This window comes from Rosa chinensis, chromosome 7 (assembly GCF_002994745.2).
Source record: "Rosa chinensis cultivar Old Blush chromosome 7, RchiOBHm-V2, whole genome shotgun sequence".
In the NCBI taxonomy this organism is placed as follows: Eukaryota; Viridiplantae; Streptophyta; class Magnoliopsida; order Rosales; family Rosaceae; genus Rosa; species Rosa chinensis.
In genome coordinates, this window is record NC_037094.1 from 44,402,022 (window position 1) to 44,474,110 (window position 72,089).

At 37.6% G+C, this 72,089-nt stretch overlaps 5 protein-coding genes and 2 pseudogenes across 6 annotated transcripts; 4 read left to right on the top strand and 3 right to left on the bottom strand.

Annotated features, from left to right (window-relative positions):
- Positions 1 to 13,752: 13,752 nt before the first annotated feature.
- LOC112176772 lies at positions 13,753 to 21,817 on the top strand (annotated as a pseudogene).
- A 931-nt stretch (positions 21,818 to 22,748) lies between these two features.
- On the bottom strand, positions 22,749 to 24,257 carry LOC112180091 (annotated as a pseudogene).
- A 2,858-nt stretch (positions 24,258 to 27,115) lies between these two features.
- Positions 27,116 to 28,060, top strand: LOC112180690 (EG45-like domain containing protein). Its single transcript, XM_024319251.2, has 3 exons — positions 27,116 to 27,309; positions 27,431 to 27,707; positions 27,883 to 28,060. The coding sequence occupies exons 1-3, from the start codon at positions 27,186 to 27,188 to the stop codon at positions 27,887 to 27,889; spliced, it is 408 nt and encodes a 135-aa protein (XP_024175019.1). The 5' UTR covers positions 27,116 to 27,185; the 3' UTR covers positions 27,890 to 28,060.
- A 3,728-nt stretch (positions 28,061 to 31,788) lies between these two features.
- On the bottom strand, positions 31,789 to 33,668 carry LOC112180612. Of its 2 annotated transcripts, none has more exons than XM_024319167.2 (2): positions 33,368 to 33,668; positions 31,789 to 32,810 (listed from the first exon to the last, which is right to left on the bottom strand). In XM_024319167.2, the coding sequence occupies exon 2, from the start codon at positions 32,800 to 32,802 to the stop codon at positions 32,188 to 32,190; it is 615 nt and encodes a 204-aa protein (XP_024174935.1). In that variant the 5' UTR covers positions 32,803 to 32,810; positions 33,368 to 33,668; the 3' UTR covers positions 31,789 to 32,187. The 2 variants fall into 2 exon arrangements, with proteins under 2 accessions (XP_024174935.1, XP_024174934.1); XM_024319166.2 differs by having other exon boundaries at positions 33,059 to 33,668.
- Positions 33,669 to 37,990: 4,322 nt separating this feature from the next.
- Positions 37,991 to 38,623, bottom strand: LOC112177969. Its single transcript, XM_024316200.1, has one exon. It carries the CDS (start codon positions 38,621 to 38,623, stop codon positions 37,991 to 37,993), a length of 633 nt encoding a protein of 210 aa, XP_024171968.1.
- An 879-nt stretch (positions 38,624 to 39,502) lies between these two features.
- LOC112177970 lies at positions 39,503 to 40,138 on the top strand. Its single transcript, XM_024316201.1, has one exon. It carries the CDS (start codon positions 39,503 to 39,505, stop codon positions 40,136 to 40,138), a length of 636 nt encoding a protein of 211 aa, XP_024171969.1.
- Positions 40,139 to 42,732: 2,594 nt separating this feature from the next.
- On the top strand, positions 42,733 to 43,365 carry LOC112177971. Its single transcript, XM_024316202.1, has one exon. It carries the CDS (start codon positions 42,733 to 42,735, stop codon positions 43,363 to 43,365), a length of 633 nt encoding a protein of 210 aa, XP_024171970.1.
- The last annotated feature ends 28,724 nt before the right edge of the window (positions 43,366 to 72,089 follow it).

Genomic DNA, 72,089 nt, shown 5'->3' on the forward strand with positions numbered 1-72,089 from the left:
AGCGAGCTTTGCTCCACCGACATCTCTCTACTCACCTGGTCACATTTATTTTGGAATTACCGAAAGAAGTTAGACGACTACCATTGTTTTGCATTAGCTATCATTTTGGATTAGCAATGATGTAACTCCGTTGGCTTATGAATAAAATTTCGAGTTCTTTATGACTCCATTTTGATTCTGAGCATATGACTTTTGTGACTACGATGGCTGGGCCATCAATATTAATTCAAGGATATGGAATAGCATAAGTTCCACTTGCCAAATGGCACCTTAATTACTGTCATATAAACTCTCTACGCTCCTAGGGCTAATACCACCTATGAATAGCCAACGGATTCCATGCGAAAACTCATGTAGAGAACGGAAATGAGTTCCTTTGCAATACCTCTAATGATTGCGAACAAAGGCGCATCTTAGAGAAGTTTATGTGTCTCTCTAGTAGATTCTATGTCACTATTCGAGCTATTAATCCAATAAAGTTATGAGAGAAGATCTTTTGGATTTAGACACATATTGGTTTTGTCACGGCAGGATAGATCATCCTAGTCATGATATGATGATCTATCTACTAAATACTTCACATGGACATCATTTCTTTCGAGCGAAACGAAGCATGAATCAAAAGTTGATTTCTGGACTAAGTGTGACCTACACAGCTGCCTAGGGCACCGCCTCCGTCCACCACCAGCCTAGGGCTGGCGCAGTCCCTATCCATGATGCCATGGATGGAGTCCATCATGGTGATGGCGCCCTAGGTGATGCTGCAATCACCAACTTGCTTCAAATAGCGTTTCAGATGCTCAGGCCCAACCAAAATTCTCATTGGTTGCTTCTAAAGCCTCTCGCTTATTTTACAAAGCCCGTTCCTTAGGGAAATTAGGACTGAGACCATCTTATGCAAAGGATATGAAAATACTCATTATGTTCTTACATAGAATCCATGGGGATTCTATGGACTGATTCAACCAACTTGCGGATGTTTAAATATCCCATGATATTGGTTGATACGCAAACACGCTGGTCACGTGTTTTGCCATTGTCCACTTGTAATGCTGCTTATGCTACACTCCTAGCAAATATCATATGACAACTGGCTCACTCCCCGGATCATCATATTCCGTCAATTGGACTTGACAATGCTAGCGAGTTTACATCGAAGACTTTCGATGGTTATTGAATTGAGACTAATGTTGGACATCACATTCCCATAAACACACCCAAATGGTCTCACAGAAATGTCTACAATGGTAGTCCGGACATTGGTAATGCGCACAAATCTCCTTATATCCGCTTGGGGTGATGCAATATCGCATGCAGCTATGCTAATTCGTCTACGACCCACCGCCACTCAATCTACCTCTACGTTACAACTAGTGACTAGGTACAAGTATCATACTTACGCATCTTTGAGTGTGCCAATTACGCCGCCATAGCACTCTATGATGGGTATGTACAGACAAATGAGCAACTACGTTGGATTTAAGACTCCAACAATCGTCCGGCACTTAATGCCCTTGCAAGGCGATCTCCTTATCGCTAAATTTTCGGATTGTCACTTTGATGAGACAGTCTTCCCGTCGTTAGGGGGAGATACGAACACGGATGTTCAGCAGGAACGATAGGAATTGTCGTGGTCTATCTCCACTATGTCTCATCTCGATCCCTACTACAGTGACGAGATCACACATCTGCTGCAAATATGCCTGCAAGGAAGTACGTCCCTACACGAGGACGTAGCGCCACACTACACGGAGGTAGGCATGACGCCAATGCCAAAGAGAGTGGCACTATGGCGTTACAGGCCATGGCCCCAGCTAGGATGCGTGGGAAGCTCGTGGGTTCAAAGGATGATTTGGCACACTCCAATCATTTGATCATCAACACTCAAAATCTGTCTCATGAGAATCTTCCAGGTTATGGTTATCATTGGGGGACGCCTCAACGTCAGAACCTATTCCTGAAAATATAGAGTTCTATGAATATTACACTAGTGTACATGAGACGTGGGATAGAAACTCCATCATAATTGATGATGTAGTCACGCACTTCAAATAATAGAAATAATGATAATCATTACTGTTTTGATCATTCTCTATGAACCATTGAACAACACATTCTCTTACCTCCATGTTTGCTCTTTGTTCCATAACCTTTCAGAAATGATACCACAATCTTTGTACTATCATCAGTTGCTCTCTTTACCTCAGTGATTTTCCTGCTAATCTCTTGGGGTCTTTCAGAATTATAAGTTCCACTCCGCCGCACCTTTCCATCCAAGCATCAAAGTCAATAACCAAAGCAGCTCTCTAACGTTCCTTAGCCTTCTTTTCCTCTGCTGGCTCCCCATAGATATCCATGATGTGCTGCCTCAATGTCCTTGATCATTCTTCAAGCTGTTTTTGCAGGATCTGGTCAATGACTTCATCATTATAGCCGGCATCGAAATCCTCATCCTCTGCCATGGTTCTCCACGTACACTATTTCTTGATTCAGCTCATCATAGAGAGAGCTTAGTGTGACGAGGAGTCCCTGTTGGATCAGGAATTAATAAGACTAAAGGATGCATGAACGAATTTATCTTGAACTGTGTTGATGATTTGTTTTCCAAACATTCTTCTTTTCCCACATTTGTAAATAAAAATGTTTTCTTCTGTTTTAAGTTTCTGAAAATTGCGATTTCAATCTTTAAAACCCTTCCCCATTATTTTACGTTTTGTGCTCTTGTATATGTGTAATCGTTTTAGGTTTTTGAGGGTGTATAGAAAACGTAGATAATACATCATCTAATCTGAAAATATACTTTAAAATCGTAAAACATTGTTTTGTGTAGTGTTTTTGGCCTTTTTTTATGTTGTTTCTTAGGAATTAAGTTGGTGTTTTTTAGGGATTTTAGTTAGAGTTTGTTTTGTATTTGGATTCCTTGACCCACCCCTTGTTGTTTGCTTTTTTCATCTTCCAACATTGTCTGGTTGAATATTGCCATTGTAGTGGCTTCCACGAAGCCGGGCAGAGAAGATGCATAGTCTTTGAGCATAACAGCCAGGACTGGTGCAGTTTTTGACACAATGAAAAAGAGTTTGAGAAATCCTCTAGTGAGCCGACGCCACAATTTGTTAGCAGTATCCTTCAAATAACAGAAATAATGATGATCATTACTGTTTTGATCATTCTCTATGAACCACTGAACAACACGTTCTCTTACCTCCAGGTTTGCTCTTTGTTGATCCATAACCTTTCAGAAATGATACCACAATCTTTGTACTATCATCAGTTGCTCTCTTTACCTCAGTGATTTTCCGGCTAATCTCTTGGGGTCTTTCAGAATCATAAGTTCCACTCCGCCGCACCTTTCCATCCAAGCATCAAAGTCAACAACCAAAGCAGCTCTCTAACGTTCCTTAGCCTTCTTTTCCTATGCTGGCTCCCCATAGATATTCATGATGTGTTGCCTCAATGTCCTTGACCATTCTTCAAGCCGTTTTTGCAGGATTTGGTCCACGGCTTCATCATTATAGCCAGCATCGAAATCCTCATCCTCTGCCATGGTTCTCCACGTACACTATTTCTTGATTCAGCTCATCATAGAGAGAGCTTAGTGTGACAAGGAGTCCCTGTTGGATCAGGAATTAATAAGACTAAAGGATGCATGAACGAATTTATCTTGAACTGTGTTGATGATTTGTTTTCCAAACATTCTTCTTTTCCCACATTTGTAAATAAAAATGTTTTCTTCTGTTTGAAGTTTCTGAAAATTGCGATTTCAATCTTTAAAACCCTCCCCCATTATTTTACATTTTGTGCTCTTGTATATGTGTAATCGTTTTAGGTTTTTGAGGGTGTATAGAAAACGTAAATAATACATCATCTAATCTGAAAATATACTTTAAAATCGTAAAACATTGTTTTGTGTAGTGTTTTTGACCTTTTTTTATGTTGTTTCTTAGGAATTAAGTTGGTGTTTTTTAGGAATATCTCTGGTGTTTTTTAGGGATTTTAGTTAGAGTTTGTTTTGTATTTGGATTCCTTGACCCACCCCTTGTTGTTTGCTTTTTTCATCTTCTAACATTGGCTGGTTGAATATTACCATTGTAGTGGCTTCCACGAAGCCGGGCAGAGAAGAAGCATAGTCTTTGAGCATAACAGCCAGGACTGGTGCAGTTTTTGACACAATGAAAAAGAGCTTGAGAAATCCTCTAGTGAGCCGACGCCACAATTTGTTAGCAGTATCCTTCAAATAACAGAAATAATGATGATCATTACTGTTTTGATCATTCTCTATGAACCACTGAACAACACGTTCTCTTACCTCCAGGTTTGCTCTTTGTTGATCCATAACCTTTCAGAAATGATACCACAATCTTTGTACTATCATCAGTTGCTCTCTTTACCTCAGTGATTTTCCTGCTAATCTCTTGGGGTCTTTCAGAATCATAAGTTCCACTCCGCCGCACCTTTCCATCCAAGCATCAAAGTCAACAACCAAAGCAGCTCTCTAACGTTCCTTAGCCTTCTTTTCCTATGCTGGCTCCCCATAGATATCCATGATGTGTTGCCTCAATGTCCTTGACCATTCTTCAAGCTGTTTTTGCAGGATCTGGTCCACGGCTTCATCATTATAGCCAGCATCGAAATCCTCATCCTCTGCCATGGTTCTCCACGTACACTATTTCTTGATTCAGCTCATCATAGAGAGAGCTTAGTGTGACGAGGAGTCCCTGTTGGATCAGGAATTAATAAGACTAAAGGATGCATGAACGAATTTATCTTGAACTGTGTTGATGATTTGTTTTCCAAACATTCTTCTTTTCCCACATTTGTAAATAAAAATGTTTTCTTCTGTTTTAAGTTTCTGAAAATTGCGATTTCAATCTTTAAAACCCTTCCCCATTATTTTACGTTTTGTGCTCTTGTATATGTGTAATCGTTTTAGGTTTTTGAGGGTGTATAGAAAACGTAGATAATACATCATCTAATCTGAAAATATACTTTAAAATCGTAAAACATTGTTTTGTGTAGTGTTTTTGGCCTTTTTTTATGTTGTTTCTTAGGAATTAAGTTGGTGTTTTTTAGGAATATCTCTGGTGTTTTTTAGGGATTTTAGTTAGAGTTTGTTTTGTATTTGGATTCCTTGACCCACCCCTTGTTGTTTGCTTTTTTCATCTTCCAACATTGGCTGGTTGAATATTGCCATTGTAGTGGCTTCCACGAAGCCGGGCAGAGAAGAAGCATAGTCTTTGAGCATAACAGCCAGGACTGGTGCAGTTTTTGACACAATGAAAAAGAGCTTGAGAAATCCTCTAGTGAGCCGACGCCACAATTTGTTAGCAGTATCCTTCAAATAACAGAAATAATGATGATCATTACTGTTTTGATCATTCTCTATGAACCACTGAACAACACTTTCTCTTACCTCCAGGTTTGCTCTTTGTTGATCCATAACCTTTCAGAAATGATACCACAATCTTTGTACTATCATCAGTTGCTCTCTTTACCTCAGTGATTTTCCTGCTAATCTCTTGGGGTCTTTCAAAATCATAAGTTACACTCCGCCGCACCTTTCCATCCAAGCATCAAAGTCAACAACCAAAGCAGCTCTCTAACGTTCCTTAGCCTTCTTTTCCTCTACTGTCTCCCCATAGATATCCATGATGTGCTGCCTCAATGTCCTTGACCATTCTTCAAGCTGTTTTTGCAGGATCTGGTCCACGGCTTCATCATTATAGCCAGCATCGAAATCCTCATCCTCTGCCATGGTTCTCCACATACACTATTTCTTGATTCAGCTCATCATAGAGAGAGCTTAGTGTGACGAGGAGTCCCTGTTGGATCAGGAATTAATAAGACTAAAGGATGCATGAACGAATTTATCTTGAACTGTGTTGATGATTTGTTTTCCAAACATTCTTCTTTTCTCACCTTTGTAAATAAAAATGTTTTCTTCTGTTTTAAGTTTCTGAAAATTGCGATTTCAATCTTTAAAACCCTCCCCCATTATTTTACGTTTTGTGCTCTTGTATATGTGTAATCGTTTTAGGTTTTTGAGGGTGTATAGAAAACGTAAATAATACATCATCTAATCTGAAAATATACTTTAAAATCGTAAAACATTGTTTTGTGTAGTGTTTTTGACCTTTTTTTATGTTGTTTCTTAGGAATTAAGTTGGTGTTTTTAAGGAATGTCTCTGGTGTTTTTTAGGGATTTTAGTTAGAGTTTGTTTTGTATTTGGATTCCTTGACCCACCCCTTGTTGTTTGCTTTTTTCATCTTCCAACATTATCTGGTTGAATATTGCCATTGTAGTGGCTTCCACGAAGCCAGGCAAAGAAGAAGCATAGTCTTTGAGCATAACAGCCAGTACTGGTGCAGTTTTTGACACAATGAAAAAGAGCTTGAGAAATCCTCTAGTGAGCCGACGCCATAATTTGTTAGCAGTATCCTTCAAATAATAGAAATGATGATGATCATTACTGTTTTGATCATTCTCTATGAACCACTGAACAATACGTTCTCTTACCTCCAGGTTTGCTTTTTGTTGATCCATAACCTTTCAGAAATGATACCACAATCTTTGTACCATCATTAGTTGCTCTCTTAACCTCAGTGATTTTCCTGCTAATCTCTTGGGGTAATTTCATAATCTTACATGTCAATGATGTGGCTAAAATAGCCTCACAATTTAACCCTGCAAAATGTAGTTGTCAGTATAGGATAAGCAGGGATCGTTCAGTCCAGGGATTGTAGGGTACACCTACACAAAAAGGTCAATTAACAAATAAAAGAATAAAATGGGGTTTTTGAAAGTTGGTTCCTAATCTACTTAAAATAAAAACAAAACAAATAAAACTATATACAATGATCGACTTCCCTAACCTAGACCACTACCACTCGGAAATTACTAAGTGTAAAAACAAAAAATTCATTTCAACATGCTAAAAAAACGTGCCCATCTTAAATGCCTAGATAAGAGCCCAAATGAAAAGCCTCAGCGGATCAATCCATTTATCTAATTCATTCTAATGTTGGCTTGGATAGGAAAAGTCCTTACCAAGCCTAATACTGCTAATTTTCGAAAACACTCAGCGTAATTCTCTTAACTAGCAGTATTATCTAACCCTCGAATCAACTTACACGTGCAAATTAACCATTACACATAAAATTTAACACGTAATTTCCAGAATCATTTAATCATCAAAGCATGATTTTTACCACCCGTTAGAACTAATTACTACTTGTTTAACTCAGCGTCTTAACAAATAACAATTGCTCTTGGCAAATTAAGCAAACACACAAGAACTCTCACCGTTATTCTAGCATGCAAACTTATTAACCTAACTCTGAAAATTACCTAAACATGTAAAAGGGCACAAGATTGTAACATGCATCATAAAAGAATTCTCGAAATCAACTCAATAATAAACTGAAAATCTAAAAAATATTAATAAAAATATTCTGAAAATTTCATGTCTCCAATTGCACAACTCGCAAATCCAAACACACAAAACCGAAACAAAAATTGTAAATAGAGTCATAGTTACACTTTGAAGCTTTCCTCAGCGGCTTAGCAACAAGGTGATGAACTCGTCTCTGCTATGGTGGTGGAGCGTCCTTAACTCAGCACCTAAGAGCTTTGTAGATTGATTGATGGATGGTGTCACGGTCTTGTAGGTGATGGAGGTTTGAGGAGTGAATTTGGCAGTCTTGGAATGGTTTTTTGGCCAGGAAGTGATAGGCAAGGAATTATCTTGGCTGAGAAGTGATCTTGGCTGGGAAGTGATGCAAATTCTGTTCTGGACGTTGCCTATTTATAGGGGAGCATTGGTTGGCTTTTGTCGATCATACCCTTCGTCATTGGACGGATGAGATTGCATTATAATTCCTTTAATTTTCCAACTGAAACATCTCCTTTAAGGCCTTAACTCCTCTCATAATGGGGCAATTCCTTTAATTTCCAAGCTGAAACATCTTTCTCCTTTATTCTCCAACTGAAAACGTCTTTCTCTTTATTTCCCTTCTTCATTGCTTGGTCAACCTGATTTAATAAAGGACATAAAATTAAATTCTTTTAGAGAAAATAAAAGAAATTAAAACAATTTAATTTCAAAAAAATACTCCCATAAATTCTCTCTTAAGGCCCACAGATTAGCGTGACGGTGAGGAATCCTGATCCAACTAGGATTTTTCATGAATTTTGCGTTTTCTGCCTATTACACGTCAAACACTCTACAAGACTCTTAAAATGACTCGATGACTCAAAACACGAAACTTAAGGGAGAAACAAGGCTAAAATGGGGCATACACTCATTAATATCGTCGCACATTGTGCTCCTATCAACTACCTCACACTTAGAGTTTGCTAGTCCCTTAGCAAACAAAATCGCATAGATAATTCCATGGTTAATAAACATGTGACACTCATATGACTAAGTAAGATATGGAGAACTTAAGTTATACAGTGAATGATAGCATGTTTCGAACAAGTCCAATCCAAACTCACAAGGCACACTCTCGATTTTTCTCTCAGAAATGGCTATGCTTAAAAGCTTCACACTCAAGTATATGTAAGAGAATAAATTGTAAGGCAACAAACAGCTTGCATATTTCATCAATAAACGCATTTTGTGAAGAATTTTAAAAGACCTCATGAAATGACTAAGTGCACAAATGGACCTAAATCATAAGCTCGACTTTGTACCTGACTCCATTAACCAAATGATGCTCATCTCAAGGATCAAGTAAGCACTTAAAACAGGTTGTAATGGGGCTAAGCTAGGGTTTTCGAAATGAAGATTAAGGATACAAAAATTCTAAGGACCTAGCAGAACATATATGGACCACCTTATGTCACCATTTTTGTGGGCCAATTATCATTGTTTTTGGGCCCAACTTTAACCAACATGGGAATGGACAAAGGCATAATTTTCAACTTTGAGCCTTCTACAAATTTGAAAGTCCAAAACCACACTTCAACAATTTCCCAAGAGTTTTCTTTTCAATTTGTCTTCTCTTTTGCCGTTTTTCTTTCCTTCTTTTTCATTTTCATTTTCTTTCAAAAAAAATTTTTACGGAAATTTTTTTTTTTCTCTTCTTTTTTCTTGGATTTTCCCCACCCCACACTTGTCTTTCATCGTCACCCCTACACTATGTCATGCTCTACTAAGTCCCTAGCACAAGGGTAGAGATGTCCTGTACTAAGCTCATGGTAGGGTAGTGAGGGTGATGAAACAAAGGTTTTCAACGTAGGCTCAAAGGGGTTCATTCTAAGGAGTCCCACGACGGGCACAATTGGGGACACATGCTTGTTTGGCTATGGCGGTTACTCTAATGTCTTCTATCCTATCCAGGATCAGGGCATATTATGGCATACAAGTTTTGACAGTCACAATAGTCGAGTTCTAGTACTCTCTAGTCCATTAAAATCTATGACACATGATCACTGGATTTTCAAAGAATGATGAGGTTTTGCAAATACAGCCACGAAATTCTGGAATTATCAATTAAGCACTCGAAAAGAAAGTATTTTAGCTCAACAGCTCACTTAGGGTCAAATGAATTAGACTTAATCCTGGCATGCTTAATGAACCAAGTTACAATCCTATCTCAAATCTTCATACAAGCATCACAATGTCCATTAACCACAGAATTCAATTAAGTCCTATTTTGATTGTGAAAACCTTCAGCCATGAATTCAGAGACATGTTCATCCTAGACGTTAGGGGCATCCTAAGACTTAAACACACAAAAAGACTCTAAAACCAATTTTTGTTTTTTGTTTTTAAATTTTTTTTTCTTCTCTAAACTAAAATAAAGGTGTAAACTAAAATAAACTAAACTAAAATAAAGGTGTAAACCCACCCACACGTAGAATCTACATTGTCCTCAATGTAGGCAAAAAATATGATATATAGACCCTAAATATGGGGGGGCTACGAAAATAAGGGAAGGGTAAAATAAACAAACAATAAACAAAGACATAAGTACAATTCAACCTAAGCAAGTGAAGGGATAGAAATGTCAGACTCTCGTTGATGACTCATTCACAGCTTCGGTTGAAATGGGTTGCCTCCCATGCAGCGCTTAATATTTATAGTCCTTCAGCCTGGACTCTTCTCCTTGTTCACACGTCATGGGGTGCCTCCTGGAGGGGTATCTCTTCTAATGTGTGCCCCACCAAGGACTCATAGTAGGGCTTGAGACGATGCCCATTTACCTTGAACTCCTTCCCCGTCTTCTCACTCTTGATCTCTACAGCACCATGAGCAAACACATTTGTAACTATAAATGGGACAACCCAACGAGAACGAAGTTTACCCGAGAATAACTTAAGTCTGGAATGGAATAACAGAACTTTATGGCCGACTTGGAAGCTTTTTCCGCGAATCATTTTGTCATGGTACGTAGGCCTTTGTCTTCTCCTTGTAGATCCATGAAGCATCGTAGGCCTCATTCCTTATCTCCTCAAGCTCATTTAGCTGTAGCTTCCTATGTAGGCCCGCTTCATCATAATCCATGTTGAACTTCTGGACAGCCCACCAAGCTTTGTGCTCTAGCTCCACTGGAAGGTGGCATGCCTTTCCGTAGGCCAACCTAAAGGGAGACATCCCAATAGGCGTCTTGTAGGCCGTTCTGTAGGCCCACAACGCATCATCCAATCTCTGGCTCAAATCCTTCCTTGTCAGGTCCACTGTCTTCTCGAGTATCCTCTTGATCTCCCTGTTGGATACCTCTGCTTGGCCACTGGTCTGAGGGTGGTAGGGCATGGACACCTTATGGACACCCTTATTTTTTTAAACTACATAATTAGTCATTAGCTTTTATTTTTATTGATAATAATTTTCTTTTAAGTTATTTTGCCACAGAAATCCGTGTGAAATACATACACATTTGCAACAGAAATCTGTACCAAAAACTTATTGTAACGGAAATCCTTCCCTCCATAACTCACATAAAGTAAAAAATTAACGATTTGTAAATAAAATAATTTATAATACGTACATAAATCAGTGTGAATTGATATTTTCAACAGACATCTGTTACTGTTGTTTATTCACACGGATTTCCGTGTTAACATTTCACACAGAAATTCGTGTGTTACTAATTTCACAAATAAATATGTACCAAAAACTTATTGTAACATTTAGTTGACCGATGTCGTATCCACCATTACAAGACATGTATTGGTCAATCGACGAAGAGAGATGACAAATAGAGCTTCAAAACTCTTGGTTTATCAGCGATTTTGATGAGTAGATCGAGACCCAAACAACTTTGAAAATAGCTGAAATTTTGACCATAATTATATCTTCTTATCATGATAACATCTAATGGTCGATTTTGATAGTATTTAAGGTTTAGGGTTGACCTACTAAATCGAAACCCAAACGACGACGAAAATAGCTAAAATTTTGAACACAACCATTTATTCTTATCATGATAACATCTTACAGTCGATTTTGATAAAGTCTATTTCCTACGCATTGTTGCTTATGGAAGGTATACTTTTCATTATAACTAATAAACTAGTTATACCACATTAATAGACATATAAGAATTTTGTGCAATCCAAAAATTGAAAATTGATAAATTTGACAATACCCATCTATTTATAGCGTATTAATAGGTATGGTGTAAAAAAAATAACTCAATCTGCCGTTATTTCAATATCAAATAAAGTGGTTAACCTTATGTACACATATACTTCCCTGAGGGGAGTTAAACCACGAGAAGATAAACTTTTCAAAATTTTTATATTATTTGGTATACCTTATATTCATGAGAGTATGAGAGCTGATCAATTGAAAAAATAAGTTGCGAATGAGCGGTTATGAGCATATTAGTTTTATGTGGTATTTAGGGTTTAGGGTTAATCTAGTATATTGAGACCTAAATGATAACAAAAATAGCTGAAATTTTAACCATAACTATTTATTCTAATCACGACAACATCCAACTGTTGATTTTGATAAAGTCTATTTCCTCCACATTGTTGCTCATGGAATGTATATTTTTCTTTACAACTAATAAACTAGTTATACCACATTAGTAGACATATAAGAATTTTGTGTGAACCAAAAAATCAAAATTGAAAATCAATAAATTTGACATTACCCATCTATTTATAGTGTATTAATAGGTATTGTGTAAAAAAATTTATTCAATCCGCCGTTATTTCGATATCAAATAAGTGGTCAACCTTATATACACTTATACTTTTTCACACGGAATTTTGTAGCTAATTGTTCTTTGCACACGGATATCCGTGTGAAAAGGTTTTAGTTTTTACACAGACATCTGTTACTGTTATTTATTCACACGGATTTCGGTGTTAACATGTCACACAGATATTCGTGTGATATTCATTTCATATAGAAATCTGTACCAAAAACTTATTGTAACTGAAATCTGTCCCTCCATAAATCACATAACATAAAAAATTAACGATTTCTAAATAAACTATTTTATAATACGTACAGAAATCTGTCTGAAATACATTTTTTTACAACAGTATCCACAATAATCTGTGGGAATATTCAAATATTGAGCGGGAATAAATTGATTAGCCCGCCCTTATTTTTTGAAAATAAATAATTAGTCATTAGCTTTTATTTTTATAGTTAAAATGCTTTTCTTTCAAGTTATTTTGCCACAGAAATCTGTGTGAAATACTTATATAAGAACAATGGCCAAATTTGATCAATCTGCTAATTATAAGCAGAATAACCACGGAAATCCGTGTGAAATACTTACACATTTGCAACTGATTTCCGTGTGTATTTACCTCGGTAACCACTAACTGTCATCTCAATTGTCAGTCGATTATTTACACGGAATTCTGTCTGTAGTCTCATTTTGCACACGAAATTCTGTGTGTAGTCTCATTTTTCACATGGAATCTAGTAGCCAATTTTTCTTTTCACACGAATATCTGTGTCAATATTTTCACACAGATATTCATGTATTACTCATTTCACACAGAAATCTGTATCAAATACTTATTGTAACCGAAATTTGTCCCTCCGTAATTCACATAATAAAAAAAAATTAATTATTTCGAAACATACAGAAATCAGTGTGAATTGATTTTCACACAAATATCCATTTAAAAATATTTTACCATTTACACAGACATCTGTTACACAGATATCTGTGTCAACATTTCACACAGATATTTGTGTGTTAATCTTTTCACACAGATATCTGTGTCAACATTTCACACAGATATTTGTGTGTTACTCATTTCACACAGAAATCTGTATCAAATACTTATTGTAACGGAAATCTGTCCCTCCATAATTCACATAACATAAAAAATTAATGATTTCGAAATAAACTAATTTATAATACATACAGAAATAAGTGTGGATTGATTTTCACACAGATATCCGTGTGAAAATGTTTTAGCTTTTACACAGATATCTGTTATTGTTGTTTATGCACACAGATTTCCGTTGATATTGTTGTTGTATAAATTATTGTGGGCCCAATTATGCTCATTTCACACGGATTTCTATTAGTATTTATATTTTGCAAGGATATCTGTGGCTTTTAACTAGAGTAAATCTATGTGTGTTGTTATTTTGCTATTAGTGATGGAATCCTCTCCGTATAAAAGGTGAGTTAACTGTTCATTCTGAGTTACAGTTCATTCGGATGCGAAAAGACGATTCTGCCCTCATTTAGATTTTTTTTTACGCCTCTGCCACTGACCTATTTTTGTTTTTTCCTCTCTTCCTCGGTTCCTCCAGAAGTTTTTGCTCTCTCTTTTCTTCCTCCCGCTTCCTAAACCACCTCCTTCACGACGACTACCTCCTCAGCTGCGGCTCTTCCTCCAACGCCACCTTCTTCATCGGAGATTTCAATTCCAGGTCGGGTGTTGTCTCTAATCTCTCACACCCAAGTCAAAATTCACCTCAACCCCAAAAATCACTCCTTTGAGTTTGGTGATACAGCCGTGGCCTTCAATTACTAGGCAATCTCACTGTTTTTGCTTCTTTCATTGGTCAATCTGACCAGGTAATGGTCTTCGTTCTTGATTTGGGTTCAAGATACTGGTGTTTTGGTTGTTTGGGTTCAAAATATTGGTGTTTAGTGATTGGGTTTGGGGATTTGTTTTGTGTTTTGCAAGTATACCTATTATGTTCGTCCTTAGTTGCTTTGCTTTCTGTTGTGACTTGCATATCAACTTGATCTGACCGTGTAATTGAAAAAACTGAGTGCTCTTTCAATTTATCTCTGTTTTTTTTTTTTTGGGAAATTGTATGAATATCAATTGCATCCAATTGTTGACTGTGAAAGTGATATTGGCTCAATTCTTAATTCTTCTTTGTGAGTGTCTCCGAAGAGTTAAACATGAGCAATAGAGAGAGAGAGGTTTTTTTTTCCCCTTTTTTTTCTTTCAGTACTAAAGGGTACAGTGAAGATTAAATGTTTACAGAGATTAGGGGACTTACTAACCTTGTCAATCAATCCTTGAACTGAAAAGTAGATCTTCACAGACTTTTGGTGCGGTTTCCTGATTCTAAACTTCATGGTTAGCTTGGAACACTGCCAACAGTTGAGATGCATTCATTCTTTTGTCTGCTGAGCTCACTTTTTTTATTTTTCTGAGGTCCCTCCAGTCACAACTTGACTATTGTTTATAACTGGGGCATGGTAAGATAGTGAATTCAGTTGGGGTGTTGGGCTATGCTTACTATTGTATCATGGCCGCTATTGTTGATGGTAGTGCCACTCACAGCCTTGCCATGTGATAAGAGGCTCTTCCCTTTTTTGTGCTGCCTTTCTACTTGGGATTCTATTAGGAATTGTTTGATTATTGGAGCACAAAATTTCGTTCTTTCAATTATTTTTTTTTTCCTTCTTTTCTGGTATTGATTTATTAATGTGCCTTTCTACTTGGGATTCTATTAGGAACTGTTTGAAATTGTTGTTTAGTTTGTATGAGTTGTTTAAAATCATGGTTTTGATTGAGTTTTGTGTTTCTAAATTTGGTCTATTTTGTATATTAGCATGTAGGTCAAAGTAATTTGGGTTTGAGTTTGCGTTTGCATTGTATATATTTGTATGGATATGTTCTATGGAATGAGTGTGTATATATATATATATATATATTTGTGTTATATTGTGTATATATATATCTATTTAGCAATCTGCAAGTAATGATTTGATTGTTTGCAGGTTGTTCCTATTTGTTATAGGTACCCTAAACACAGCAAGAGTTTTCACAACTGCTTCAAGCTATAGTTTAAGCGTCAAGAAAATCGGAACTCACTTGGTAAGTTTTCATTGCTGTATAATTCGTCACCGTTTTCGGCTGAGGGTTTTGATTTGGTTGAAAACCCTTTGTTTTCTTTGCTGAAAAGTGTTGTGGGTTTTAGTTTTCTTGGCTAGTGCTTATGTATGTGTGTGAAAGTTTGAATCTTTGGGGGTTTTTGATTGAGATGAGCTCGAATTTTGAGATTGGAGATGGATGGGGGTTTAGTTGGTAAATCTGAAATTTTTTCTTTCAAGTAGGTGTTCTATTTGATTTACATATATGTGATTTGGTATGATTACATGCTTGACTTTGCGATTGATTTCAGAATTTCATTGTTCTATTTACCTTTTGCAGGTTTGATGCGAAAAAGTGTGCAACTAATTGTTTTGGCGCTGTTCCTTTGTCTGTTGTGTTGCACTATTTTATTCCCTTATTTTTATTCAGGTACGCATTCTTTATTATTCTGTGGTTTACTTTCATATAGAGCTTATCTGTTTCTGCCTTTTGTGTTATTGGATATGAATGAAGATCACAAGCACGCTAATTTGTTTTTTTTTACGTGGGGCTGTATTTCTGGAGCTTAATTATTTAGGGGTTGTCATCGATATCGTTTTATATTGTTTTCAGACATTCATACATATAGACAGAAAGAGATAGGGGTTTAGGCTTATATAAAGTGCTCAAATGCGAGTGTGCAGCTATTACTTAGGGGTTATCAATGAAAAACTATTTCTTGAACTCATGTGGAATAGTTGTTCTTACAGTGAATTGGACACGGATGAGTTTTCTTCGTTGCCTGACTGAATTGAATTGTGTTGTTGTGATATTGACATTCTTTGTTGTAAATCATAGCCACTTTTGTTTTTAATTTTAGTCAGAAAATTGAGTTTTTATAATGTGAGAAATTTGAATTAATATTATAAATATTATCATAAGCTCGCAGATAGAACATTACGGTTAATTTAATGTATTGGTGTTACTTAATCAGTTTATGATCTGTGATTGTTGTGAATAAGTTTTTTGAATTATTCTCAATGACTGTTGTTATTCCTGCTGTTGTGACCGATTAGATTTCTATCCTTCTATTTTCTGTTTGTGGATTGATTGTTTTTTGTGCTATGTTTATAAATGCTGGAGTTTTTGATTAGTCAGTCCTTCTGTTTGCATTCATTATTTTCTTTTCTATAGTGTTACAATTGGTTTCATTGTTTGACCTCTTTTTCCATTTTCATTATAAATGGCATGTGTGCATTCTTTTGTTGGACTCATGTCTAGGAATTTGTCAATACCTTTGGATGCTATTCATGGTTCCCGCGGTGTGATATTTGGCCACGTGGTCAATATTACCTAAAATCTAATAGGAAAGTTTTTTGAAAATTCCAAATGTTGTGTTTAGATGATAACTATATATGCTCGATTAATCTACCTAAAATTGTCATTTGTTTCCAAATAATTTTGTACATTATGTTGAAGCATTATCCTGGATCATGTGATTCTGTTATCATTTCTAATGATACGTCCGTAAGGTTTAGCATTTCTGTCACCTGGATGTTATTCTGTGCCTCGCACACTTTCCAGAAACTAGTTCCACATCTAGTGTGGCATATGGGTGTTTCCAGAAGTGTTATCCTGTTATTTAACTGGTTGCTGACTTATGTTTTTACTTTCCAAGTAAAACTACTCATTAGTCATTGATCTTAAATTTTTTTTTCTTTCTCCTTTTTCTGTTCTAGATTGAACAAAACTAATATGGGAAGGAAGGAGAGGACACCTTTGGAGTTTGAATCAGGAAAAGAGAAGAAAAAGCACAAGGAGAAAAGGAAGGAGAAAGCAAAGAAGGATGAACTTGAAAGAAATTCTTCCGTGCTTGAAGTCTGTGGGGACAAAATGGGCAAGGAAGTTGAGGGGCTGAAATATGACAAGACTGGTGGAAATCATATGAATAGTGGAGAAGAAGCCAAGAAGAAAAAGAAAAGGAGGAGGGAAAAGGAGGGGAATGATATGGTAATAGATATGATTAATAAAAAGGAGCTCATAAATGATGGGGAGAAATCCGTTGGGAAAACTGTGGAGAAAGTTGACTCTACAGGTAGTGTAAAGAAGACACAAAAAATTCTTGAGGATGGAAAAGTAGGTGTGGCAACTGAGTATGGAGATGTTGCACAAATAAACAACAAAGGAGGAAATAAAAAGAAAAAAGAGAAGAAAGGGAAGAGGGAAAAAACGGGTGGTGAATTGGTACCGGATGTCACAAGTGATGGAACGGAGGCTGGAGTAGCAAGTAACCGTTTAGATGGGCATATCGTGGCTGAAAATATGGGCACTGGGAGCAGTGAAACGTGCATCAGAAACATGGAGGCTGTTGATGTAGATGGTGGGAAAACAAGGAAGAAGAAGGCCAAGGCAAACACCCTTGTTAATGGAGAAGATAGCAGCAGAAATGTCGAGGTTGTTAACGTAGAAGATGGTAAAAAAAGAAAGAAGGCCAAGTCAGAGAAACATGTTGTAGAAGATTGCAACAGAAAATCAGAGGCTGTTAATGTAGGAAATAGTAAGAAAAGGAAGAAGTCCAAGTCGGAGAAACGTGGTATTGCGGAGATTTGCAATGAAGACAAGAAAAAGGCCAGGTCAAGTAAAGGCAGCTTAATAGCCCAAAAAAGCATTGGAGCTCCTGACAATTCTGAAAAATCGACCCCTAAAAAAGCATCAAAAAGAGTAAGTTTTGCTGATGATGTGGAGGTCTTCTCACCGTCTGATGGCCCAAACGATGAGCATGAAGACCTTGTAAGAGGTAAACGGTTTTCAGAAGAAGAAGACAAGATTGTGAAAGAGGCTGTTTTAAGATACATAGAGGAACATGCTTTAGGGGATGATGGCCTCAACATGGTTCTGCGGTGTAAATCCCACCCTGAAGTCAAAAACCACCCAGAATTGAAAAATTGTTGGAAGGATATTGGGGCAGCCTTACCATGGAGGCCCTTTAAGAGTGTATATTATAGAGCCCATATTTTGTTTGAACGAGCCGAGAAACGTATTTGGGACCCCAGACGAGTACGAAGAGGTAAAGAAGTTCCATAAAGATCGGGGAGCTGATTGGAGAACTTTGGGCGATAAGCTTGGCAAACATAGAATTCATGTCAAGGATGCATGGCGCAGAATAAAACTGCCAAATCAGAAGAAAGGACGCTGGTCCCAAGAGGAGTACGAGACTTTATTTGATTTAGTGAACATGGATCTGCGTATGAAGGTTTTTGAAGAAAGAAAACCAAGCATGGCATGCTGCGAGATAATATTTGCTGGGAGGCAATCAGTGAAACGTTGGGCACTAGAACCAATGCTGTTTGCAGCATGAAGTGGTATAACCAATTAACATCACCTTTGGTAAGCCAAAAGCTGTGGGCTGACATTGACGACTATCGGCTGCTTGATGCTCTCAATAGCTTGGATGCTTGCTGTATTGAAGATGTTGATTGGGATGATCTGCTTGAGCATAGACCTGGAGATGTTTGCCAAAAGCGATGGCATCAAATGGTCAAACATATTGGTCACCATGGGCTCAAGTCCTTTCCTGAACAAGTGGAAGTTTTATCTAAACGTTATCTTGCCGATTTAATTGAAGCAAGAGAAATCTATGCTAGTAAACCTGCAGTTGACTGAGGTTTATGCTAGTATTTATTAAGACTTATTTGCCTCTTACCAAGTGTACTGATGGCTCATGAATGTGGCATTATTGTGTAGTGTTTAATATCTGTAGAGTTATATTTATTGGTATGTTTGTTGTTCTGCGGCATTTGACATTTGTATGATTGGTTCGGTTAAATACTGTGCTCTATATAGAAACAATCAAATCTAGAATTAGTTATGTGTTCTATTGATGTTTATTCAAAGTTCTTAGTTTGATTAATGTTCTGTGTCATGTCACTGATACTTTGACTCATGCTTGATGATACGTTTACTGAAAATTACTGTTTTGATACAAAACTGAAAACCATATATTAACAGGTATCTATTGTGCACTTGGTTGATAACTATTGATTGTTTCAATGAATCTATAAGAACTTATTATGAACTGAATATTTTCATGCAGTGCTTTTATGATTGTCGAAGGTAAACTCTTGACAAATGCCCATTGGGACTATGGTCTCGGCAGGAAAAGCAGAGCAGAGAGATCCACAGGTTCCTTCTTTTCCAAAGTCCTTGCTATGTTTCTCTAATCGGTTATGTCTTTCAATTGATTTTGAGTCTTTTGGTTTGTTTCTGTTAAGTTCCAGCTCTTCTATTTAGGATTCATTAAGTGGTTAAAACTCAAGGTAGAATAGAGGTCTGCCAATGTGAATTTGTGTTTCTGAGTTTCTGACCCAGTTGAACTTTTATTGAAAAGAGTACAGTTTGGTTGGGAATATGAAATTGTTGTCTTCTTACAAATTGCAGTAGACATCTTAAAGATCGTTTCAGAATTAGAATCTCCTAAAAACAATTTTTCTAGAATTAATTATGATTTTTCAAAGTTGCAGGTCTGCTGCAGGAATTTCTGAACACAGCAATCTTTTTATTTAAACACAGTATCTACCTTTTGCAGAGACAAATAAAAATTTTACTTGAAGAGGCACATGACTGGAAGCTTCCCACTCCATGCAAGCCAATACCACAGGTAAAACTCATGTACACAAATCTTATCCTTCTCTATCAACTGTATAGAGAAATTGCTAAACCTGCATGATAGTTTAATGGCACTTTTCATTTTAGTTTATTTTGTACTGTTATTTAATAAGCATTCTTTTGCTGATTTATAACTGTCATCAACACCAAGAAAGGGCTGAGAGTAGAACATGTTGCAATTGAAACTCTGGAACTCTTATCCTGCAGACTAAGACACACACATTAATAAATTGATTAGGTCCATTTACATATGCATTACATTTCAATTCTACAGGCAAATAAGGTTCTAAGTTGTGATAATCAATTAGATAATCAAGAGATTACAGTCTACATGTGAATAATGAAGTATCAACTTTGCGACTCAATTTACAAAATCGTGCCTTTCTTTGGAGATGGGATCGTTGGAAGTACAGTTAAGCTTCCTGTAATATGGTTTACTGCTTTTTCATGGACAGAAACTTTATTGCAAAATATTGATAAAGAAACCATATTATGAAATTTTATTAGCTTTCTCATCAGCTTAGGAAAATAGTGCTTGCCATTCCATTTGCATCAGATTTCTGTTCGATCTTGGGTAAGAAGTTTGAATTGGTTTCAGAAAATAAAGAGTTGTATACATACTGAGAGCACTATTTTGGTTTCTATTTTCTGAGAGCACTGTACATAACTCTAGCAAGAAAGTAAATGTTGGTTTGACTGAAAGTTTTAGTTTTCTGAAAGTCTGCTGCTTAGTAGATTAAGCGTTTAAACTTAGGCATTTGGATATTTCCATGAAAGTAAATGCAGCTTTACATGAAGAACACGGCTTACATTGCTTCCATATAGGTCTGAAAGTCAATATCTATAATCTATTAGGGTAGTGTTTGCAATGTCAGTTAGATATCTTACAGTGTGGAGAGAAACAATTAAACATAGTAATGATATTGAGACTTCAAATGTAAATAAAATAAAAAATATAAAAAAGTAAAAACAGAAATGTATTTTTAACTAAATATCTTTGCTTCTGTAATGCTTTATCATGGTAGCCGTTTATTTCCTGTATCTAGGACTACTTGAATAGTTGAATCTAACCTTCACATAGTCAATTTGAATTTGTCGAGCCTTTTATATTAATTACTTTAGGCATTTCTCTTTCTGGCAAAGTTCTATTATGGTTCTGATATGTTTCATTTTGCAGATTTGCATTGGGGTCATTTAGATTTCAGATTCTTTATGCTACTGTATCTATCATCATATCCTCCTCTGTATCATTCATTTTGTAGCAGAATTATATGAATGGCTGAACTTTCAAACATCACCTATTAGGAGAGAGAGAAATTTTTAAGATGAATTTGATATAATCGTAGTTTGTAACTAATTCTGTCAAATTTGTTCCATCTATTCCCAAAACAAGTATAATTTGTTTATGGAATCATGGCCATCATGTTTCTCAAGCTAAATATTTTTGCTCTAGATTAATTCAAATACTGAGTTTACCCTTCAATTTTTTGCATCAATATGATGTTTTTCAAACATTATTTGCAGCCTCCTCGACAGTCTTTCGTTGACTACAAGCATGTTGTAGATGTGGATTATTATCCTCCAGTTTCCTCTGACAGAGCAGCCAAGCTAAAGAAGGCCGCCCAAAGTAAATCCAACCAACAGAACACCTTGGAATATCATGAAATTGTTGAAGGTAAGTACATAAGTGCCACCAGATATTCACGATATGATGACAATAAGGAGTGCAATCCTTGACATTGAGTAAAAATTTCTTAGTATTGTGAACAGATGAAATGATATGAGGCTTACAACAGTTGAGATGGAAAAAAGTTGATGTCAGCTTGGCCCTTCTTTGCCCACAACAAGATTCATGTACTGTTCCAAATGAATAAATGGATTTCTCTTTGTAAATCCAGGTAAAAATGAATGGCTTTACAATGCTAGGGGTTGCACAAAAATCTCATTAGTTGTATTCTTTGTGCCATTTAATGTATCAACTTGGTTGATTACAGCGGCTATGGCTGGTTGCTTCTTATGAATTACATATTGGCTAAAAGCCTAAAGCATTTTTAGTCAAAAAAATAAGTGAATGGTGCACTTCAGCAAGCCAGGTAACTCTCTGTTTCTATATCTCTCAATTTTTTTTTTTAATTCCCTTCTCTAATTTCCAAGTTTGGCATCTGGGTTTGTAAACTTTTGGTAACAAGTCAGATAATTATCTATCTGTTTCTATATGTTACCAGCTTGGACATTTTTCGATCACTTCTGCAATGACCATAAAATGATGCACCTACAAGATCTACAAAGGTTGGAAGGATTTCTTTCTCCCTTCCATTTAGATGTGTCTTCTTCCTGAAAAATGATCATTGCATTTATGTTTCAAGAGTACATCTACACCATTAATGATCTGTAATAGTTCTGTATCAATGTTCACACATTTGGGGATTGTAGTTACAGTTGCCACTGGTTTTGGAGTGAAAACTACTATTGCTCTTTGGGTTCAGAGAATCCAGAAAGAAAGCGTGGGATATCTAGCCCCATTTAGCGTTTAACTACCAGAAGAATCCAAAACACATCGACAATAAAAATACCCGCAGCAAAGCGCGGGCTGTTTATCTAGTAAATGCATATAGTTCATTGTATTATGAACCATAGGCATATTGTATATATATTTTTCTTCAATCAATCTTTTTATCTCACGTCGATCATATAACCATACAGCTATATATTGGTACAAAGTACTTGTGTGTTCAAATGGTAAATATGGAGAGAATAATGATGTAAAATAGAAAATTAGCGATGGCCTGTTTTTTATTATATATATTGAAAAATCGAGTTTCTTATTTAACGGTACACTAAAAGACCATATTTGATGACAAAGATTGCAATCCTGAGACAAACAAGATTACTATTAACACAAGATAAAGAAACTTCATACCTTATTCAATTTGTAATCAAAACATACATTAGTTGACACAATATATTGATTAGTTCTTGTGTTCCTTCCATATATTGGCTACCTCTGAGAGTGATTTTGTAGACGACCCATCTTGGCTCAAAGCCAGTTGAGATGCCTCTTTCATTTCCATCATGTTCTTTTTGAGCACTCTCCTTTCGTCTCCTTCAATTAGTCCCTTTGCATACTTGGAAATCTCCTCACACTGCACTATGCCCTTTTCATTCACCTTAACCCTCCATGCGACCTTTAGATCTTCAGCAAGCAAAACAGCGTTCATCTTTTGCTCAGCATAGAGCGGCCAAGCAATTAAAGGCACACCATGTACAATGCTCTCTAGGGTTGAGTTCCACCCTCAATGGGTCAAAAAACCGCCCGTCGACGTGTGACTCAAAATTTGGACCTAAGGAGCCCAACAAGTTACCACTTGACCAACATCTTTGGTTCTCTCTAAAAACCCTTCGGGTAGAAAACTTACAGGATCGTTAGAACCTCGAGCACCAAAAAATGTGGCATTTTGTTTCTCATTTGGACTCCTAGCAACCCAAAGAAATCTGACCCTCTACTCATTTCAAACCCTAAAGCCAACTCATTCATTTGCTCAGTGGTAAGGGTTCCACGGTTCCACCACTTCCAAACGAAACAAACAACACTGACCCTTTTGGCTGACGATCCAACCAGCTCAAGCACTCATTCTCACCCAACTCATCCGCCGAACCGGTCCTACCGGGTAAACCGGTGGAAGACCAAGACCTGGTCCTTGCTCCTTGAAAGCCTTGAAAGCACCCGGTTCCAAATCCGCAAAGCTATTCACCATGATCCCAGCAGCCGCCTTATAAGCATCATTGCTCCTATCTTGAACCAGGTCTGCTAAGTCTCTGCCCTGCAACGGCACACAACCCGGATACTGGACCGGTTCAGGCAAATCCCTGTACTCACAAGTAGTAGTCTCGTCAAGCTTTGGCAACTCAAACACAAACCACAAATCCATTGCCGAAGTAGGGAAGAAAAGGTAGGGCAGCACATTAAACTCAATGGCCACGTCAAAGGCCTCAGGACCAAAGAGATCAACAACAAGCGACACCAGCCGAGTCGATTCCCTTAGGGCCTTAACTGAGTCGCGGACAGCGAAGAGTGACCGAGCCAAGGTGAGAGCGATCTTGGTTTCCACCTTCGATTCTGGTGGAAGGTCGTCGAAGTTGACTGGAGGGAGGAAGGTGGAGGATATGCTCTCCGGCAAAGCTTCTAGGACTTTCTTTTGCGGTGTCAGGTTCGTACCGTCTTTGGGGATGAGGAAGGTGACGTGAAGTTATGGTGGACAACGAGTCGTTTGGCCAGCTCGAGCAGGGGTATCAGGTGGCCTAAACCTGGAGTTGGGACAATGGCGAATTGACCGGCTGGTTCCATGGTTGCTAGTGTGGTGTAATGAAGCTAGCTAGAGTTCAGTGAAGAATTAATGGCGATCGGTTTTCTCTCCCAATAATTTAAAAGGTGAATATAATTGTCCATCTATAGAGTTGGGTCATGTTTTCATTTATTTTAGGGCTAATTTCAATACCTCCCTCACGTTTACATCTTAAATCAATTGTACGTACAAATTTTTTATCACATGCATCCATGTACTCTCAAATTTAATCAATCAAATTCAATCATTAGTTTTTCCGTCAATCATTTTATAAATTAAAAACGTGGCTCTAATGGGTTTCTTATAGGGTGAAGATTCACTAACGTGAGATGCAAAATTAAATTATAAGAGATTAGTATGAAATTTGCTCAAAACATAAAAAAAAAAAAACCTCCCACATTCTCTTTGTAACCTCAACTCCACGGGGTGTACAGATAGTTCTAACTTCTAAGTTCTAGCATATATCTACGAAATGTGGATCGACCAGTCTAGTGGGTCCGCTGCCAACCCTCTTTAGACTAGACTTTTGGGTATGCAATAATCATAAAATGTACGTACTAGATGGTATTCATGGTAATCACAAAATGTGCGTACTAGATGGATCAAATAGTTTTTTTTTTTTTGGGTTCACAAAGTATTAATTCTACTGATTTACTTAACTATAAATGTCATCCAATAAATGAATGACAAATAGACAACAGTCTTTTTTATCAGTCCCTAAAATGATGACGAAAGTAATCATTTCGCTCAAGAATTTCAGATTTTCTTTTTCTTTGACGTGTATGAATTTGCTTCCTTTTGGAAAGTATGAAAGTAGAAAAAAGATCTAGGGCATGTAGATGATTCAAATTACATAGTAATACCACGCTTTATGGCTAAATCAATAGTTAAAAAAACGTTATATATGAGAAATGATCTTGACGAATCTAATTTTTTTTTTTTTTTTTCTTTTTGGCCACAGTCTAGTGGGTTTGTTGCCAACCCTCTATAAATATTAGATAGGGGTCATCATGGGCCGGGCTAGGGCCGACCTTACCCTAAATTTTAGGGCCTATTTAAAGTCAATGAAATTTAAGGCCGGATAGGGTCGGGCCGGGACTTAAATATTCTAATCCTTACATGCCCGAAAGGCTCGAGCCACTAGGGCCGAAAGCGCCGGATCGGGCCGGCCTTCCGAATAGGGCCAAATAGGGCCGAAATGGGCCTTAATTTGTTTAACAAAAAGAAATATATTACTTTTATTTTTTATCTCAAAATGTGGCTCAATGGTTATATAGGTAATACAATACTCATTATTTTTTGTTGATCATATTTAATATAAATATATATATATATATATATATATATTAGAATTAACTTATAAGTTTGTAAACACGAGAATCTGAAAACAAATAGAATGCAGACACGTGTACACAAATAATAATTTTATTAATTTAAGTGCGGGTTACAATCTTTGGTAATCCTCTGATTCTATCTCCGACGATGAATTTCGCTCGAAGGCTTGATGCTTGATCTTGAGTGGTACGATGATCACGAGCGTTGACACGTGACGAACATTTTGACTTGAGGTTGGTGAGGAACCGGCTATTTGGCAGCTTGAGGGTTCTTCACACGAGTTTGGGAGGCTTCAGAAATTTTGAGAGTATTTTCTTCTCTTTTTTGGCTGAAGTCCTTCTCTTGATTTGAGAAAGGGTATTTATAGTGTCGGCGTCTCTCTCAATTTGGAATGCCTTGATGACACGTAATTAATTGCATTTTCCTTAATAACATAATCAAATTAATCAGCCTTAATTAACTGATTTGATCACGACCATTAAGGAATTAGCCAATCAATTTGATGACTGGTTTTAATTGTATTTCATTAATAGCATAATCAAATCAATTAGTTTTAATTAACTGATTTAATCACGACTATTAAGGAATTAGCCAATTAATTTGATGGCTGATTTTCATCTTGATTATCAATTTAAATAAATTGACATCTAATCAGCTGACGAAAGTTAATGTTTGATTTTGTTCGGAATCAATTGATTTAATTTGATTGATCCGCTTTAATATCAGCTGATTAAGTCGGAACAAATTTATTTATTGCCGTCGGGCTTTTTGTATGCCTCCACGTGTCATTTCCTGAGTCCGCTTGGTTTTGCTTACTCACCAGCCACGTGCACATTTTATGGGACCCACATGCCGACTATGTTTGTTCGGTCATAATTTCAAGTATTGACCGAATTATTTAATGAATTTTATTTTCATTAAATTTTTTGTGTCTACAAAGTTATAACATTTATAAATATTAGTTAAGATGGTTATATTCAATTAACTATCTCTCTAAATCTCCCAAAATTAATTGTTGTTTTAACAAAGGAAACAAAAATTAAGGAAAATAAAGTTTAGGAAATCAATTACAAAAAATAGATAAGTTGTATGTTATAGACTAAAGAGAAACATATTTAAAAAATAGAAAAAATAGAAAATTATTAGGGCTTAATTGGGCAGGATTAAAAGGCTGGGCCTGTTTTGGCCATAAAAGGCTCAAACGGGCTGGGCCGTAGGGTAGGGCCGGTCCACCCTAATGCAAGGACCGGGTAGGGCTTCGGCCCTACGGGCCAAAGGGCTAAATGATGAGGCCTAATATTAGACTTGTGCATGCAATTATCAAACGTACTATATGTAAAGACTTTTTAGTTTCCTCCACCAAACATAGAAGAGAAGGCATATTCGGGGCAATTGTTCTACATAAGAAAATGAAGGCTATGGACCATACTGTTGATTTAGTCAGAAAGTCGGTAAAATGACGCAGGTAACATGACGTAGTCAACTTTCTTGTTTTCCTATATTAGATGGAGGAAGGCGCTTAAATTTTTTCCACAGAGATTGAAGCTTTTTATTCCACATAGTACTGCTTCAGTATAAGTTACTGGCCATCAGTTATGGAAAGAATGGGATTCAAAATCCGTGTTCTCATGGTGGTGATGGTGGCCGTGGTTATATGTCTTCCTTCAGTCACGTTTGCTGCCCAGGGAACTGCCACCTTCTATACACCTCCCTATGTTCGTAAGTATACGAATTTTTCCATACGCAAATCAATATGTGAACCACAAAAAACAAATTATAACTTACTAATCTAGCAATCGAGGCAATATTACTGACAAATGAATATCTCATATCTGTCCAGCTTCGTCATGCAATGGATACCAGAACGATGGGGTGATGATAGCTGCAGCAAGCGATGTCATTTGGGGAAACAGAGCGGCTTGTGGAAGAATGTATAGAGTGAAATGCATTGGAGGCACTAACCAAGGTGTACCACAACCTTGCAATGGTAACAGCGTTGTCGTAAAGATTGTCGATTATTGTCCTCCTGGATGCCGAGGAACTATAGATCTCTCCCAAGAAGCCTTTGCTGCCATTGCTAATCCTGATGCTGGAAAAATCAACATTGAGTATACTCAGTAAGTACCTAGCTATTACCAGTTTGTACTTTTGTTTTATAGCAAAATAAGCTTGTCGATTGTGTATGAAAACTAACAAGTTTAACGATTTGAACTCTATCAGGCTCTATAACTAAATAGAACATTAAAGTAATTGGTAGAAAGTTTAATTGTTTCAACATTTTATTACATGCAGGGTTTGAAGGCAACTCGATCTCATAGTGTCTCGGAATAATAATGATGTCAATCAAGGGCCACTTGTAATAAGAAAAACCAGTACACCTGGGAAATATCATGTTATTATGAATAAATATATCTAGATGATTAAATAAACAGAGAGGCCTTACTCCATTTCAAGTGTTCAATTACACAATTATAATAGTTTTCAATAATGTCTACTCTATTTCCTTGTATATTTTACATCTAAAAATTATACAATAGTTATTCAAAAAAAAAAAAATCCTAGTGGTGCTCTGCTAGAGTTGTTGGGATGCCGACCTCGGTTTGGCGTCTCTCGCATCTGCTCTATTTCTATGGAGAAATCGAGTTTTGGTTTAGGGCTCCTCCTCCTTTTCATCTTCACTGGTGGAAGGGATGGTTTCTCTCTAAGGAGAGGAAGGATTTTGAGAGGGGATTTGCATTGTATGGTGTTGATGGAGGATCAGAGGCGCTGGAGTCCGCTAGAGAAAATTGGTGGCTGGTCGTTTGCGGTTGTATGTGTTGATCTGGCCTGGTGTGAGGTTCGCTCGTTGACAGGTGTTTTCAGCCAAATAGAAATCGTTACGTGATCCACTCATGAACATCTAAAAACTGAACGGTCAAGATGCCGATATGTGACTAAAAAAAAAAAAAAATCCTCATAAGCGATTCCTTAAAATGACCAAAAATTGAATCCCTCACTAGAAGAAGTTTGCACATCATGTGGCCAATGAATAAAAGCTATATATAGGTTTGGATATGATAATGTGTGTGTGTGTGTGTGTGTATATAGAGACACACATGGGTTCTTGGGTGCGGACGTCCGTACCTAAGGATTAGGTACGGATTTCCCATTTCTCCCCACTTTCCAATCACACATTTACATCTTAACTGTTCAGTTTTTAGGTCCTAATGTATAGATCATCTCTGCAAAATTTCAGCCAAATTGGTGATCGTTAAGGCATTCAAAATTGCAATTTACAACAATGAATACGAACGATTCCTGTTCGACAGATTCGGAACCGTTCGTATTCATTGTTGTAAATTGCAGTTTTGAATGCCTTAACCATCACCAATTTGGCTGAAATTTTGCAGAGATGATCTATACATTAGAACCTAAAAACTGAACGGTTAAGATGTAAATGTGTGATTGTAAAGTGGGGAAAAATGAGAAATCCGTACCTAATCCTTAAGTGCGGACGTCCTCATCCAAGAAACGTTCTACATACATACATACATACATACATACATATATACAGGGCCCTTCTAGTGAGGGATCCCTTTTTTTTGGTCTTTTATAAGGATAGGGCATTATACCAACTTTTCGATAATATTTTCACATCTCAACCGTTCAGTTTTTAGGTCCTAATGTATAGATCACTTCTGTAAATTTTCAGCCAATTTGATGATCGTTAAGGATCCAAAACTGCAATTTACCATTATAAACACGAACGGTTCCGGTTTGACAAATTCGGTCCGTTTGTGTAAATTGCAGTTTTGGATGTCTTAACGATCACCGATTTGGCTGAAAATTTGTAGAAGTGATCTACACGTTAGGACCTAAAAAATGAACAGTTGAGATGCCGAAATATAATCAAAAAGTTTGTCTAATGCCTATCACTATAAAAGACCAAAAAAAAAAAAAATCCCTTATTGGAAGGGCCTATATATATATATATATATATAGCTTAGTTTTAGGAAAGCACTTTCCTATTCGCTGCTTTTGTAGGGAACTATGCACTTTTGTGTGTGTGTGTGTTTTTTTTTTTTTTTCCGCCTATTTGCTATGTATGTTTCATAGTTCATAGGTTCTCTTTTAATAAGTGAGCATTGGATGTGAGTGGTGCCAGCATGCATGCCAGTTTTCTTACTTGCCTGTCCTGCCCCTTGTGTTGGCAGTGGAAGATATGTATTCGTGTCATTTTGGCTTGAGTTGAATGAAAATCGCTATGTTTTGATTCAAAAGAATAAAAACATGCACTAGAATTTTCCTAATATTTGATACCATGAGGCACACGCTTCTCTAGTTATTTCTATTTCTTGGTTGCTAAAGTACCTTTTGTTTTGGCTGATCGCTTGTCTATTTTTGCTAGCTATTAGCTTTGGTTTGTTAGCTGGTGTTTTTTTTTTTGGAAATGTTAGCTGGTGTTTGATCACTTTGATTTGGCTGTTTACCATGATCACAAGGCAGTAACTAAAAACCACATCTCTAGTTAAGTTCACATTGACCATATGCCATGGGATTTGTCGAAACTTCTTCAAGTAAATGCTGCATCATCTTCAACAGCTTAGTCCTGAAAGACTTGCACGCATTGAGATTCATACAGCCCATATGTTCTTTTTTCGTTCAATTCATAATATTGATCAGGAGAGGTGCAACATGATGCTTTCTTATCATATCCATGTCTCACAGTATAATGACTGAATGAGTTCAACTAATCAAAATAAATTTGGGTCAAATTTTCTTCAGGATTTACCATTAAAAAAAAAAAAACCACCACAAGTTCAAACCGTCTCCGAGGAAAGAAAAGTAAAAAAGTAAATTTTTCTTCGGGGATATAGATAAACAACTTTACAAATATAACGCTTGGGCAAAAACAACTTCCATTAATATGAGCATTGTACATACAAGCACAATACGGTACAGATTTTTAGTTCAAGCGGTGATAGCTGCTACTGCTAATCAGCTTCTACTGGCTGTTATCCTCCCTGATCTTTCAGTACTTGTAGCCCATCTGCATTGTTCCCAATAGACTCTTACAACTACAATATATGCCATTCTTTTAACTACCTTACTTTCCACACTAGCTATCAAAGCTCCAAAAGATTACTCGGCCGCACCAAGCCTTCCCGAGTATCAAAAAAGCTTAGAAATGACTTCATGATCTGTTATAACTTATAAGCACGACCATACTGCAAAAAACTACTTGATATCTTAGCTTGTAGTACTTGGAGTTGCCATCTGCGGTGTTCCCAATCTCCTCTCAAAACTACCAATTCTTTTACTAGAATATAGTCGGTTACAACTCAACCGGTTCTTATCTTCCAAAGGCAGAATACACTTGGTTACGTCAGGAAAAGAGACTACCACTTCGGATTTAGGATTCTTTAGGAACTGTTCTAGTGTGCTCGAGTCTTTGCTGCTCTAGTTTCCTGCCTGCACTTTAAGGCTTATTCTTCGAACGGAACCTTTCATATTAGAATCTTATACCTTGAAGTACACGCTTCTCTAGTTATTTCTATTTCTTGGTTGCTAAAGTTTGTTTTACCTTTTGTTTTGGCTGGACGCTTGTCTATTTTTGTAGCTATTAGCTTTGGTTTGTTAGCTGGTGTTTGATCACTTTGATTTGGCTTTGTACGATGATTATGTTAGAAGTTGTTTGGGCTTCATTTACTAATATCATTTATTTATACTCTAAACTCAATTCATCATCTCCGAAGCGCAGACATAATAGCAAAGGAGGTTTCAGACAGCATGCTCCACAGGGCAGTAACTACTAACCACATCTCTAGTTAAGTTCACATTAACCACATGCCATGGGATTTGTCGAAAGTTCTTCAAGTAAATGCTGCATCATCTTCAGCAGCGTAGTCCAGAAAGACTTGTACACATTGAGATTCATACAGCCCATATGTTCTTTTTTCGTTTAATTCATACATAACATCGATCAGGAGAGGTGCAACATGATTCTTGTTCATCATATCCATGTCTCACAGTATAATGACTGAATGAGTTCAACGCCATCATTGATCCACTAATCAAAATAAACTGGGGTCAAATTTTCTTCAGGATTTGCCATAAAGAAAACACCACGAGTTCAAACCATCTCCGAGGGAAGAAAAGTAAAAAAGTACATTTTTCTTCGGGGATATTGATAAACAACTTCATAAATATAACCCTTGGGGGAAAACAACTTCCATTAATATGAACATAGTACATACAAGCACAATATAGTACATATTTTTAGTTCAAGCAGTGATAGCTGCTAATCAGCTTCTACTGGCTGTTATCCTCCCTGATCTTGTAGTACTTGTAGCCCATCTGCATTGTTCCCAATAGACTTCTTAGTTCTTACAACTACAATATATGCCATTCTTTCAACTACCTTGCTTTCCACACTATCAAAGCTCCAAAAGATTACTCGGCCGCACCAAGCGTTCCCAAGTATCAAAAAAGCTTTAGAGATCACTTCATGATCTGTTATAAGCACGACCATACTGCAAAAAACTACTTGACAGTACATTTACAATCTAATTCAACTAGCTATGGCTGCTGTTAAACTTACATTACCTGATATCTTCCTTAGCTTGTAGTACTTGGAGTTGCCATCTGCGGTGTTCCCAATCTCCTCTTTAAACTACCAGTTCTCTTCCTAGAATATACTTGGTTACAACTCAACCGGTTCTTATCTTCCAATGGCAGAATACACTTGGTTACATCAGGAAAAGGGACTACCATGTTGGATTTAGGATTCTTTAGGAACTGGTCACATAACCAGGGAAAAGGACTCAGATTAGCATCAGAAACAAAATCAGCAGAATCCAATTCTACCTGGGTCCCTTCTGCCTCTGATGACATGCATCTTGGCAAATCCAAAAAACCAAGCAGTGTGTCTACAGTGATGTTTATGTTATCATCAATTACCTTCACCACCAGCTCTTCCCACACATCTCTAATCGGGCACGTCCACTCCTTGATCTGCTCCTCAAACTCCTCCTTGTCTCGCACGTCATACCAAATCTGCTTCAGGGAAACACCAGCAATGTACCATTCTTGCTTGTATTTCTGAATCAGCTCAAGAAACACCCAAATCCCACGCTGCCGCCAATTGTCCGTAAACTCATCCCAGTCCTGAGTAATTCGCAGAGTGTCAATTCCAGTCTTGAGCTCGTCCCCCAGATCCGGAAAGAAGATCATCCTCTCCTCTGAAATGATAATACATATCAATCTCAATTGATCTACCAAATAAAACATCGATTTTAAAGAAACTTATACAGATTATATTTCAGGTGTCACAATACATTATTACACTAACAACTTTCTAAGTCTACTATGTCTCTCGAGAGACAAAATAAAAATCCATTCTATAGATTGAGGAACATGCACTGAAAAGAAACTATCAGTACTAGTTTGATAACTTTGCATGGCATTATGGAAATGTCAAACTCAAAACCTGAATCAGCATCATGATCAAAGATGACACCTTCCCACCAAGCATCATTATGGAACACATCAACACAGAGACCATACTGATCGAAGCCTAGATTTTGATAACTCGATCTTCGGCGGCAACGGCCTTATATTCCCCCGATAGCAAGTCCGGTCCACATTGCCGGAATCAATGCCATCCAAAATGGGTGAAACGGAAACAACATCAACAAGACTATCACCATCATCGTTCAGAAAATGATGGTACTGAACGTGACGACGTCGTTTGCAGTCGACGGAAATTACAGTCCCCGGGTGCCAGGAGCCCTGAAACCCTTCTTCTTCACTCCTCATTTCGACTTTGGCATTTCTGAGTAGCTTTCTGTGAGTAGGCTGCTTTCTCTTCCTGGATTCTGATGCAGCCATTGAGAGTGAGAGCCGAGGTTTAAGTCGGGAAGTGGTAGGAATTGGAATTTAATCCAGAATGAGTAACTGGGACGGGGTCATTAGGCATTTTGATTTTGAAGGACTAGCGAGGGGAAAATTTAGTGACCCGAAAAAATATTTTGGGTGGAAGAACAGATCGATGCAATCAAGGTGAAGAAGAACGGTGAAAGAGATAGTGTGGTGGTGTTGGACTGGCGTTACTCCCTCTCTCTCTCTCTCTTTTTGTTTTTATTTTTATTTTTATTTTTTAATTTGATTGCTTCTTCTCCTTTGTGGCAAACAATCAACTAAATATTTTTTTGTTAAACATTTATATTATCAATTAAGTCACCATATATTTTTATCCCTCACATAAATACTTTTATCACAAAAAAAAAAAAAAATCAGAGAGAGAGAGGGACACAATTCCATTGTTAAAAGTTGGCAGCACATTGTATATCCGGAAAGGTCAAATTTGGCTTGAAAATGGTTTATTAGCATTTCGAATCTCCAGCATTAGCTTTTTAGTTCATCAGCTGTAGCTTTTGAGTTTTCTAATAGTAACTTTTTGGTTCGTGAACAATGACTTTTTGAAAGGTACCAATAGTTTTTCAAAAGATTATTGTGAATGCCAATAATTCTTTGGGAGGATGGTTGTAATCCCTTGAAAATTCGTTATTAATTTCTGATGATTTCCAGAAATTATTAAGCTGGTTGCTAGTTATGTGGTTCGGGGGTGAAGTGAAAGTGTTTAGGACAAATAATGACTCAAAACGTTTTATTTTCAAGGGGTTAAGGGTTGATTTTTTATTCGTTGAGTTTCTCCGGAAACTTCTTTCATAGAAATCATACAGCGCGTTGATACGAATTCGTGCACATGCAAAACGGGAAAATCAGAGATAGTATAAAGAAGTTATGGTCAGTGGAAGTTTTTACTATTTTGGGAAATTCCTATAAATAGAAAATTTATGGAAATTATTTTCATAATTTATTTTTGGAAAGTTTCCAAAACCGAAAACCCCAAAAATCTCTCCAGAAAACCCTAGCCGACTTGGATCGCGGTAGACCCGACCCGAACCCATCTCCGGCGTCCGGCATCCTCCAGCAGCGCTACCATCGCCGTTTTCTTCCCCTCTCTCTCTCTCCCCCCTCTACCTATCCCTACCACTCACCCTTCTTATAAACCATTGTGCACGACACAGCAAGGGCCGAAACACGGTGGCAAGCCACCGGTGTTGCTCCGGCTATTTCAGGGCTTAACCCTGACTGGGTTTTGAAGTTCTCCTCATGGTCTTTCCATTCATGCAAGCCTTGAAGACCAATTTGAGGTGTGGTAACCGGAATTTGGATTTGAAATTTCACGGCAATTTGCGCCGATCTAGCTTTCGAGCATGATCTCGGCCTATTCGATCTTAGCTCCAGGTATGAAAGTTGCTCCTCTCATTGTACTTTACATTCTGGATGGTTGGATCAACCTAGTTTTGAGGTTGACCCGATGGCGCGTCCGGCCACTTTTTTGTTTTCACAGTTGTCTTCTACTCGTCGATACGAGTATGTTGATATATGATGGAGTCTTGTTGTGATCATTTGAAGAATGTTAGGTTTGGCGTCGTTTTGGTTTACTCAGTTTGCGATCCGTGAGGATCCACTTGTTAGATCGTCATATAATTTTAAGAAATTGATCCTATAAGTGTTCTGGAGACCTTGGGAGGTTTCGGAGGAAGTTTTTCTCGATTCACGGTTTTGGTTCAAGTGCTCGATTCAAACTGTACTAAGTTGAGACCTTATTTTCTTAGGTGCTTGACAGAGTGTATTCTGTACGTTATCTTGTCTGTGAGAGAAGACGCAGCGGGATTTAGAGGTGAGTAAGTCTCACAAGATTCATTTATGAACGAAGTTCACTTTATCGTTTTGGAATTATTTGCTAAATTGTGAAATCATTTTCAGAAATAAATATTTGTTTTAAATTATATGAACTTGATCGCATACGGTTCATAGGTTATTTAAATGAGGTTTTGTTATAAAAATAATTTTCTCGAGTTTTGCTATGTGTGAGTTATACTTAGTATTAGTGGCATTCCTAAGTGAATGACTTCGTATATATATATATATATATATATATATACATATTTACGTGAAATATATATATATATATATATATATATATATATCTTGGTGGAAATTATTGTGTGGTGGAAACAATAGTAGTGAAATTGTTCTTATTTTTGTTTTGAGGCTTAACTTTTTAAGGAAAAGCATATATTGTGAAAAATGTGATTTGTATTGCTTTGATAAAGTGTTTTGAGTTGTGAAACATTTTGGATCTGGTGTGACCTGTGTAGAGTAAATTAATGACCTGTGTGGTGAATAAAATGAGTTTCAAAGTATTTTTCATTTATTGTCCAAGAGGGACTTTATTGTCCCAGAGGGATGATGTAGGCAACATTTGTGGTGATTGACCTATATGTGGTGGTTGACTTGTGTGGTGACCTATGTGGTGATTGACCTATGTGGTGATTGTTGTTGTAAAGAGTGTCGGTTGTGTTAACTATTTGATTTCATCGAAATCTCCTAAAGAAAATTATATGCAGAGTTTACCGTCTTTCTGAATTGTTGATTTTAATATAATCTCCTGAACTAAATTATATGCACGGATTACTATGATATTGAATGGTGTGATTAAAATAATTTTCTGAACTAAATTATATGTAGGAATTACTTTATGTTTATATTGCTTGACTGTGTTTGAAAATTCCTGAACTACATTATATGCAGGAATTACTTATTAGTTTTGGCTATGGAATTAAAGTAGAAGGGTTGTTTGAGATTTTTAGATGAGTTGACATGTCTTAGCTGAGGCGTTAATTTCATCTTCTAAAAGAACAGGAAGGGGATTTGAGTGATTGTGTTGTGAGATTTCTAATTGATTTCACAATGGCACTAAGAGGATAGATATTTTATTCCAAGAGGAAATGGTTATGATTTAAGTGTTAATACTATAATGAGTTGGGGTTGAGGGGTTTGGGATCTTAAGTTGAGATATCATATGTTGGTGATTTTAATCACGAAGTGGGTTATTGAGCATGATGATGATGTGAAATTGTTGATGAGTGTTTTATTTCTTAATTGATGTTAAGTTGAGATATCTAAAGCATGTGCTTTCTATTATGATTGTTGAGTTCACTCATACAAGCTTAAAAAGCTTATCGGGTTCGTTGTTGCAACCTGATGCACTATTCAATGAAACATCCGGCAGGTTAGGGTGAACGTGGTTGAAGCAGAGAGCTTCCTTGCTGTTGCAGTGGTAGGTTTAGTAACCTAATTTTGTTATGCATTTGTTCGTCCTCTAATGTGTAATGAGAGTAGTGCATGAGTTTACTTAGTGAATTGTTGTTTCAGTCTAAAGAATGAGTATGTATTCACATTATGGGTTCGACACATCTTTGTTGCGTGTATTCACAAGATATGTAGAGAGCTTCCTTGCTGTTGCAGTGGTAGGTTTAGTAACCTAATTTTATTATGCATTTGTTCGTCTTCTGATGTATAATCAGCGGAGTGCAAGAGTTTACTTATTGAATTGTTGTTTTAGTCTAAAGAATGAGTCTGTATTCACATTATGGGTTTAGGACATCTTTGTTGCTTGTGTTAAAAAAAAAAATTTACAGTTGTTTAGTGTTGATGTCCGAACCATCACTCCCAATGGATTTTGTTACGCCCCGTATCTGATTTACCCTTTTACTGTGTCTAAGTGAATTACTATATGTTTTACCATTCGCGGTTATAGAGTTTTACCTTTTAGGGAGGCTAGAACTTGACTTTTTGTTCGGGTCAAAATTTGAGAAAATTTTCTTCACGAAAGTTGTAGGCGACGTTAAACCGAATCCGTGGACGTGTGGTACGTAAAAATCGGAAATAGAGACAGAAGCATTTCCCTGGTCTTTCTCTCCCTGCCCCGCGTTTTGAATATTCAGAAATAGAGAGCTAATAGCGATAGTGATAGTGATTGAGCTAATTAGGGCTTCTAGAGAGAAAAGGAGAATCATCAAATTTGGCATCACATCTAGCTTTCTCTTAACGTACAATCGCGATGGCAAGGGAACTTCTGATTTTAAAGGTATATCTAAGCTTAATTGGTTATCCATATCAATCAGTTAATTTCACTTGAATTTTGTTCTGGATTAACTATTAGACCTAGTTGTTTTATGCGTGGAGAAAGTTGAAAACTATATAGTTCTGAAGTTACAATTTAGTGTTCAAATTCTGAACACTAGCTCTCAAACAAAATCAGGGTGAAGAACACCAATTTTAGTTCAAACATTGTCATATTTCAATGTCAGGATGGGTCGTCTTCTGCAAAACTATCATTCCCCATAAAAATTTTAAGCTTACTCTACATTTAAAAGCATCTCTCTTTCTATATTCAATAATGTAAAGGAAAACAATTTGTAAAACATTAGACAGAAAAAATAAAGAATGAATAAAAAAATTAACAGTTCTTGTCTTGATCAATGCTGAAGATGCTGCCTTCAGCTCACTTGCATTGTAAAGTTTGGACCGCCTTGGAGGACAGATCAAATGCTATGGTACAGTCCATATCAGTCGACTTCTTTTTCTTCATGATGAACATGAGTTCAACCTTTCCGGTCAATTTAGCTTGGCTGCTGAGGGTCAAGATCCCACCATTCAAATCACTTCCGAGATTTGAGCTTGGCAATACATTGGAATTCAAACTCACTGTGACATCAATCTTTTTGGTGGAACGCATGCCAGCCTTGCTCTTAGGAATACTAACTTGCCCCACAGCCATGCCTTGGTACAAGAACATTGCAGTGCTTGCATCGAACTTATAAGGTCCCCAGTTTGTGTTCTTGACCCTGATTTGGGTTGTGAAGGTTGTGTCAAATGAAGGTGTTGCAGGGACAGAGTTGAGGCTTTGGACGTTGATGGCACCTAACCTGACTTTTGGGGTCTTAACTTTCATCACAGTGAGACCAAATACGGTCATCACTATGATCTGAAACACAATGAAACCACCAATATACATAGCCAATTTGATTCTCTTTCGGCGTTTGAGCTCATCTTCGGATTGTAAGGTGGCAGATTCTTCATCCTTTCTGGAGTAGCCATTTGCCGATACAAACATCTGTTGGTTCTTCTCAGCCATATTTCTTTTCTTCAGAAGTCTTGAAAGAAAATGTTCTGTTTTCCTGTTTCGAAAGAAAGTTTTGAAAGTACAAGAGGAAATGAGCAAGTGTAGTATGTGTGAAGTTGTTTGTGACAATGTTGGTACTGCAATGTGGTATATATAGTGTTTGATAGATGACTTCTGAAAAGATGAAGGGGGCAGTTAAGCATCCAGGAAAGTATAGTCAAACTTGCAGCATAGTATAGACGTTTTGACTAGATATAGTCTTCTAGACTTTTGGTCCTATTTTAGGTGCTTGCTTGCTGCAAGACAAAGTCTAGGACTTTATATGACTTGTTAAGCATCCTTTTGTTTCCAGGCTAAGTCTTTGTTCCATTCTAATATTCTATAATGCGTTTCTTTTCTTTTATCAGTTTAATATCTAGGAATAAAGTCAATAAACCATGCCTCTCACAGTACCTCTTTTAGAATATAAGAATCTGATTTGAGTAATTCAAAATAGCAGTTTGTATAATAGGTTCGGCTTTCCATTCACTTTCTCCACCAAAATTAAAATAGTAGTATGCCCTGATCACCACATGTCAAATTAGATATTAATTATCTCTAAATGATTATATTAAGCTCCTTATGAAGCTCATTTATGCGACCAATATATAGAAGACTAGAAGTCAAAAGTTCGAATATATGTGTGCGCACTGATTCCATTTCAAAGAAGTTTACACCAACCATACTCAAATTTATTCATCAATTTTCCTAAGCAGCACTATATATATGGCGCAGCATTGATATCATTCCCATAAACAATACACTTGCTCAGTTCATAATTTAGAGAGCCAAACCGAAAAAGAGATCTTTTTCTTTTGTTTCTTTCAAAGCTTTCCACGAAACTAGAGAATGATGTCTGAGAATACCAACCAGGCTTATCCTTTGGCCCCTGCAAATGGTTACACAAGAAGTGATGGAGAATCTTTGGTATCCGAAGATGAGCTGAAACGCCAAAAAAGAATGAAATTGTTTTTGTACATTGGTATCTTCATTGTCTTTCAAATCATAGTGATGACTGTATTTGGTCTTACTGTGATGAAAGTGAAGACCCCTAAGGTAAGATTGGGCCAAATCAATGTCAAAAGCTTCAACTCTGTTCCCACAACACCTTCATTTGACACAACCTTTACCACCCAGATAAGGGTGAAGAACACTAACTGGGGTCCTTACAAGTTTGATGCAAGCACTGCAACATTCATGTACCAAGGTGTGGCAGTGGGGCAAGTATCTATTCCCAAGAGAAAGGCTGGAATGCGTTCCACCAAGAAGATCAGTGTCGCAGTGAGTTTGAATACTGATGGAATTCCAAGTAGTTCTACCCTTGGTAGTGAATTGAACAGCGAGATCCTTACTCTGACCAGCCAAGCTAAATTGACCGGAAAGGTAGAATTGATGCTCATCATGAAGAAGAAGAAGTCTGCCAATATGGACTGCACCATAGCATTTGATCTTTCCACAAAGATGGTTAAAAGCTTGCAATGCAAGTGATATATCAGTTCGTCACTAACATTTGATTTATTCTTTTTTGTCAGTATCACCTCTTGGGTTTGGTGTTGATCAATTTATTCTGTATACTATATATCAGAATGGTTTTAGTACTTTTAAGCACCAGAGCTCATATTTTTTGTCTTTCTGTTGTTTAATTAATATAGAAACAGATGCTTGATTTCTATGACAGCAAGAATACCTGCCTTGCATAAATTCATTCCAGAACTTTAGGAGAAAACGAGTCTTGTAGGAATAGCTAGTCAAATGAAGTAAAAATATATCAATCCTAATTATATAATGCCCTTGTAGAAACGCATGATATATATATAGCAACAAGAAAAGAGGCAATAAATTGGCAAAAGACGGGACCATTACAAGGTCACCATCTTACAATTAGAGAAGATTATCTTTTGTGTGGCACTACTTTCTGGACTGAATTAGACCATTTATATGATTCATGAGCGCATCGCAGGGTCTGAATAGAGCAAAATTATCATGCTTATTGCTATGGCATTCTTCTTGTTTAGTGTTGGTGACTAATTTCATACACCAATCATAGGCACCTGTTATAAGTTAGTCCTAAATCAACTTCGGACAAATTAGTTTCATTCTGTAACAGAAATTAAGTGATAGAGATGGCATATATGCATCATGTGATCCCTTCGATACCTGAATTGATGAAAAATAAAATTGGTTCTAAGATTGTTGACAAATGCTAAACAAAAGGTAGTATATTGATCTGACTATGACTTAATTGTGAGAATGATAGAACCACATGTGTGCTATTGCCTAATTATGCATTCCGTTGAAAGTTGTAAGTGGTCCATGAGCTCTGTGTTTAGACTCTGGAACATTATTTTCCTAATGTTCCCTTTCACATTATCGATTGCAGGCTTCCTCATGTCGGACGAACAGCCAACCTCGTTTTCAGTTTCTCAGCTTGTACTTTTAGAAATATGTTGAGGTATTCTTAGAGTAATGATTACCGATGACTTTCATCTGTACGTATATTCCCCTGAATTGATTTTCCCCTTTGAACGTTACTGTTGGATCTAGTTGTTAGCTAGATTAATTTCTCAGCTGCCTCTTATGTGGGTTTCGGTATTTTCTTGATTTTCTTTCATTTCCTTGATATTCTAGGAGCTCAAAGGCAAGAATAGGATCATACTAACAACAAATATGAATATTTATTTAGCATTATGTATAAACCTTTACAACAAACCTAAGCGTCACAAATAAAAAGAATGAATGAAAAAATAACAAATCAAGAACTAGCTTGTCACATTATCACTTGCATTGTAAACTTTGGACGGTCTTTGTGGACAGATCAATTGCCATGGTGCAGTCCATAGTGGCAGATTTCTTTTTCTTCATTATAAGCATCAATTCCACCTTTCCGGTCAATTTGGCTTGGCTAGTCAGCGTCACCACCCCACTGCTCAATTCACTGCCAAGAGTAGAACTGCTCGTCAATGCATTCGAGTTCAAACTCACCACAACATTGATCTTCTTGGTGGAACGCATTCCAGCTTTGCTCTTAGGTACTGCCACTGTCCCCACAGGCTCGCCTTGGTACATGAACGTTACGGTGCTTGCATCAAATTTGTAAGGACCCCAGTTGGTGTTCTTTACCCTGATTTGGGTGTTGAATGTAGTGTCAAATGAAGGCGTTGCAGTTGCTGCGTTCAAGTTTGTGATGCTAACTTCGCCCAATCTCACCTTCGGGTCTTAACTTTCATCACAGTAAGACCAAACACAGTCATCACTATGATCTGAAAAAATATGAAGATACCAATATAGGTAAACAACTTGATTCTCTTCTGGCGTTTGAGCTCCTCATTGGTTTGCAAAGTGGCAGATTCTTCGTCTTTTCTGGTGAAGCCTTTCACTGATGCCAAAGCCTGTTTGATCTTCTCAGCCATTTTCTTTAATTACTCAGAAAAGCTTAAAATGTGTTTTCTCTCTTTCTTTTGGCTAGTGTTGTTTGTGGGAATGTTGGCTTCAGCTGCGTGCTATATATAGTCAGCCGCCTCGGAGTTCGAGTAGGCTTCCAGGAAATGCTAGTGTGTAACGCGCTAGTATAGAGAAGTTGATAAGTTTTCTACTCGTCTAGAACGAATTGGACCATAATTAGAGATTTTTGCTGCAAGACAAAGTCTTTCTTAGCTTTGCTTACAATAATCAGACAGCTAGGAGTGCTATATATTATTATATTTCTTTTATTCTTTACTTTTTTTTTTTTTCCTTTCATGAGTTTAAAACGTGGGAATGGTCAATGCCGGCATGAATTTAATACCCAGATAAGATGCTGCTGCAGTCATCGATCATCTAGAAGATAATTGATAATTTATTCCAGATTTGGACGCGTTTTGTGTTTAGCTGGATTGAAATACACGTTCCAGGAAACTCATTCTCGCAATTAACTTACTGAAATTGTCCAAATCTCCAAACACTATATATACAGAGACTCCTACTTCTATTTCATCATCAACACAAACAAGTTCCTTCATTTCCTATAGTTTCATCGTCATCGCAACATAAACCCACAACTTCCTTCATTTCCTATTCGTTTGCATCAGAAAAGAAAAACAAACATGGCTGAGAAGACACACCAGGCTTATCCTTTGGCTCCGGCAAATGGTTACACAAGAAGCGATGGGGAGTCTTTGTCCGAGGACGAGCTCAAGCGCAAGAAGAGAATCAAGTGTTTTGCTTATATTGGTATTTTCATTGTGTTCCAGATTGCAGTCATGACTGTCTTTGGTCTCACTGTGATGAAAGTCAAGACCCCCAAGGTTAGACTCGGCACAAGCACCCTCAGAGACTTCACCTCTTCCACTACAGCACCTTCGTTCAGCACAACCTTCAACACCCAAATCAGGGTCAAGAACACCAACTGGGGTCCTTACAAGTTCGACCAAGGTATCGTGACATTCATGTACCAGGGTACACCTGTGGGGACAGTCGTTGTACCCAAGGGCAAAGCTGGGATGCGTGGCACCAAGAAGATCAACGTGATTGTGAGCTTGAACACTGCTGCATTGCCCAGCAGTTCTACTCTCGGCAGCGAATTGAGCGGTGGGGTGTTGACGCTGACCAGCGAAGCAAAATTGACCGGAAAGGTGGAGTTGATGTTGATCATGAAGAAGAAAAAGTCAGCTAGTATGAACTGCACCATACAAATTGATGTGTCCGGACAGACAGTCAAAAGCTTAGAATGCAAGTGATATTCTAGAAATGTTGATTAGCTAGCTCTTCATTATGCTGCAATTTTTTCATTCATTTTTTTTCCTGTGTGACGCCTTTGGTTTGTTGTGGAAATATAAATGGTATTTTTTATATAGTGTTTGACCACGTACGTGTTATTTTTCTCTCTTTATTTGACATGACCAGGGCAACAGATCCCGCCTAGTTGCACTAAAGTTAGAAACTGAAAGTGTTTTTGGAGCCGTGTGCATGAGACGTGTGATAGAGTCTCTATCATCCTTCATGATGTATTCACTTATTCTGTAGCGTGTGAGATTACTGATGTGGTGACCCGAATGAGTATATCACAGTACCGTAATATTAAGCTAATAGGAGCTCGATACATCGTAGACGTACCGTAGACCTACCAACTTAATACTACAAGGCTTTTTTGAAAATACAATTTTTAGAAAATAGGAGACCAAGAAATTTTTTAAGGAAATACTTTAAATCAACAATCCAACATTCAAATTAATAAGTCTGGAAATGCTTAAAAATAAGGGTTCTTGACCCATAGGCCATAGCACCAAAATTGGCCAAACTTATCCCAATTACCCCAGCAACAAATTTTTATTCTCATTTACCCTATTTAAAATAAAATGACATTTTTTCCCTTGATTGAATTAATAAACTACATTTTGTCCTCTCTCTCTCTCTCTCTCTCTCTCTCCACCTCCGGCGCGGTGTCGAATTCTGGCATCACTATCTTGGACGACATGGCGGCGATAGTCCACACCTGAAGCTCCGGTCGGAGTTACAGGAGTCAAACTCCGTCTCGATGCAAAGCCTTACTGTGGAGCTTGCCGGTGGCGCGTCGGAGCTTTTGCAACTCGTCAACTATGTCATCGGCGTTGGAAAGTCCGTCAACGGCAGCGGGGCCTTCAGGAAGGACTGCACTGATCTGGATCGCGCTACTGGCGCATTTGTTCGGAGAGATTAGGAACTTCAAAGGACTCGAATTTCCATCCTTGGATGATTCGACTTCTTCTTCGTGCTCCATAGAGTCATGGGTTTCTGATCTGGTCATCGTCGTGGGTGGCTCCACTGAAGCTGGTTTAGATCCCTCAGTTGCACTCAACTTCCAACCCGATTTATGGGTTTGCTCCGATTTGGTGCCCAGAGTAATTTCTGGGAGGCCAGATTTTTTTTTTTTTTTGTAAACTGTGGGCAGAGGCCAAGAATGAAAGGGAAAAAAAAAGTTTTATACAATTTGGTCTTGCTCTATGCATGCACTGCTTTGAAAAGAATTCCATCATGTAATTTGGACTTGTTTTTTTATACAATCTGTTTTTTTAGAATAAATTATACAATCTGTTTATTTTTTCTTCTTTTTTTGGTAAAATGAGAGCAGAAGGTCCTCAAAGAAAAAGAAAAGGAAAAAAAGTTTTATTGGAGGGCAATAGACGTCTATTGGAGGACAATAAACATTTTTAAATTGATATAATCTCTTCGTTTTTTTCTTTAATCAAAGTTTTATTAGTCTAATTTTAGGAATATTAGTTCTCATTTCGGCTACCGAAAGTTCTATTGGAGGGCAATAGACGTCTATTGGGGGCAATACATGGTTGATAGTCGTCTATTGGAGGGCAATAGACGTCTATTAGAGGGCAATAGGAGTCTATTGGGGGGGGGGGGCAATAGGGGGCAATAAAAGTCTATTGGGGGGCAATAAATGTCTATTGGGGGCAAAAAAACCTTTCCGGTGAGATTTTCAGCAAATTCCGGTGGGCGAAGGTCAGTGACGGGATTCCGGCGACCTGTGATCGGGCTCCAGCGAAATCCCCTATGGTTCTCTCTCTTCCATTCACTCTCTCTCTCTCTCTCTCTCTAAGTAACAAAGGTGAGGGTAAAATGGTATTAAAAAAAAATTTTAAAAAAAATCTTAATGGGGTATTAGGGAAGACCTCATTAGAGAGTTTTGGGTAAGAGGGAATTAAAAAAACTTAGTGGGGTAAGTGGGAAAAAAATATCTAAAAATGGTGTAAATGGACAAAAACCCTAAAATTAAAGTGGGCAAGTGCATTGTGACGCCTTAGGGCTTACATCATAACCGAAATGAAAGGAGTTCAACAATAACAATAAAACAAAGGGGTGAGGCGCGCTCCCAGGTAGGCGAACCTCACAGAGTTCAACATGGAATGAAAAACGAGTAAATTAATGGAGTACCAAAGGGAAGAACTTCAAGCAACAGGAACAGCAACACACGGACTCGGCCAACGATCCACTTCTAATCCAAAATGACCTCGTTGTAACCTGAAATGTAGGGGTGAGCATTTCGTCCTCGCTAGCCCAATAGGGGCCGACCCAACCTTAGTTAGGTTTGAAAACTAATAGGTAAAACATAACTACTAGAATATAGGTTGCACGCATTTGTAAAATCAAGTAAAACAAAAACAATCACAGTTGTTTCATTTCAGGAAATCATATGCAACATGCTTCACACAACTTGGAGCTCCGAGATACTTACCTGCCGGCTAAACTAAAATAAATCGGTAACCGACCTGGTTCGTCATCCTTGGAGAACCGGCCAACTACTCTATAGTCTTTATGGCTACAAGTAGTGAAAGTGTCCATTTCCTGGCTCTGAGTCTCCTATGACTGGTTCACTGTCTGTGCTTACCTTTTCTCGACAAACATAGGAGCACAGCCCCCTCCAGAGGTTCACGGTTATCGACACCGTGGGATCCCTAGGAATCTACACGTCTAGGTCCCATTCACTTTCAAGTCACAAACACAAACATACAAGGGTACATTATCTCAACATGCAAGTCTAGCCTCAGTTTTTGCAATCAACAATTATTAGTTAGGAAAACAAGGTATCACGAGGCATAGACTAATGAACAACCAAAAACATAGTTGCAGGCAACATAATATTATACTAGAGCATTCCACATATATCGAAAAGCCTCTAACAAGGAAGGGACAACTCACCCTACGTGGAAAATGCCGGCGTATTCCACACTTTGATGTTTTCCGCTTAAGCTTCCTTAACGATCGTGTTTCCTGAACCATTGCTTAGTTTGTAAGTAATTATCCAGGTAAACATCATGATCAACTTTAAGTAATCGCGCACACTAAATCATTTTTATTTCAATGAGGCCATTAATTATTTCTTTCAACCTTTACCAATTTAGGAAACTAACTGCTTCTTTATTAAAAAGGAAAACGTTCTTATCGCTCCGCTAAGCTTTCTCCAATCTGAGCGACCAAAGTCGAGTTGATCCTCACGTTTTTCGAGATCAGTCAACCACAGTCAACTCTAGGAGTTGACTTTTGACATTTGACTTTGACTTCTGACTTTTGACCAACTAATCCTTTATTTACTATTATTTCTTATTTATTAAAAACAAATAAGTAAATAATTAATATAAATAAAGTTTTACTTTTACTTTTACCCATTTACTTCTCCTTTTTCACCTTTTCACTTTTACCATGACTTTTACTTCCACACTTTCACTTTTACCTTTTACCTCCTTTTTACCGAATTTACCTTTACTTTCACCTTCTTCACTTTTTACCACTTTACCACAGTAAAAACTCATAAAATCCAACTTTTACCATTTTCTTTATTTTCCTTTTCTTCCAAAAACAAAGCCATTTCTTTTCTTCTTCCTTTTCTTTTTCTTTTGGCCAAAACTACACAACAACAATCATCAAATCTTCCACAATAAAATTCCAACACTATGAAAATTAGGCTAATAAAATCCTACTAATTAAACTCTTCTCAAAGATCTAATTTTCACAATTTTTCCAACAACAACAATGGCTCAACAAAATCAAAATCAACCAACTAAATTCCAAAAATTCTAGGGTTTGTCCAAAACTCATTCCTTACCCTTTCTTCTTCAAAACTCACAGCCTATTCCTCCTCCTTGGCCTTCTTCACCTACAAATCCATCCAACATCATCATCTCAACCAAAAAACTCGAAAACAAGGTTGCATGGATAGATCCTTACCACAAATCATTGCCAAACCCGTAGCCTAGCTTTATGGTTTAAGGAGAAATCAGGTTTGTGCACCAAAAATCAAAATGGAAATCAAAAACTTGAATTTGATAAGAAAGATGTATAGATCGAAGGAATATAGGCTATATTAGGATGGATAATATCTTGATTTGAACTTGAAAAGAAGAAATCACAAAAAGCCCCAATTTAGCTTCGGGTTCTAGGGTTTTTGGAGGATCAAATGGCTAAATTTCATGATTTCGGTTGGAGAAATGGAAAGAGGGGATGAAGGGAAGAAAATCTGGAAATTTTGGTTGAAATCTGGGTTCCGGCGACAGCGGTGGTGTGGCGGCGGCGATTTCCGGCTGCTTCCGGAGAGAGAAGGGGACGGATGAGAGAGAGGGAGAAGTGAGAAAATGAGGAAGAGGCTAGGGTTTTTGAGAGAATGAGATGCTTAAATACCTCTCCCATTAATGAATATGAAAAGTCGAATCTGCCCTTCCTTTTGGGCCAAATGGGCTTGGGCTGTTCCATTTTCATTTTCCTCTTAATTTCCCTCAAGCCCACTCCGAAAATTATCTCTTCAAACATCCTTATTTCTCTGATACTTCACCGAATCCTTTAGGGAAAATTTTCCGGGCTTGTCCTAAGCCTCGATACTTTAAAAATACTTTTCTAGATCCAAATTGGATTTTCTCTAATTTCTTAATCCTTTAAATGGCCTCAAAGTTTTAACCTAAGCGCGAATACTTGTGTACCTTCCGAATACGTAGTTTCATACATTATACGACAAATTAAAATAAAATAAAATAAAGTACGGGGGTCTACAACTGAGATCGATGGTATCGAACATCGCTCAGTTGAAAAATGTCAACGTAGAGAAAATTGGCCTAAATGGAAAAATGTGATTCAGGTTAAATTGAATTCACTAATGAAGAAGAAGGATTTTGGCCTGAGATGTCGACACCTTCTTACATGAAATTTAATGACATAAATGGGTCTTCTTTAGAAAGCTTGATGAGAAAAAAGAGATTGTAGACTCGCCTCATGGTGCAAGGCTTCTCACAAACGCCCTGGAATTGACTACGAGGAGACATGTTCTCCCGTAATGGAAGTTATTATGTTCCGCCACCTTTTTCAGCTTGGTAGTTTCCGAATAGGGCAATGATATAGGGTCTCAATGAGGCCTAAGATTTGTGGTCTCAATCCTAGGTGTCAAGCCATGTCACCTATACACCTCACTAATTTGTCAAACCATGTCATGTCATTCTTGAATAAAAAGATTATCTTATCATTTCAAAATCTAATGGCTCTATTTTAGCTTTCTTCTAGAAAAGATATATATTTTTTATTTTTTTTATTATATATATATATGTAATTCGTCTAAAAAAAATTTATATTTATATATTTTTGTGAATATATATATATATTTATCTATAATTAGTCAAATATATAAATATATATATATATATATGTTGTTGAATATATAACGGCTTTAAATTATTTTGACTTTCTTCTAAAAAAAAATATTGTTTGTGCTTAAGGAAAACTGAATTGGGAGAAAATTGAGTTGTACTTTCATTGATAATAGGGGCCTCTTTATATAGAGGATTACAAGCATAGAGATAGAGTTTTACATGGAAACATAATCATACATTGATTGGATATCTCCTAAGATTCTCCGAGAATATCTCTAATATAAACCCTATTTCAACTAGAGAAAGTAACCTCAAGTTTGGGCCAGACACATATTCTAGATTTACTTGAACACTCCCTCTTGTGTCGCCCAAACATGGTGCTTCTCTCGTTGCCTCATTAAAAACCTTGCCGAGTAACAAAAACCCAGTGGGACAAAAATAACCTCGGTCGAAGGGGAAAAAGAGCACAACACACCCTTCACGTTTCAAGACCATACATGTAGACATCTCCCCCTGATGACTATGGTCATTGGAGTTCGGATAACTTCCGCAAATGATGCTACCAACATGTTTCTCAAAAGTGGAATTTAGGCAATGACTTAGTGAGCAAGTTTGCCATATTGTCCTCAGATCGAACCTGGTTCACTTTGATCTTTGATCTTGAGGAGAGTTTGTTGCTGTTGATTATACTTGGTGTGGTCGCTTTTGATGTAGCATTGCTTCAAAACAAGCAGCATTATCTTAAATGCTCGTAGGCTCATCTGTGGTAGACTTCAAACCACAATTGTTTCAAACATGCGTAATTATGGATCCAATCCATATACATTCACGAACCACTTTGTGAAGAGCAATAATCTCTTTATTGTTCGAAGATATAATGACTAGAGTCAATTTCTATAGACCTCCAAGATATCACGGTCTTTACCCATGGTGAACACTTAACCATTTTGGAAATGACCTTTGTATGGGTTAAAGAGATACCCAATATCAGGAAAACCTTCCAAAACACATGTTGTTTTGGGATGGGGATAGTGGACGCAGGCCAATGTTGGTGGCGTTCCTGGTGTGTGATGGGTCTGAATCCATCATCTCTCTGTAGGGATAGAACAAGCCCATATCAATCGTACATCTCAAGTATTGAAAGATATCTTTTACACTAATCCTAATGGCGTCGCGTTGGCGCAGAGCTATATCTTAGCTAACAAGCTTACTACAAATGAGATGTCTGGTCTTGTGCATTGGGGTAAGTACAATAATGCGCCTATTGTACTTAACTAGAAAATTTATTCCCCTAGTGCATCTTCGTCATCATCCTTTGAACGAAGATGATCATTTTCAAGATCAAGACTACGGACGATCATGGGGGTGCTTGAAGGCTTGACCTTGTCAAAATGCCTAAGCATCTATCAACACGATGTTCAAGTTCCAAATCGAGATATAATCGTGTTCTCCGAAAATCCTTCATCTCAAACTCGAATTTCAAGTGTTCAGCGGTTTCCCTTAACTTTTTTTTTAACGGCTTCCAATGAAGATCATGTCCAACATGAACCGCGATAGAATCCAAAACTTGTTATAGAAACACGTGGGCATATCCCTTCCCAATCAAGTAGTCACTTTAGTGAGCGTTTCAATCTTATTGTAAACGCACTCCGTGGTCTAGAGCCACTTGACTTTGGTAGATGAAGTTCACAATGAACCTTCATGTATATTTTGTATCTAGATCCCCATATATATAGATACGTAGTGACCACATTTGTAAGCTGCATATTCAGTTATTCAGAAACTACCAAACTGACAAGGTAGTGGAGTGCAATGACATCCATTACGAGAGAATATGTCTCATCGTAGTCGATTTCAGGGTGTTTTGTGAGAAGCCTTGTGCCATAATGCGAGATTGCCATCTCTTTTTCTCATCACGCTTTCTAACGAAGACACATTAGTCAATAGGTTTTATGTTAGGAGGTGTTGGCATCACTGGCTTGAAAACCTTCCTCTTCGTTAGAGAATCCAACTTAACTTGGATCGCATCTTTCTATTTAGGCCAAATCTCTCTATGTTGGCATTCATTCATCAACGGAGCGTGGTTTGATATCATTTGACTCAACAAACTCATGCGTAATGAAATACGCAACTACATTATCAATTATGATGGAGTTTCTATCCCACGTCTCATGTACACTAGTGTCAGTTTCATAGAGCTTTATATTCTCAGGAATAGTTCTGACGTTAAGGCGTCCCCCAACGATAACCATAACCCTGAAGATACTCATGAGAAGGATTTTGAGTATCGATGATCAAAGGATTGGAATGTGCCAAAGTATCATTCGAACTCATGGGCCTCCTACGAATCCTAGCTGGGGCCATGGCCTATAACACCAGAGTGCCACTCTCTTTGGCATTGGCGTCATGCCTACCTCTATGTAGGGTGGCGCTACGTCCTCTCATAGGGACGTCCTTCCTTGCAGGCATGTTTGCAACATATTTGTGTGATCTCGTCACTTTAGTAGGGATATGGATGAGACATAGTGGGGACAAACCACGACAATTCCTATCGTTCCTGCTGAACATCTGTGTTCTTATCTCCCCCTAATGATGGGAAGATTGTCTCATCAAAGTGACATCCGCAAATCTAGCAGTAAGGAGATCACCTAGCAAGGGCATGAAGTGGCAGATGATTGTTGGAGTCTCAAATCCAACGTAGTGGCCCATTCGTCTGTGAGGACCCATCGTAGAGCGCTGTGGCTGCGCAACTGGCACATAAATGGCACACTCAAATATGCGTAAGTACAATGCTTGTACCTAGTCACTAGCTGTAACGTAGAGGTAGATTGAGTGGCGGTGGGTAGTAGACGAATTAGCATAGTTGCATGCGATATTGCATCACCCCATGCGGATATAAGGAGATTGGTACGCATTACCAATGTCCGGACTACCATCGTAGTCGTTTCCGCGAGACCGTTCCGGTGTGTTCATGGGAATATGATGTCCAACACCAGTCCCAATACAATAACCATAGAAAGTCTTCGATGTAAACTCTCTAGCATCGTCAAGTCCAATTGACGGAATTAGGATGATCCGGGGAGTGAGCCCGTTGTCATATGATATTTGCTAGGAGTGTAGCATAAGCAGCATTTACAAGTGGACAATGGCACAACATGTGACCAGCGTGTTTGCGTGTCAACCAACATTATAAGATATTTAAACGTCCGTAAGTTGGTTGAACTAGTCCACGGATTCTATGTAAGAACATAATGAGTATTTTTATATCCTTTGCATAGGACGGTCTCAGTCCTAATTTCCCCAAGGAACGAGCTTTGTAAAACTAGCGAGAGGCTTTAGAAGCAACCAATGAGGATTTTGGTTGGGCCTGAGCGTCTGAAACGCTATTTGAAGAAAGTTGGTGATTGCAGCATCACCTGGGGCGCCATCACCATGAAGGACGCCATCCATGGTGTCATAGATAGGGACTGTGCTAGCCCTAGGCTGGTGGTGGACGATGGCAATGCCAAGGGCAGCGGCGGCGGTCACACATAGTCTAAGAATCAACCTTTGATTCATGCTTCATTTTGCTCGAGAGAATGGATGTCTGTGTGAAGTTTTTAGTAGATGGATCATCATATCATGACCAGAATGACCTATCATGTCGTGACAAAGCCAATATGTGTCTAAATCCAAGAGATCTTCTCTCATAACTTTTATTGGATTAATAGCTCGAATAGTGACATAGAATCCAATAGAGAGACACATAAACTTCTCTAAGATGCACCTTTGTTTGCAATCCTTAGAGGTATTACAAAGGAACTCATTTCAGTTCTCTACATGAGTTTTCGCATGGAATCCGTTAGCTATTTATAGGGCACGATTTGCCCTAAGAGCGTAGATAGTTTCTGTGACAGTAATGAAGGTGTCATTTGGCAAGTGGAACTTGGGATATTCCATGTCCTTGAATTAATACCGATGACCCAGCCATCGTAGTCACAAAGTCATATGCTCATAATCAAAATGGAGTCATAATGAAAAGAACTCAAAATTTTATTCATAAGCCAACGGAGTACATCATTGTCTCTTTGACCAAAGAAAATCTAATCCAAAATGCTAGCTAATGCAAAACAATGGTAGTCGTCTAACTTCTTTCGGTAATTCCAAAATGAATGTGACCTGGTGAGTAGAGAGATGTCGGTGGAGCGAGGCTCGCTTAAGTACCACTAATCTCATAACCTTCCTAAACATCACACTTACTTTGGGTGAGCCTACTTTGAAGAAAGACTAAGCCATTGGCATTTACTACAAAGTATATGGCAATTGCCTATTACATCTCTTGGAAAAATAAAGACTTAAACAGAATTAGCGATCTATTGATCCCAGCCAGATTTGTAGTTTCAACCTTTCACTCTAGATCATATTCTTGATCTTCTCTTGCTTTACAATATGCTTTGTAGGCGGTGACGATTTCTTCACGGGCTCTACAAATGTGTGCCCAATGATCAAACACTCCACATTGAGAACATACATCACTTTGCTCAAACTCCATTGATTGAGGCGCTTTGAATTCGTCATTTAGATGGCTCTTAGTGTTGGTGGCTCCACCAACATGGCCAGAGGCCTTGCCTCTCTCTCTCTTTCCAGGTTGACCTCTTCGGTTCCGTGTTCACCTATATTGGTGGTTACCTTCCCAAGTAGAGCGATTATATGGACCAGAATGTCCAGAAGTATCCCTAAGGTTAGGGTTTTGCTCTTGGCGCCTTCTCTTAGAGGCGTGACTATAATTGGATTTCAGAATATGCTCTATTTCCATGGATCTCGAATTATAGTTCTTCACAAGGATGTTGTCATACTTTTCAGCGACATTCATAGCTCCAATAAGCTCATGAAACCTTGTGATCCGTCCTGCAGTAACATCGATTCGATAGTTCTTAGTAACCATTAATGCAGAGACGAGGAAGTTAGAGAGAGTCTTCTCAATCAACATCGCATCTGTGATCTCTTTACCACAGAATTCCATTAAGGATTTAATGGTAAGTTCTTCTGAGTTGTAGTCAAGTACTGACTTGAAATCACAGAAGCGGAGGCTATGCCATCTCACTTATAGGTCAGGAAGTAAGGAGTGATGGATGTTGCCAAATCTTCCTTTGAGTGAGACCCGCAGCCTTCTAGGGTCTTCTTCATTCATACACTCGTACTAGAGCAAATCATCCATATGACGAGTCATTAGGGTGATGGCTTTAGCCTTTTTTGCCTCTAAGGCTGCTCAATTTGCTTCCAAAGCTTGAGCTTGCTCAACAGTTAGCACGTCCTGGCTAGGCTCGAGAATCGTATCCAGGATTCCATCGACGTTGAGATGCTAGCGGACATCATCAACCCACCTGTGATATTTAGAGCCAATTGTTCCTAATGGAGCAAAGTCCAATTTGTTCAGGTTACTCATCCTGAAAGAGAACAAGAAATTAGGGTCAGTTTCAGAGCGAAAAAGGCTACCACGAAAACAATAAAAATTTATGAGCGTAATCGCTTCCAAGAAATTAGGAACTTCCGAGCGTAGTCGCTTCAAAGAAATTCGATTCCAAGAAGGATTGGATTAGATCGAAACAATGATGTAAGTGGTCGATCATAAATTCTCTACAAACTCTAAGTTTGGAGATCTCAACAAGCTCAAAGCTTGGAGTGAGCACGAACTCCCACAGTTCGGCTTTTTGGTCTCCCCTATGAAGAAGAAAGGGGGGTAGAAGAAGGGAGTTTGCAAGTCCCCGAAAAGAAGAGAAATTGAATTAAAAAAACTCTAAAAAAAACAGGAACGTTTAGTAAAAATTACCTTGAAATAGGTCGCTGGAAAATTTGACCAGAAAAAGTGGCTGGAAAGTTGACCGGAATCGATCAACCAGTATTGACGTGGCATTGTCTTCTGCTGACGTGGCTGCTGACCGGTGCTGACGTAGCCCTGGTTTAGTGCTGATGTGGCGAATCTGACTGGTGATGACGTGGACGCTGACGTGGTGAAGCTGACTGCAGGGCTGACGTCAGCGGGCCTGGATCAGTGAGCTTCTAGGCCGAACACTTCCTTCATTTTCCTCTGGGCCAGCCTTCTTTCTTCTCTGGGCCACCTCTATGGGCTGTATCTCTCTATTTTTTTTTTCTTTCAGGGAATTCTTCTATTGAGCTGGCCGGTCCGGTCACTTTTTGGTAGGTTTCGGAGGATCTGGTTCCGGTTCCAAGAACCTGGGGTCCTGATAGTGACGGTTGCCAAGTTTGACGGTGAAAGGTTGTCCGGAAAATGGTGAACCGTGCAACAATCTTTTCTCTTTCTTCTTGGAGGGTTGGTTCAATACTTTCAGTGGCCGGTTCGGTGGTTTTCTTGCCGGTTCTGGTGGTACCGCCGCCGGTTCTGGAATCTTGGGATTGAGGAATTCAATATATGCGGCGGTGGTGGCTAGGGTTTGAAGGCTACAAATTTAGGGTTTCAGGGTTAGAGCTTTGTGCTGATAACGTGTTTAAGGAAAACTGAATTGGGAGAGAATTGAGTTGTACTTTCATTGATAATAGAGGCCTCTTTATATAGAGGATTACAAGCATAGAGATAGAGTTGTACATGGAAACATAATCGTACATTGATTGGATATCTCCTAAGATTCTTCGAGAATATCTCTAATATAAACACTATTTCAACTAGAGCAAGTAACCTCGAGGTTGGGCCAGACACATATTCTGGATTTACTTGAACAGTTTGGTTTTTTTTCCTTTCTTTCTTTTTCATTATTTTGGATTTTTTTTCATTATACATATTCAAAAAAAAGTATGGGTGTATATATATAGTTCGTTAAAAACAAAGTTTTATATATACATACATACATACATACATACATACACACACATATATAATTCGTCCAAAAAATGTATATATTTTCGATGGAGAATTAATGTGGTGTGTGTGTGTGTATTAATATTGTAATTATAATCCATGAATTCTGGTAAATTGAAGTAATATTTAAATCTTTTAATAAATAAATTTAATAAAATTTATGGAAGATTAGTTACCTTACATTAACAAGTTAATTTGAAAAGTCAAAAATTAAATTGGATTCACAAAAATAGAAAGAAAATGTATTTAAATCGTAATTTTAACTCATAAAATCTGGTGATTGAAAACCTAGATATCTAAATTGATTGGGAAGTTGATATCTGAAAAGAAATTGCTTAATATGGAATACAATATATTGCATATGAGGAAATTAATTTTTGAAAGTATACTTGTTTTGATGATCCCAAATTTTTCAATAGATAATAATTATTTTTAAATGTGAATGATAGCTTCTATTTTAGTGTAAATATGTCATTAGAAAAAAGTTCCCAGTGAACTCTACTTGTTCATTATTAGATACTTAGTACTTTTTTGTTCGTATAAGACATGTTTGTACTTGGCTGACTTTCAATTTCAATGTGAATGATATATGGTTTCAATTTTAGTGTGAATATGTTATTAGGGAAAGATTCCCCATTGAACTTTACTATTGGCTACTTAGTACTTACTTGTTCGTGCAAGACATACTAGCTTATTGGAGTTAAATCCCAATATATTCTTGGTGGCCAGGGGGAATGAAGCGTTCTGACAATATCCCCTAGCACGGATTAGTTTCTGGGCCAAGGAAGCTTTTGAGGACATCGTGTGATTGACAAATAAAAAAAAAAAAAAAAACTTATTTTAAATTTCAATGGATGATGGCTTCTATTTTAGTGTGAATATGCCATTTGGGAAAGGTCTCCAGTAAACTTTACTAGCTCATTATTAGCTACTTAGTACTTATGGTTTGTGTAAGACGTGCTAGCTAACTTTAAATTTCAGTGTGGACGATGACTTCTATTTTAGTGTAATTATGTCATTAGAAAAACGTCCCCAGTGAACTTTTCTAGCTCATTATTGGCTACTTAGTACTTAGTTGTTACTGTAGGATGATGACTTCTATTTTAGTGTAATTATGCCATTAGGAAAAGATCCTCAGTAAACTTTACTAGCTCATCATTGGCTACTTAATATTTATTTGTTCGTGCAAGACATGTTAGCTCTTGCAGTTTCAGTAGATGATGGCTTCTATTGAAGTGTGAATATGCCATTAGGTAAAGGTCTCCAGTGAACTCTACTAGCTCATCATTGGCTACTTAATACTTACTTGTTTGTGCAAGACATGTTAGTTCTTTCAATTTCAGTAGATGATGGCTTCTATTTAAGTGTGAATATGCCATTAGGTAAAGGTCTCTAGTGAACTCTACTAGCTCATCATTGGCTACTTAGTACTTATTTGTTACTATAAGACATGTTAGCTGACTTTAAATTTCAGTGTGGATGATGATTTCTATTTCAGTGTAAATATGCCATTAGGGAAAAGTCCCCATTTAACTTTACTGGCTCATTATTAGCTACTTATTACTTATTTGTTTGTGTAAGACATGTTAGCTGACTTTAATGTTAATGCGGACAATGATTTCTATTTTACACCTTCCTTAATTGCACTTTTTCTTTGATTATTGTTGTGTTATACACCTATTGTTCATTGAATTTCTACATAGTATTAATAACATTATGATTGTTTTTTCATGTAAAAATAAACGAACAGTTGTATTAATGAAGTCTCACTTGACCTTTAAGGAACACTTCCTAATGTTGTGTTTGGATGAGACAATATTAAATTATCGAGAAATTTTGAAATGATGGAATCTAGAATTTTATCAATTCAATTTATTAATGATATTTTCTTACCTCTTCAATTACCAGATTTCATAGGTTTTAAATACGATTTCAATACATTTTCTTTCCATTTTGTGGATCCAATTTAATTTTTGACCTTTTGAATTAACTTGTTACTGTAAGGTAAACTAATCTTCCATTAATTTTATTAAATTCATTTATTAAAAGAGTTGAATATTACTTCAATTTACCAAATTTGATGGGTTATATATTTTCTTTCCATTTTTGTGGAATTTTAAATTTGACTTTTTTTTAATCAATTTTTTTGTAAAATTTTGTGGGTTAGAATTATGACATTAATATATATATATATATATATATATGATTAAATTCAGTTTAATCCCCTGAACTTTGGGCCTAAAATCAGATTGGTTCCTCTTTTTGAAAATTGATTACGATGATCCCTGTACTCTCAAATGACATCACCCGAGTCCAAAATTTAAATTTGCCTCGAAACATGATGTCAGAGGCTGAGTTGGAGCCGACATTTCAAATTTCAAATTTCAAATTTTTCTCTCTTTTTAAATTTTTTGTCTCTATATTCTCTCTCTCCCCGATCTGCTCTCTCTCTCTCTCTCTCTCTCTCTCTCTCTCTCTCTCTCTCTCTCTCTCTCTCCCAGATGCTCCAATCCATCAATGCCCTCGCTCTCTAGCTCTCCAACCTCCACGCCACCTCCGAGCTCCTCCACCACACTCCCCGCCCTCTGCCTCTCCAAGAAGCTCCGCCACCTCGCCGTCGACCTTGGAAAGATTGACAGCAACCAAATCAATAATCACAATCAGCCATTCAATTCATAGTATAACTTGAATTCACAGATTCATAGTATAACTTGAATTCACAAGCCCAACCAGGCATTTATCACGCTCCAAAACGCCAGATACAAGCCCAAAACCTCCTGAACAACTGCCAGAAAACTCCTAGAAAACCATTTTGTATAGTGAGGTTCGCCAGCACCGAAAGCAACCAAAAACCAATTCATTCATAACCTTAAGCAATCGAAAACCATGTATACGATCGTGTAGAACGTGAAGAAGAGATCGATTTTTGTACCTCATGCATTGTTGATGATCATCGGAGTCGCTGGAAAACCCATTGAAACTTCACCCTAAAACCCCAAAGCTTCAGGCTTCGATTCTCTCTCCTTGATCAACTATTAGACAAACCCATACCATGGGGACGTCAGGGAGGATGAGACGAAAGGTTTGGCTCGGGTGCGCCGGTCGGACGTGGCCTTTCCGGCCCGTCGGCCTCCAGCTCTGAATTGGGTGAAAGTGAAAGATTAGGGCTTGAATCGGGTTTGGGGAGATAGAGAGAAGTTACAGAAGCTTGTGCCTACAACACCGATTCCAATCAAGGAGGAGTACGAGGAACGAGATGGCGTGGTGTGGAGCTTCAGATCGAAGGGAGGTGGAGGTGGAAGTGTGTGATGCCCCGGAAATTTGTATTTATTTTCCAAGGATTTTCCAGAATTTAAATTGTGGTTATTGGACTGTTTCGTGGCTCGTGGATGGAGCGGAAGTGTTTCGGGAGAATAATTATTTGAAGAATATGGTTTTAGGGGGGTTGCCAAAGGTTGAATTTTTATTCGTTGGGATTCTCCGAAAACTTCCTTCACGAAAGTTGTAGAGCGTGTCGATACGAGTTCGTGGACATGTGGAATACGTCAATCGGAGTTTGTATGATGAAGTTATAGCTATTGGAAGAAGTTTCCATTTTGGTATAAATAGGAATTTTCCGAAATTTTTTTCATAATTTCCAAGTTTCCATTTTGGGAAACTCTCCTTTCTCTCCGTTCTCTCTCTTCAACCTCCGTGCGACCCGACCCAAACCCGGCGACCCGACCGGACTAGTTCTCTCACCTCGGGCGATGACACAAGACGAAAGCTACTCAGACCAGCGTTGTGCTTTGTTCTGTGGTGTTGGTTTGCACGGTGGTTCACCGGAAAGTGGAGATCAGAGCAGCTACACTCGACGGATCGGGACCCGACCGGAAATCCACTTTTCCGACAACATCTTGGCCTATCCTTCGTGGTTTTGGAATGTCCTCCTCCTTCTGATCATCCTCATACCCGCCTTGAGGGATGATTTTGCGTGTGGAGTGGAAGATCGATCAAGGTTTGAAGATCAGCGGTGCACAGTGAATTTGGAGCTGGATCAGACGGCAGCGATTGATCTAGGATGATCTAGGGCGAACCAGACTTAGCTCCAGGTATGAAAATTGCTCTACTCTTCATGATGAACACTTCTGGATGGCTTGATTGTTGTGGTTTTGAGTTTTTGCAGGTGGTGGTTGCACCACTGACTGTGGCGGCGTTTTGGCGGCCTTCCGGCTATGTAAGGGATAGTTTCTGGTATTATATATCTTCTACTCGTTGATACGAGCGTTTCGATATATAATATGCAAATGGTGGAAAATGGTATTTCTATTGTTTTGAAAAGTGTTTGAGGATTTGAGAGTCACAGGTTGTAATTTATCCTTTTGATTTGATTTAACGTTTTGATCTGACGACCGGTGGTCTGAGGATGTGAGAGTCACAGGTTGTGATTTCTCCTTTTGATTTGATTTAACGTTTTGATCCGACGATCGGTGGTCTGAGGATGTGAGAGTCACAGGTTGATTTAATGTTTTGATCCGACGATCGGTGGTTTGAGGATGTGAGAGTCACAGGTTGTGATTTCTCTGTTTGATTTGATTTAACAATTGGGGTCCAGTGTGACTCGTTTAATGTTTTGATCTGAGGGTCAGTTTGGCCTAAGGATCCGGGGTTGCAGGTTGCATCCTCATGGCAATGTTATATCGTAAGGTTGAACCTTGGCCGGGTGATAGGTTACGATTCAGTTAGAGCTCTAGTCTATCTGCCATCGTACCTCATGGATCTAAGTAGGTTACTTAAGACTCCTGAGTACATATTTTGTCCAGGTTGGACTAAAGAATCATATTATGTTTGTTAGGTTAATGATAGGTATGATTGATGTGTGTTGATACTTTGCCCAGGTTGGACCTATTTGATGTTTTGTTCATGTTGGACCGATTTGATATGTGTTATGTCCAGGTTGGACCGATTTGATATGTGTTTGGTCTAGGTTGGACAGATTTGATGTGTTTTGTCCAGGTTGGATCAATTTATCATATTTGAATTGTTAGGTTAACGATTTATATGATTTTGTCACGGTGTGACTTTCGTTGATTTCTTTTGGGAAAAGAGTGTTGTTTTGGGAAGCATGGTATGTTTTCCTTATTCTCGAGTTGAAAGGTTTTCCTCGTTTTGGTGTGAGTTATGTGGTGTTTGTTTTGAGTTATTCATACGGGCTTGCAAAAGCTTACCAGGTTTGTTGTGTGGCAACCCGGTACACTATTCAAACAGTGTAGGGGTTAATCCTGCAGGTCAGGGTAATTGTGGCTAAAGCTGAGGTAGCTTGTTGGCAGCAGAACGGGTAGGAAGCAATTTTGATTGGCTTTGCCATTGTTATGACTTCCTCTATGTATGTGGTAAACTCTGAGGAGCAATTATGTTTTATTTTGTTGTTGACAATTTAATTTGTAAGCTTATGTAATATATGACTCTGCGGAGCGGGTCAATATTGGCATAGTGGGTTCAGGGCATCAATATGTACTTGGGTTAAAAAGGGAAAAAGTTTCTAGGTATTTTGTTATTGATGACTGAGCGTTCACGCATGTATAATTATGAGATTATATATCGATTTTTATTTGTTAAAAAAATCAGGGGCGTGACAAAGTGTGATTGTCGATATAGAGAAGGGGAGAGAGAGGGAGAGAGGGAGAGAGAGCGGAAGAAAAAATTAAGAGAGAAAAAATTAAGAAAAGAGATAAAAAAAATTAGAAATGTCTATTTTGCCCTCCAACTCAGCCGCTGACATCATGTTTCGAGGTAAATTTAAATTTTGGACTCGGGTGATGTCATTTGAGAGTATAGGGAGCATCGTAATCGATTTTCAGAAAGAGAGACCAATCTGATTTTAGGCCCAAAATTTAGGGAAGTAAACTGAATTTAATTCATATATATATATATATATATATATATTTATACCATATTAATTCTACATCGAATATATATATATATATATAAAATTTTCTATACAAATTATATATATATATATATATATATTTATACACACAAACACTTTTTTTTTCTGTACAAATATGTGCTTAATTATCAGTATATTTTCCACTTCCGCTCGGTTTCTGGTATCAGAGCCGTAAGAGTTGATTGAGTTATTTAAAACTTCTCAAACCCCAGGTGGCGGATTACCGCCTAAGTGAGGTATTTGAGTTGATATCTCATATTCTACTTTCTATGCTAAGTGATTGCTAGTCTGGTTCTCTTTCTTAAGTTTGCAAGCATTTATTTTACTTTTCTTTTCCACCTTTAGGCTATAACTTTCTCCAACCAAACAATAAGTCTAGGTCCAAACAATGAGTCCCGGGTGAGGCATGAGCGGAAAAGAGAGATACCTAGTCTAAGGTAGAAAAATAAGGTTTTATAGTCTTCTAAAATAAAAATTTCGTCCCAGCCTTTCTAGTTACTTTCCATCACGAGTAGACTATTTAGATCTAACTCAGTTACCTCCTGTTCATCTAGATCTTCCCTAAACAGGATCCCTGACATAGTTAATGAAGAACAAATTGAATATCAGTCAAATGATAATATAGATATGAATGACTGGAATATACCCAGAGTCCCTAGTAATGAAATTTATAAGAAAAAATGGTCACTTTCTTCATTCAAAAGTGAACATCATATTAAAACAGTAGAACAAGTTTATGCCCTTAGTAAACAACATGAAACATGTCAACTTTTTAGTCCTGAGTCAATTAACAAACACAAAAAAGATGGTCATAATTTTCTATATATAGGTTTAGTCCAAATAGGTGTTAAACCTTTAACCCGAAAAGGTCTCAATGCCTCTATCCTTCTATGCCTAAGAGATGCTAGGTTTACTAACTTCAATGATAGCACCCTCGGCATAATTGAGTCAAGCCTATTTAATGGTCCAAGCCATTTTGATTGCTACCCAGATTTACAATTAGTCTCAGTGATCCTCACATATTAAAATCCTTAACCTTAAACATTAAAACTTCAGGTTACAATGTCCTCGAAGGAACCCAACCACTAGCCTTAATCTATAAAATCCATTATAAAGTCACTGGTACAAATATAAATTTTCAAGCAATAAGTAAAAGCCCAAAAGACCAAACTCTTTTAATTCAAAGCAGTCAAGAAAATGCTAATATTAGAGTTCCACACACAATCAGATGGTCAGATGTTCATCTGCCTTCTGAATGGTCTCTCACTAGTGAAAATCAACCTATTAATATACAACATAATTTATCTGATTTAAACTATATCCAACAATATAACGATGGCACAGTAAGAATCAATTATCATAATCCTAGATTAAGTCAAAATCTTAGGATTCAAGAATTAGGTCAATCATCAAGACATTCTTTCACTGCTTCAAGGCATTCTTTTGCAGGCTCCACATCTGCTGAAACTATGTCTAGACAAGACTGTGATTTAGATAAAAAAAATAAAAAATATTAGAATAAGAGAATTAGAAGAAGAATTAGAAAAACTAAAAATTAAAAATATTCAAACCACCTCACAAGTCAGTTACCCAGTTATTCAGAAACCCAACCTGCCTTAGATGAGGAACAAACATCTCCCACAACAACTGACTTTGAAGTCGTTCCTCCAATCAATCTTCAATTAAGTACACTTAGTCAACCATTTACAATTAATGATTCAAAATTAGATAAAGATCTTGAATCTCCCAAAAATATTCATAGACGAAATCTTTATAGAAAACAATACCCCTTAATTGAACTGCGAAAACAATTGTTTAAAAATTGGCAAACTTTTATGCTTGAAACCCAATTTGAAATATTCTTCCTTGATATTGATCTGTTGTAAATGATAATGATTATTCATGCAATAGGTATTGCTTAATGTATGCGATTGATAGATTCGTAATGTATGCGATTGACAGACTCGTAATGCATGTGATTGACATACTTGTAATGTGCGATTGATTAGTATAGCTATTATGTATTGCCTTTTGTATACATGATGTAACCTTATATAAACCTCATGGTGAGATGAATACAATACAATTATCCAATTCTCTACAACTATCAGCACGATACTCTAACCCAAGCCCTAGCTAGAAAAAAAAACCCTAACACCCGAAATTGCTTTCACCAAAAACTGTCGCAAGCTCCTAGCCCTTTCTAGTCATAACATGCGCTTCTCCTGAAGCCCTTGAGCACCCATGTGCCTCCTACTTCCCCTACAGCATTGTCGCACGCTTGCTGCCCCGGCAGCACAGCAGCACGCTCGTTCCTGTGCAGATCAACTTGTTTGTACTCCCCGAAACGTCTTGATCGGGACCTCAGATCAAAATCCTTCCTTCATAAAAGTTGTTTGTCTCTTCCTCTTCTATCTGAGCTCCAAATTTTAGCCCTATTGGAGTCGTTTTGAGATCTGTACACTATTCGAAGTGGGAGATGTTCAGAAGCGAATCTGCTCCGAATTTCAACAAGTTTTAAAGATTAAAGTTCCTGCTTTCTTGTCTTTTAAATTCCTTTATTTTCTGCAGGATTTTCAATATACAAACATGGGTTCGATTATTTAGTAAAGCGGAATTGTGAGGATTCACGCTTAACGCACTACACCAAAAAAGTTAACACACAACACTTTTTGCACAACGGAAAAAAAAAAAGTGTTGTGTGATGAAGAAAAGTTAATCACACAACATGTTTAGTAAACTTACGTTGTATAAGGTGGTTAAAATTCTGAAGTTTTTGTTTAGAAAATCATTGCACAACGGTTACAAGAATAATCTGTTGTGTGAATCAAAAAAAAATTTGCGGCAGATTTCCCTCCTAGATGGACTCAAATTTGGCTCCAAATTGTACAATAGTTTAGTTATTTGTGTTGTAGGAGTATACTTGCAAATCATCATACAATGGTTTTTAATGTGCCGTTGTGCAAGTAAGTGGCAGAATTTGGAGAAGTCTCCAAAATGACATTCATTCCCCCTCAAAACAAGCAAATTTGGCTTCAATGGTTTGTCATGTTTGTAACTTCCTACAACATAATGAACTATTTCTGTTGTGTGAATCAGAAATGCCTAAAGTGAGCGCCAAAACTGGCATTTCAATTGCACAAGCGGGAAATTTTCATCTTTTGTTCCCTCAGCTATGTAGCAATTCAGACAACGTAAATGTATCTATACGTTGTCTGAGTAACTTAAAAAAAAAAAAAAAAAAAGCTATTGCTTAATGCCTAGGGCACATTTAAACAAAGTTGCTTGGCTATTTTTCATAACCTCTCGATCTCTTCTCTCAGGACGCCCAACACGCACAGCTCTCCATCTCTCTCGCGAAATCTCTGTCCTCCTCATCGTTGAACTCTCACGTTCTACTCTCTCTCTCTCTCTCTCTCTCTCTCTCTCTCTCTCTCTCTTTTTCTCTCTCCAGATTGCTCCTCTCCCTATCTCACTCTTAGTCTTCTCCCGCTCACTTCTTCATCCAACTCTCTTCTTCACCCAGAAATCATAGTCTTCCTCTCTCTTTCATTCTGAAATCCCAAATAGGGAAACCCCAATCTTAGATTCCCCGAAATCAACCAAATCTCTATTGATCGAACCCTCAATCTGAAACCCAAATTTCATTGACCTAACTCTAGTCTCCACAATTAGCCGGATTTACACCGCACAGCCATGGGCTAGGAACTTGATGAAGAACAAGCAGCGCCGCTGGTCATCCTCCGATGGCAAGATTTGGGCGAGTTGCCAGAAAAACGAGCTGATTATTAAGGCTCCCGAAAAGGCGAGAACGGGGGTGGAAGATGGTTTGCAGAAGATTACTCAAGAACAGCGGTGAATCTAGGGTTTTGTAGAAGAATACCCGATATCCATTGCTAGTTCCTGGTGAACTCTCTGCGAGATTGCACAATTTCAAGAACTCCCACTGCTTATTTCTGGGTATGATTCTTTTTCATGTTCTTCCTAGCGATAATTGGCAATTTTTGTTCTTTTTCAATTTCGTCAAATCTCTTGGTTTGATAAGCCTTAGTAATCTAATTTCTGTTTTACGAATCTCATCGATATATTCCCCGACATATTCCACCCTCATAACTATTTATTGTCTTTTCTTGATGTCTTATGTTTATGAAATAGGGCAGGAATTGAAGAAGACCATTGAAACAGGACAACTCAATTTACCCGGTTAAACTCTAAAAGCGTTCACTAGCGGTGGCTTTCTTTTCTATCCAAATCAGAACTAGATGGTAAGCGAGTGGCTCGATTTGTGTGGATTAGATCTTAGAGGTTTAATTTTTTTTTTCAATCCACTCTTCCGCAGATTCCAAGCCTAACCCTCTCATCCTCTTCGCAATGTCGCCGCCGTCGTCTCTCCCCAAACCTCTAACCTCGCCGTCTCCCCTAGACACCTCTGCGATGCCATTGAAGAGTTCCAGTGCCGCCAGCACACCGCCGAGTTATGCGTCCTCACTTACCCATAGGTCTTACACATCTCATATCATCCACCACTCCAAAAAGGTCCGCTCTTCAATTGAATTTGGTTTTCTAATCTGGGTGATGCTGTTTACTTTGGTGTTCATTTTGTTGGCCTTTAATTTTTATATTGACAGTGAGAAATCTCAATTCTCAAAATGGAAGGTGTGTCGCTGTTTCTTAGTAAAACAGCAATTTAATGGTCTCTGTTGTTTGTTTGTTGACAGATTGATAGTATCATGTCAACAAGGCATGTAAACGAAAATGATGCAAGCAGAAGATTGAAGTCAAAGTTTCTAATTCAGTTTGATGGAGTGACATCTAATCCTAATGATCGAGTAATTGTGAATTGGTAAGCTTTATATATATCTCACTTCAACCAAAGCCTTTTGGGAACATTGCTAGTTAGGCATTATGACTGATTGAAGGAACCGTGGCTGTGTGACATTGTGGTAACCCATACTAGTTATGTATTGCTGCTGATTGACGTAAGGGTTGTTTCTGGTCTAGTAAATAAATGTATAGTTTACTTTGGTGTTGATTATGTTGGCTTATTGCTTGGTGCTACTACAAATTTTATAAAATACATAAGTGCTTGATGGTGGTCCGATGTAAAAACGAATTAATTTGTTGGTATTTTCTGCGGCACAAGGAGATGTTAATCCTTGAAATTTAGGACTGTCGTAGATGCTCTAACTTGGAATCCTTGTTGAGTCTATTTATCATTTCAGCTTTGTAACATGCTTGTTTATTTTTGTTTGACTGCAAATGAAAAGGTTTTATTCTGGGGACAAGATCTTGGCCAAGAAACCACCTTATTATAGAACACTTGAGGTGCCTGATATGTGGTTTTCTCTGGAGCTTGTATGGGAAATAAAAGGTGCAGACTTTACAGTTTGATGGAGTGATATCTAATCCTAATGATCTAGTAATTGTGATTGGTAAGCTTTATATCTCACTTCAATCAAAGCTTGTGAATTTAAATAAGTAGTGTTGCCATGCCAGAAATCGATGGTCAGTGTTGGCTGGTTAGCTTCAACAATGCCAACTTGTTAGATAATGCCTTTCTTATTTCTAATCATTGTAGTCTGTTAGGGATTTTGATCAAGGAAAATAAGTTCACTTGGATTGTTAATAAAATCTTAGAAACAAACTTTGTTCATCTCCTAGAATTAGTTGAATTAAATAAGTCAGGGGATAAAAGGGTGACACGGAATAAATTTCTGACTTAATTTCTCAGATGAGTTTCGAGGGCTGTTATACATATATTTTTTTTTCATTTTATATTTTCATTCTAATCATGCCAAAACCTGAATAGATTTTAGCATGCCTCTCTAATACTGTTTTTATATTCTTGTAGGTGATACTAATAAGCCTCAAGAACTAGATGACGTAGTTCTTAGAAAGATTGGTTAGTTTTATTTTCTTCTCTCTTTCATTTTGCTGAGACTATCTTGTGAATCAGTATTTTGAAATTTTTTGTTGGTCTAGAGTGCACATTAATGCTATTCCAGTGTTGGTAGCCTAGTTGAATAAGCAAGTACCAACTGATAAGTTAGCTCTAGTCTCTACAATATTACTAGTATAAACAATCCCACATGAGTGTTGCCAGTGAATCTCACATATCCAAAACCAAATTAATAAAATAATATATATATATATATATATATATATTATGGTCTAACCTTTGTTCTCGGAATTATGGTTTGATAGAGAGATTCAAGCTAGTGGTTTACAAGGCCCTATTCCATCTAGCATTTCTGTCTTGAATAATTTAATAGAACTGTGAGTTTGTTCCTTTCTCGTCTCCTAGATATTTTGTACAGATGTTCCTTTCTCTTCTCCTAGGTATTTATTTCCTCTACTATAATATTTGCTTTTCGTCTAATTTATATAATTCAACCATGTTTTTTTTTAGGGTTTAATCTTGTAAGAAGGTGATCCCAGGGGCCTGTCATTTCTGTTTTCTGCATGATTTTAGGAATTGTTAATTTGCTGAGCATTTTTCTTCTAGTATTACCGATATTGGCTTATCGTCTCTAGGTTCAAGTATCTACAAGCATTTGATACGAGTGGCTAAGCCTGTTTTGATATTCTGACTCTTCCTGCATTTGACACCCAAGCTGAACCAGTGGGGCATTTCATGATTTTTGAAATACCTACACTTCTTGTTTTACTCTCAGTTTTTGATATCATAAAGGAGACTCTTCAATGATCATTTTGAACATGGTTTCGTGAAAAAATGAGTTAAAATGAGATACTTATGCTATTTTGAAGTTACTACACTGTTTCAGGATTTCTGCAGAATTCAGCATTTCAGTCACTTTAGATTCTTGTTTGACCATCCATTTGAACTGCGAATAGCATGAAACTATGCAAAATAGTAGCTTTGCATGTCTACTTGAAATCTGGAAAGTTGTGCTTAAAATCACTGAAAGAAAAGTTGTTGGTGAATTTTTCTTTCTTGTTACCAGTTTTCTGAAACTGTCTCAAGCTTGCAGCTTATTGTTACTCTTAGAATGCTTATGAGTATGTTTGTAGGATTTTGGGTATTTCCGGCAATTTTTATGGTTTTAGTTCTTGTTTTTTCGACTTGGAAATCAAACCCTTTTGATTATTTTCTGGATAACTGTTTTAGAATTGAAAGGGGTTTTCTTGGTCTTCATAGATGCATATAAACACGGTGCATTTTTAGCTATTCTGGTGCTATACTTGGAGAGTTCAGTTTTTTTTTCCAAATTATCTTTTGTACTATAAATGAAATTTTAATCATTCATGCTCTTTTTTTCCTAATGAAATTATCTTCTACTAATGTTTACCTTTTAATATCTTTTGGTGCATTTTTAGGCTATGGATTCATTTGAGCCCTATGGAAATGGAACAAATGGATCAAATGGAGAGAATGGCGAAAATGTAGAAAACGACGCAAATGGAGAAAACAGGGTAGATGGAAACGGGGTAGAGCATGCATTGCCACCCCCACCCCTGTTATCCCACCAGATGTTGTTCCATTGCGTGCTCAAGTAGATATTACACCTAAACCTTTAAAGAAGAAGATTGTGCGCCTACCAATTGCTAGGCGAGGCCTTGGAACAAAAGGGCAAAAGATTCATCTGCTGACTAATAGATTTAAATCTCTTACTATTTGAACATATATAGGCAACAACTATAAATCTTGTGTGGTGAGGATGCATTCAAAGATGGGCATACAATCAGCTTCTACATGGAGCCTAAAGTGTTTAGATTACTCATTTGATGGTTTACAATGTTTGTATTTGATGAACTCCTGTTCATTTCGTAAATGGACCAAATGAATGCACAATCTAATTCCAGAATGGGATGTTCAAATGATCACACAACAAATTAGATATAATGATCACTGCCTGTTGTCTGAATGGCCAAAAATGGGAGAAAAAAACATTGTAATCAATATATCACACATCGGTTTTTAACGAATCAGTGTCTTCTGATTTATACTCAGACAACAGAATTAATTGAACTCTGTTGTCTTAAAAGCTAATCACACAACAGAACTAATTAAACTCTGTTGTCCTAAATGTTAATAACACAACAGAACCAATTGAACTCTGTTGTCCTAAAGTTAATCACACAACAGATATAGTCTAAGAACTGATGTTTGAAGATCAATCAGACAACAGACAAAATAAAAAAATATTGTCTGATATGCTTAACATACAACAGCTTAAAACTGGCACTGTTGTCTGAAGACAACGCCTCAACTGCTGCACAGCTGCGCTTCGCATCTGCCGAGCTATCACACAATAGTTATAACACAAACCTGTTGTCTGTATGTTTATCACACAACTGTGTTCCACCGTTGTCTGATTTTTCATCAGACAACGGCTCACTCTACAATGGTGGGACTCCAAATCCCACATCGGTTTTCTGCCGTTGTCTGATGCAATTTTTGGTGTAGTGACGAACTAAGAGTGTTTGTATGAATTAAGAGTGTTCATAATGCTCGGACTAAGAGTGTCCGTAAGCATCAAATTGTGACCATATTAAAATATTATTTTTTCGTCTAATCCAAAAGAGATTCTTGGAAATTGTTTTCTTGGTAGCATAGCTCGGAAATCTTATTATTTTAGTTTTCTAGAAGTTTAGCTCCTAGACTCGACTTTCCCATGCTTGACTCAACAAGCTCGGATTACCATAGTTGGGTAACCGATGTTGAGAACCATCTCACTTCAAAGGGAATATTACCCATAATCCAGGCACCTAACCCGGATCGTGTGTTCGTGTGAACACCTACAAACCATGCTCAAGCAGTTATCTTGAAGTGACGCCATATGGACAAGGCACTCAGATTGGAGTATATGTTGATCAAGGATGCAAGAGAGCTATGGGTAGCGCTATAAGAGCGCTTTGGCAATGTCTAAGATTCCCTCCTCCCTGACTTGAAGGTTCAAGGGAACAATCTGCGCTTTGCTGATATCAAGTCTGTGGCTGAATATAATTCAGAAGCTCTTCGCCTACAGTCCATGATGACGTTTTGTGGACAACCTGTCACAGAGCAAGAGGTAATTGAGAAAACTCTCTTCACCTTCCCCATTTCAGCTATTGTGGTATCAAAGCAATACCGCACTGAAGTCAATGCTGGACGAATCATGAGGTTTCATCAGCTTATCAATCTCATATCTGTAGTTGAGAAACATGATAACATACTCGTGAGGAATTATAATTCAAGGCCCATTGGAACTAAAAGCATTCATGAGGCGAATTATAATGCACCCAAAAGAGGGTGCAAGGAGCGAAACCCTAATAATAAGGGATATGAAGGATGTATGGGTCCATATAACCGCCCTAACAAGGAAGGAAACCATAGGTTTAGTGCGGATACACGTGGTGGCAATGCCACATGTGGGAGAGGTGGTCGTGGTGTCCCTGGTTGTGGTGGTGGCGCCATGGCTAGTGGTGGTGGCACCAACCCTCCTAGGGAACGCCCACAACGTGCACCTCAGTTGAAAGGAGGCAACCACAATGACATGTGTCATCGATATGGATGTGAGCATTGGTTCAAGCAATGCAAGGCAAGTGAGCAACTAACTTCAAGATATAGGGCATACAGGGACCTGAGGGAGCAAGAAGTGCACCTTGCAGAAGAAGAAGAAAATGGTGGAGACATCCATCTCACCATAGAGGACTTCAAAGTTGACGATGAAGTGCACAAGGATGCCGCAAACTTTGATTATATTAGTCCTTTTATTTTCCAAGAATTTTTGTAATATCAATATGCCTTAGTCAATAAATGACAATTGTATTAAACTCTTTCTTATGTGGTGCACCCAATGAAATATGATGTCTAGGAAACTCATTGAGATTAATGGTACTTAAGAGAGCCTCGCTTCACCAACATCTCTCTCTACTTTCCTGGTCATATTTGATTGGAGTTACCAAACAGATAGAGTGACTACAATGTGTCTTAGTTTGATTTTATTTTGGATTAGCCTTTTTGGGACCTTTGATGTAATCATTGGCTATCTTTATTAATAAAGTATCGTATTATTATTCGATGTCATGGACATGTTTTAATTCAGAACTTTATTATTTTTCAATATGTTTCCTGGAGAGTTGGAATGCCTTGTTGATAGTGGCACGACACATACTATATTGTGACATAGGCAACTATTTCTATGGATGACGCCTAGTCGATCTTCTGTGACTACGATGTTTGGACCATCACAATTGATTCATGGTCAAGGACCACCTCAATTTATGTTGCCAAATGGCACAAGTATTAATGTCACCGAAGCTCTGTATGCTCCTAGGGCTGGAAGGACCCTATTGAGTTTTAAAGATATAAGAGCCAATGGTTCTCATGTGGAAACACATTGTGAGAATGGACAAGAGTTCCTTTGCATAACCTCTAATGACTACGGACATAAACAAGTATTAGAGAAACTTATGTGTCGATCTAGTGGGTTGTATGCAACCACTATTCGAATTATTAAATCCAACCATGTCATGAGAGATGACTTATAGGATTCTGACACATATAGGCTTTGGCATGACCGTTTGGGACACCCAGGTCGTGATATGATGATCTGT

Coding starts and splice junctions, on each gene's coding strand:
- LOC112177970 (XM_024316201.1), top strand. CDS start 39,503: ATGTCTGAGAATACCAACCAGGCTTATCCTTTGGCCCCTGCAAATGGT.
- LOC112177971 (XM_024316202.1), top strand. CDS start 42,733: ATGGCTGAGAAGACACACCAGGCTTATCCTTTGGCTCCGGCAAATGGT.
- LOC112177969 (XM_024316200.1), bottom strand. CDS start 38,623: ATGGCTGAGAAGAACCAACAGATGTTTGTATCGGCAAATGGCTACTCC.
- LOC112180690 (XM_024319251.2), top strand. CDS start 27,186: ATGGAAAGAATGGGATTCAAAATCCGTGTTCTCATGGTGGTGATGGTG. Junction 27,310..27,430: donor CTATACACCTCCCTATGTTC/GTAAGTATACGA, acceptor ATATCTGTCCAG/CTTCGTCATGCAATGGATAC.
- LOC112180612 (XM_024319167.2), bottom strand. CDS start 32,802: ATGATCTTCTTTCCGGATCTGGGGGACGAGCTCAAGACTGGAATTGAC.